This window comes from Zea mays, chromosome 8 (assembly GCF_902167145.1).
Source record: "Zea mays cultivar B73 chromosome 8, Zm-B73-REFERENCE-NAM-5.0, whole genome shotgun sequence".
Classification (NCBI taxonomy): domain Eukaryota; kingdom Viridiplantae; phylum Streptophyta; class Magnoliopsida; order Poales; family Poaceae; genus Zea; species Zea mays.
This window is the reverse complement of record NC_050103.1, coordinates 70,986,274-71,058,362: the sequence shown is the minus strand read 5'-3', so window position 1 is coordinate 71,058,362 and position 72,089 is coordinate 70,986,274. Positions and strand designations below refer to the sequence as shown.

At 46.1% G+C, this 72,089-nt stretch overlaps 1 protein-coding gene and 1 pseudogene across 1 annotated transcript; one reads left to right on the top strand and one right to left on the bottom strand.

Moving 5' to 3' along the window:
* Window positions 1-34,022: 34,022 nt before the first annotated feature.
* LOC103636996 (3-ketoacyl-CoA synthase 3-like) lies at window positions 34,023-35,023 on the top strand (annotated as a pseudogene).
* Window positions 35,024-35,351: 328 nt separating this feature from the next.
* Window positions 35,352-36,187, bottom strand: LOC100281023 (Grx_I1 - glutaredoxin subgroup III). The gene has a single exon (NM_001153942.3). The coding sequence runs from the start codon at window positions 36,086-36,088 to the stop codon at window positions 35,627-35,629; it is 462 nt and encodes a 153-aa protein (NP_001147414.1). The 5' UTR covers window positions 36,089-36,187; the 3' UTR covers window positions 35,352-35,626.
* Window positions 36,188-72,089: the final 35,902 nt, after the last annotated feature.

The window sequence follows — 72,089 nt, the reverse complement described above, 5'->3', positions numbered from 1 at the left end:
TATGGTCTAGTAATTGTTGATGATTTTTCCTGCTTAACTTGGGTGTTCTTTTTGCAGGATAAGTCAGACACCCAAGGGACCCTCAAGCGCTTTCTAAGGCGGGCTCAAAACGAATTTGAGCTCAAGGTGAAAAAGATAAGAAGCGACAATGGGTCCGAGTTCAAGAATATGCAAGTGGAGGAGTACCTTGAGGAAGAAGGCATCAAGCATGAGTTCTCCGCTCCCTACACACCACAGCAAAATGGTGTGGTAGAGAGGAAGAACATGACGTTTATCGACATGGCGAGGACAATGCTTGGAGAGTTCAAGACGCCTGAGCGGTTTTGGTCGGAAGCTGTGAACACAGCTTGCCACGCCATAAATCGGCTCTACCTTCATCGCCTCCTCAAGAAGACCTCGTATGAACTTCTTACCGGTAACAAACCCAATGTCTCATACTTTCGTGTATTTGGGAGCAAATGTTACATTCTAGTGAAGAAAGGTAGAAATTCTAAATTTGCTCCCAAGGCAGTAGAAGGGTTTTTACTAGGATATGACTCAAATACAAAGGCGTATAGAGTCTTCAACAAATCATTGGGTTTGGTTGAAGTCTCTAGCGACGTTGTATTTGATGAGACTAATGGCTCTCCAAGAGAGCAAGTTGATCTTGATGATATTGTTGATGTTCCAACGGCCGCAATACGCACGATGGCGATAGGTGATGTGCGACCACAGGAACAACAAGAGCAAGGTCAGCCTTCTTCCTCAACAATGGTGCACCCCCCAACTCAAGATGATGGACAGGTTCCTCAAGAAGAGGCGTGTGATCAAGGGGGGGCACAAGAAGAACAAGGTATGGAGGAAGAAGCACCATGGGTCCCTCCAACTCAAGTCCGAGCGATGATCCAACGACATCACCCCGTCGATCAGATACTGGGTGACATAAGCAAGGGAGTAACAACTCACTCAAGTTTAGCTAATTTTTGTGAGCATTACTCGTTTGTCTCTTCTATTGAGCCTTTCAGGGTAGAAGAGGCCCTGCAGGATCCGGACTGGGTGTTGGCCATGCAGGAAGAGCTCAACAACTTCAAGAGGAATGAAGTTTGGAGCCTGGTGCATGTCCCAAGCAAAATGTTGTGGGAACCAAGTGGGTGTTCCACAACAAGCAAGACGAGCACAGGGTGGTGACAAGAAACAAGGCTCGACTTGTGGCAAAAGGTTATGCCCAAGTCGCAGGTTTGGATTTCGAGGAGACTTTTGCTCTGTGGATAGGCTAGAGTCTATTCGAATATTATTAGCCTATGATGCTCATCACTCTTTCAGGTTGTTTCAAATGGATGTGAAGAGCGCTTTCCTCAATGGGCAATCAAGGAGGAGGTGTACGTGGAACAACCCCCTGGCTTTGAGGATGATAGGTATCCTGACCACGTTTTTAAGCTCTCTAAGGCGCTTTATGGACTTAAGCAAGCCCCAAGAGCATGGTATGAATGCCTTAGAGATTTCTTAATTGCAAATGCTTTCAAGGTTGGGAAAGCCGATCACACTCTTTTCACTAAGACTTGTGACGGTGACCTTTTTGTGTGCCAAATTTATGTTGATGACATAATATTTGGTTCTACTAATCAAAAGTCTTGTGAGGAGTTTAGCAGGGTGATGACTCAAAAGTTTGAGATGTCTATGATGGGCGAGTTGACCTACTTCCTTGGGTTCCAAGTGAAGCAACTCAAGGCTGGCACTTTCCTCTCCCAAACGAAGTACACTCAAGATCTTCTCAAGAGGTTTGGGATGAAGGACGCCAAGCCCGCGAAGACACCGATGGGAATCGACGGACATGTCGACCTCAACATAGGAAGTAAGTCCATTGATCAAAAGGCATACCGGTCTATGATAGGTTCCTTGCTTTATTTATGTGCTAGTAGACCAGACATTATGCTTAGTGTATGCATGTGTGCTAGATTTCAATCCGACCCCAAGGAATGTCACCTTGTGGCCATTAAGTGAATTCTTAGATATTTAGTTGCTACGCCTTGCTTCGGGACCTGGTATCCAAAGGGGTCTACCTTTGACTTAATTGGATATTCAGACTCCGATTATGCCGGGTGCAAGGTTGATAGGAAGAGCACATCGGGGACGTGCCAATTTCTAGGAAGGTACCTGGTGTCGTGGAGCTCAAAGAAACAAACCTCCTGAGAGCACCTAGAGGGGGGTGAATAGGTGATCCTGTAAAACTTGAAACTTAAGCCACAAAAACTTGGTTAAGTGTTAGCACAATAATCGCCAAGTGGCTAGAGAGGAGTCTCAACACAACACAATAACCACAAAGATATCAATCACAGAGATGGCACAGTGGTTATCCCGTGGTTCGGCCAAGACCAACGCTTGCCTACTCCACGTTGTGTCGTCCCAATGGACAAGGGTTGCAATCAACCCCTCTCAAGCGATCCAAAGACCCACTTGAATACCACGGTGTTTTGCTTTGCTTTTCTTAATCCCGTTCGCGAGGAATCTCCACAACTTGGAGCCTCTCGCCCTTACACTTGAAGTTCACAAAGAAGCACGGAGTAAGGGAGGGATTAGCAACTCACACAAGACACAAAGATCACAGCAAATACGCACACACAAGACCCAGACTTAAGCTCAAAAGACTAGCACACTAGAACGGAGCTCAAATCACTAGAATGTCGAACAAGTGCGCAAGAATGGAGTGTGAGTGATCAAGAGTGCTCAAGGAATGCTTGGTTTGCTCCTCCATGCGCCTAGGGGTCCCTTTTATAGCCCCAAGGCAGCTAGGAGCCGTTGAGAACATTCCTGGAAGGCAGATCTTGCTTTCTGTCGACTGGCGCACCGGACAATCCGGTGCACCACCGGACACTGTCCGGTGCACCACCGGACACTGTCCGGTGCAGATATCCTTCCTTATTTGGCGAAGCCGGCCGTTGGAGTCTGAGAGCCGTTGGCGCACCGGACACTGTCCGGTGCACACCGGACAGTTCGGTGCACCAATGTGACCGTTGGCTCGGCCACGCGTCACGCGCGGAATCCTCGGCCGACCGTTGCCCCGGCTGACTGTTGACTCACCGGACAGTCCGGTACACCACCGGACAGACCGGTGAATTTTAGCCGTACGCCGTTAATCATCTCCCGAGAGCGACAACTTCGCCTGTGAACGGCTCACCGGACAGTCCGGTGCCTCACCGGACAGTCCGGTGAATTATAGCCGTACACCGCCGTCGAACTCCCGAGAGTAGCAAGTTTGCCAGAGTCAGCATGGCGCATCGACACTGTCCGGTGCGCCACCGGACACTGTCCGGTGCACCACCGGACAGTCCGGTGCACCTAGACTGAGCAGACTTTAGCTGAACAAAGCCATCTCATTTCCAATTCAATTTTTCCTGTTTCCAGCACTTAGACACAATACATTAGTCCATAAAACAATGTACTAAGTCTAGAAACATACCTTTTGACATGATTTGTACTTTGTCCACCACTTTACATAGATTAACACAAAAGCACTTGTGTTGGCACTCAATCACCAAAATACTTAGAAATGGCCCAAGGGCACATTTTCCTTTCAATCTCCCCCTTTTTTGGTGATTTATGCCAACACAACATAAAGTGACTAGAACAAGTGCAATATCAATGCAAATGAAAACCAAAAGTTGTTTTGAATTAATTTTGGCATATATGGATCACTCTTTGCCACCACTTGGTTTGTTTTTGCAAATCAAACTCAAATTCCTATCTCTAAGTCAAATTCACTTGTAGAGACATAAAGAGAGGTATTCCAAAGAAAATTGATCAAGGATTTCAAAAACTCCCCCTTTTTCCCATAATCAACACTTCTCCCCACAAGAGGCCAACTTTTGACAAAAGAGACAATAAAAGAGTTTTGACAAACCAAAAGCTCTAATCTACTATTTTCAAAATTTCTCAAGTGGTAGCTGATCCATCTATTGCTTTGGCTTTTATTTTCTCCCCCTTTGGCATCAAGCACCAAAACGGGATCAATCTTGGCCCTTTAACCCCATTGCCTCACCAAAATCTTCAAATAAGAATACAAAGGCAATAAGAGTACATGAGATGAACTTGGAATAAGTTACCCTCTCATCGGAGTGCAGTGGAAGTCTTTTCATGGTCCAAGTCCACCTTTTCCCTTTCAAACCTCCTTTGAGACTAAAACAAGCAAACTCAAGCACACGGTTAGTCTCAAAGGGTCAAGTTGTAACACAGCTCCCCCTAAATATGTGCATCACTTGCAAAGAGGACTTGTGAGGTCCAGGGAGTGTTTGTACAACTTGAGCACCACAAGTAAGCAACAAAATGCAGAAGGAACATGATCAAAGGTATAAATACATGTATGCTATAAATCAATCCAGGTTCCGCGAATCTAGGATATTTAGCTCACTACGCAGCCTGCACAAGGTCTTCTTATCTAGAGGCTTGGTAAAGATATCGACTAGTTGGTTCTCGGTGCTAACATGAAACACTTTGATATCTCCCTTTTGCTGGTGGTCTCTCAAAAAGTGATGCCGGATGTCAATGTGCTTTGTGCGGCTGTGCTCAACAGGATTTTCCGCTATTCGGATAGCACTCTCATTATCACATAGGAGTGGGACTTTGCTCAGATTGTAGCCAAAGTCCCAGAGGGTTTGCCTCATCCAAAGTAGTTGCGCGCAACACTGTCCTGCGGCAACATACTCGGCCTTAGCGGTGGATAGGGCAACGGAAGTTTATTTCTTAGAGTTCCATGACACCAGGGACCTTCCTAAGAATTGGCACGTCCCCAATGTACTCTTCCTATCGACCTTACATCCAGCATAGTCGGAGTCTGAATATCCAATTAAGTCAAAGGTAGACCCCTTTGGATACCAAATCCCGAAACAAGGCGTAGCGACTAAATATCTAAGAATTCGCTTCACAGCCACTAAGTGACACTCCTTAGGATCGGATTGAAATCTAGCACACATGCATACGCTAAGCATAATATCCGGTCTACTAGCACATAAATAAAGCAAAGAACCTATCATAGACCGGTATGCTTTTTGATCAACGGACTTACCACCTTTGTTGAGGTCGGTGTGTCCGTCAGTTCCCATCGGCGTCTTTGCGGGCTTGGCGTCCTTCATCCCAAACCGCTTTAGCAAGTCTTGCGTGTACTTCGTTTGGGAGATGAAGGTGCCGTCCTTGAGTTGCTTCACTTGGAACCCAAGGAAGTAGTTCAACTCGCCCATCATTGACATCTCGAATTTCTGCGTCATCACCCTGCTAAACTCTTCACAGGACTTTTGGTTAGTAGAACCAAATATTATGTCATCGACATAAATTTGGCACACAAAAAGATCACCATCGCAAGTCTTAGTGAAAAGAGTTGGACCGGCTTTCCCAACCTTGAAAGCATTAGCAATTAAAAAGTCTCTAAGGCATTCATATCATGCTCTTGGGGCTTGCTTAAGTCCATAGAGCGCCTTAGAGAGCTTACACACGTGGTCGGGGTAACGTTCATCCTCGAAGCCAGAGGGTTGCTCCACGTACACCTCCTCCTTGATTGGCCCGTTGAGGAAAGCGCTCTTCACATCCATTTGGTACAACCTGAAAGAATGGTGAGTGGCATATGCTAGCAAAATACGAATTGATTCTAGCCTAGCCACAGGAGCAAAAGTCTCCTCAAAGTCCAAACCTGCGACTTGGGCATAACCTTTTGCCACAAGTCGAGCCTTGTTCCTCGTCACCACCCCGTGCTCGTCCTGTTTGTTGTGGAACACCCACTTGGTTCCCACAACGTTTTGCTTGGGACGAGGCACCAGTGTCCAAACTTCATTACGCTTGAAGTTGTTGAGTCCCTCCTGCATGGCCAACACCCAGTCCGGATCTAGCAAGGCCTCTTCTACCCTAAAAGGCTCAATAGAAGAGACAAAGGAGTAATGCTCACAAAAATTAACTAATCTTGAACGAGTAGTTACTCCCTTGCTAATATCACCCAAAATTTGGTCGACGGGATGATTCCTTTGAATCATTGCTCGAACTTGGGTTGGAGGTGCCTGAGGTGCTTCTTCCTCTTCACTTTGAACATCCTGTGCTCCCCCTTGATCATGCGCCTCCACTTGAGGTACCTGTTCGTCATCTTGGGTTGGGGAATGCACCATTGTTGAGGAAGATGGTTGATCTTGCTCCAATTGTTCCTGTGGTCGCACATCGCCAATCGCCATGGTGCGCATTGCGGCCGTTGGAACGTCTTCTTCATCTACATCATCAAGATCAACAACTTGCTCTCTTGGAGAGCCATTAGTCTCATCAAATACAACGTCGCTAGAGACTTCAACCAAACCCGATGATTTGTTGAAGACCCTATACGCCTTTGTATTTGAGTCATAACCTAATAAAAACCCTTCTATAGCTTTGGGAGCAAATTTAGAAGTTCTACCTTTCTTCACAAGAATATAACACTTGCTCCCAAATACACGAAAGTAAGACACATTGGGTTTGTTACCGATTAGCAGCTCATACGAAGTCTTCTTGAGAAGGCGGTGAAGGTAGACCCTGTTGATGGCGTGGCAAGCCGTGTTCACGGCTTCCGACCAAAAGCGCTCAGGGGTCTTGAACTCTCCAAGCATTGTCCTCGCCATATCGATGAGCGTCCTATTCTTCCTCTCTACCACACCATTTTGCTGTGGTGTGTAGGGAGCGGAGAACTCGTGCTTGATCCCCTCCTCCTCAAGAAACTCCTCCACTTGAAGGTTCTTGAACTCGGACCCGTTGTCGCTCCTTATCTTCTTCACTTTGAGCTCAAACTCATTTTGAGCTCTCCTGAGGAAGCGCTTGAGGGTCCCTTGGGTTTTAGATTTATCCTGCAAAAAGAATACCCAAGTGAAGCGGGAAAAATCATCAACTATAACAAGACCATACTTACTTCCTCCTATACTTAGATAGGCGACGGGTCCGAATAGGTCCATATGAAGCATCTCCAAGGGTCTTGATGTGGTCATCACATTTTTGGTGTGATGAGAGCCTCCCACCTGTTTCCCTGCTTAACAAGCTGCACAAGGTCTATCTTTTTCGAAATGCACGTTAGTTAGACCTATCACGTGTTCTCCCTTTAGAAGCTTGTGGAGGTTCTTCATCCCCACATGTGCTAAGCGGCGATGCCACAGCCAGCCCATGCAAGTCTTAGCAATTAAGCATGCATCTAGACCGGCCTCTTCTTTTGCAAAATCAACCAAATAAAGTTTGTCGTCTAGTACACCCTTAAAAGCTAGTGAACCATCACATCTTCTAAAGACAGACACATCTACATTTGTGAATAGACAGTTATATCCCATTTTGCATAATTGACTAACAGACAACAAATTATATCCAAGAGACTCAACTAAAAACACATTAGATATAGAGTGCTCGGATGAAATAGCAATTTTACCTAACCCTTTTACCTTGCCTTGGTTCCCATCACCAAATATTATTGAATCTTGGGAATCCTTATTTTTGACGTAGGAGGTGAACATTTTCTTCTCCCCCGTCATATGGTTTGTGCATCAGCTGTCGATAATCCAGCTTGAACCCCCGGATGCATAAACCTGCAAGGCAAATTTAGGCTTGGGTCTTAGGTACCCAACTCTTGTTGGGTCCTACAAGGTTAGTCACAATTGTCTTAGGGACCCAAATGCAAGTTTTATCTCCCTTGCATCTTGCCCCTAACTTTCTAGCAATTACCTTCTTATCCTTTCTACAAATGGCAAAGGAAGCATTGCAAGCATAATAAATTGTAGAAGGTTCATTCATTAATTTCCTAGGAGCATGAACAATATTCTTTCTAGGCACATGATGAATAACATTTCTCCTAGACATATTTCTATCATGCATATAGGAAGAACTAGAAGCAAACATGGCATGAGAATCAAAGGCATCATAAGCATTACAACTCCTATAAGCATTTCTAGATTGTCTCCTATCATGGTACATAAAAGCATGATTCTTTTGCACACTACTAGCCATAGGGGCCTTCCCTTTCTCCTTGGCGGAGATGGGAGCCTTATGGCTTGTTAAGTTCTTGGCTTCCCTCTTGAAGCCAAGACCATCCTTAATTGAGGGGTGTCTACCAATCGTGTAGGCATCCCTAGCAAATTTTAGTTTGTCAAATTCACTTTTGCTAGTCTTAAGTTGGGCATTAAGACTAGCCAATTCATCATTTAATTTGGAAATTGAAACTAGGTGTTCACTACAAGCATCAATATCAAAATCTTTACACCTAGTGCAAATCATAACATGTTCTACACAAGAGTTAGATTTATTTGCTACTTCTAATTTAGCATTTAAATCATTGTTAATTCTCTTTAAGCTTGAGATAGAGTCATGACATGTAGACAATTCACTAGAATGCATTTCATTTCGTTTAACTTCTAAAGCAAGTGAATTTTGTGCACTAACAAATTTATCATGCTCTTCATATAAGAGGTCCTCTTGTTTCTCTAAGAGTCTATCCTTCTCATTCAAGGCATCAATCAATTCATTAATCTTATCTATTTTAGTTCTATCCAATCCCTTGAATAAACTAGAGTAATATATTTCTTCATCACTAGACTCATCATCACTAGAAGAATCATAAGTAGTACTGTCTCGAGTACATACCTTCTTCTCCTTCGCCATGAGGCATGTGTGACGCTCGTTGGGGAAGAGGGATGACTTGTTGAAGGCAGTGGCGGCGAGTCCTTCATTGTCGGAGTCAGAGGAGGAGCAATTCGAATCCCACTCCTTTCCGAGGTGTGCCTCACCCTTGGCCTTCTTGTAATTCTTCTTCTTCTCCCTTTTGTTCCCTTTTTCCTGGTCACTTTCATTATCGGGACAGTTAGCAATAAAATGACCAATCTTACCACATTTGAAGCATGAGCGCTTCCCCTTTGTCTTGGTCTTGCTTGGCTGTCCCTTGTGACCTTTTAGCGTCGTCTTGAAGCGCTTGATGATGAGAGCCATCTCTTCATCATTGAGCCCGGCCGCCTCAACTTGCGCCACCTTGCTAGGTAGCGCCTCCTTGCTCCTTGTTGCCTTGAGAGCAACAGGTTGAGGCTCATTGATTGGACCATTCAGTGCATCGTCGACGTATCTCGCCTCCTTGATCATCATTCGCCCGCTTACGAATTTCCCAAGGACTTCTTCGGGCGACATCTTGGTGTACCTAGGATTTTCACGAATATTGTTCACCAGATGTGGATCAAGTACAGTAAAGGACCTTAGCATTAGGCGGACGACGTCGTGGTCCATCCATCGCGTGCTTCCGTAGCTCCTTATTTTGTTGATAAGGGTCTTGAGCCGGTTGTATGTTTGGGTTGGCTCCTCGCCCCTTATCATCGCGAATCTTCCAAGCTCTCCTTCTACCAACTCCATCTTGGTGAGAAAGGTGACATCGTTCCCCTCATGAGAGATCTTGAGGGTGTCCCAGATTTGCTTGGAATTGTCCAAGCCGCTCACCTTATGGTACTCGTCCCTGCACAAGGAGGCTAACAACACAGTAGTAGCTTATGCATTTCTATGAATCTGTTCATTAATAAATATAGGACTATCCGAGCTATCAAATTTCATTCCATTCTCAACAATCTCCCATATGCTTGGATGGAGAGAGAACAGGTGACTACGCATTTTGTGGCTCCAAAATCCGTAGTCCTCCCCATCAAAGTGTGGAGGCTTGCCGAGAGGAATGGAGAGCAAATGTGAATTTGAACTCTGAGGAATACGAGAGTAATCGAAAGAAAAATTCGAATTAACCGTCTTTTGTTTCTCGTAGTCGTAGTCATCCTTTTGGGAAGAAGTGGACTCATCGATGTCGTTGTAGTAGACGATCTCCTTGATGTGTCTCGTCTTCTTCTTCTTCCCATCTTTGCGTTTGTGGCCCGAGCCCGAGTCGGTAGGCTTGTCATTCTTCGGCTCATTGACGAAGGACTCCTTCTCTTTATCGTTGATCACGATTCCCTTCCCCTTAGGATCCATCTCTTCGGGCGATTAGTCCCTTTGTGAAGAGAACGGCTCTGATACCAATTGAGAGCACCTAGAGGGGGGTGAATAGGTGATCCTGTAAAACTTGAAACTTAAGCCACAAAAACTTGGTTAAGTGTTAGCACAATAATCGCCAAGTGGCTAGAGAGGAGTCTCAACACAACACAATAACCACAAAGATATCAATCACAGAGATGGCATAGTGGTTATCCCGTGGTTCGGCCAAGACCAACGCTTGCCTACTCCACGTTGTGGCGTCCCAACGGACGAGGGTTGCAATCAACCCCTCTCAAGCGGTCCAAAGACCCACTTGAATACCATGGTGTTTTGCTTTGCTTTTCTTAATCCCGTTCGTGAGGAATCTCCACAACTTGGAGCCTCTCGCCCTTACACTTGAAGTTCACAAAGAAGCACGGAGTAAGGGAGGGATTAGCAACTCACACAAGACACAAAGATCACAGCAAATACGCACACACAAGACCCAGACTTAAGCTCAAAAGACTAGCACACTAGAACGGAGCTCAAATCACTAGAATGTCGAACAAGTGCGCAAGAATGCAGTGTGAGTGATCAATAGTGCTCAAGGAATGCTTGGTTTGCTCCTCCATGCGCCTAGGGGTCCCTTTTATAGCCCCAAGGCAGCTAGGAGCCGTTGAGAACATTCCTGGAAGGCAGATCTTGCCTTTTGTCGACTGGCGCACCGGACAGTCCGGTGCACCACCGGACACTGTCCGGTGCAAATATCCTTCCTTATTTGGCGAAGCCGACAGTTGGAGTCTGAGAGCCGTTGGCGCACCGGACAGTCCGGTGCACCAATGTGACCGTTGGCTCGGCCACACGTCACGCGCGGAATCCTCGGCCGACCGTTGCCCCGTCTGACTGTTGACTCACCGGACAGTCCGGTGCACCACCAGACAGACCGGTGAATTTTAGCCGTACGCCGTTAATCATCTCCCGAGAGCGACGACTTCGCCTGTGAACGGCTCACCGGACAGTCCGGTGCCTCACCAGATAGTCCGGTGAATTATAGCCGTACACTGCCGTCGAACTCCCGAGAGTAGCAAGTTCGCCAGAGTCAGCCTGGCGCACCGGACACTGTCCGGTGCACCACCGGACAGTCCGGTGCACCCAGACTGAGCAGACTTTGGCTGAACAAAGCCATCTCATTTCCAATTCAATTTTTCCTGTTTCCAGCACTTAGACACAATACATTAGTCCATAAAACATTGTACTAAGTCTAGAAACATACCTTTTGACATGATTTGTACTTTGTCCACCACTTTACATAGATTAACACAAAAGCACTAGTGTTGGCACTCAATCACCAAAATACTTACAAATGGCCCAAGGGCACATTTCCCTTTCACCTCTGTTGCCCTATCCACCGCTGAGGCTGAGTATGTTGTCGTAGGACAGTGTTGCGCGCAACTACTTTGGATGAGGCAAACCCTCAGGGACTTTGGCTATAATCTGAGCAAAGTCCCACTCCTATGTGACAATGAGAGTGCAATCTGCATGGCGGTTAATCCTATTGAACACAGCCGCACAAAGCACATAGACATCTGGCATCACTTCCTGAGAGACCACCAGCAAAAGGGAGATATCGAGGTGTTCCATATTATCACCGAGAACCAGCTCGCCGTTATCTTTACCAAGCCATTCGATGAGAAAACCTTTTGTAGGCTGCGTAGTGAGCTAAATGTCTTAGATTCGCGTAACTTGGATTGATCTATAGCATACATGTGTTCTATGCCTTTGATCATGTTACTTCATGCATTTATATGATTCTTTGCTTATTTGTGGTGCTCAAGTTGTACAAGGGATCCCCGGACCTCACAAGTCCATGTGTGAATGATGCACTTATTTAGGGGGAAATGTGCTACAACTTGACCCTTTGAGACTAACCATTGTGTTTGAGTGTTCTTGATGTAGTCTCAAAGGTGCATTGAATGGGAAAGGTGGACTTGGACCATGCAAAGACTTCCACTGCACTCCGGTATTAGTGTACTGAATTCCAAGTTCATTCGTATGCTCTTATTGCCTTTTTGCTCTTAATTGACATTTGTGGTGAGGCAATGGGGTTTAAGGGCCAAGAATAATCCCGTTTTGGTGCTTAATGCCAAAGGGGGAGAAATTAAGGCCAAAGCAAGCAAATGGATCAGCTACCACTTGTGAATTTTGAAAACAATAGAGTTAGAACTTTTGATTTGCCAAAATACTCTACTTGCAAAATTTGGTCTCTTATGGGGGAGAATTTTGATTATGGGAAAAAGGGGGAGTTTTTGGCTCTTGATCATTTTCACTCTTGGCTTATCTCTCTTGATGCCTAAACAAGTGTGTTTGACTTAGAGATAGGAAAATGAATTTGATTTGCAAAAACAAACCAAGTGGTGGCAAAGATTGATCCAAATATGTCAAAACTTGTGGAAAGACAATTTTGCTCTCAATTGCATTGATGTTGCACTTCTTTTGGTTGCTTTTGGATGTGTTGGCATAAATCACCAAAAAGGGGGAGATTGAAAGGGAAATGCGCCCTTGGGCAATTTCTATTATGTTTTGGTGATTAAGTGTCCAACACATATTAAGTGAGTTGATTATGTGCCAAACAAGCAAGAAGTGCAAATCATGTAACAAGGTATGTTTCTAGACTTCGTACATTGTTTTGAGTACTAACGTATATTGTCTAAGTGCTAGAAACAGAGAAAAGAAGAGAAGAAAAGAAATGCAAAAGACTTGGATTGGTACAGCCAAAGTCCAGCTCGGCTTGGCACACCGGACTGTCCGGTGGTTCACCGGACAGTGTCCGGTGCGCCAGGCCAGCCTCCGGTGAACAGGCCACTCTCGGGAAAAATCGGCGGCGTACGACTATAATTCACCGGACTGTCCGGTGAGCCAATGGTCGCCAGAGCAACGGTCGGCCGCGCAATCCGCGGGCGACGCGTGGCCCGCGCCAACGGTCGGCAACTGTCCGGTGCACCAACTGCCACGAATCTGCAATGGTCGTCTGCGCCAGAATAGGAAGGAGATCGGCACCAAACCGTCTACAGTGACTGTCCGGTGGCGCACCAGACTGTCCGGTGCGCCACCCGACAGAAGGCAACTTTGGCCTTCCTTGTTGGTCTCCAACAGCTCCTAGCTGCCATGGGGCTATAAAAGGGACCCCTAGGCACATGGAGGAGTCACCCAAGCTTATAAGAAACATTCTAAGACTCCAAGACACCAACTTGGCGCATTTGATTCTTTGAGATAGTGACTTGAGCTCCATTTGAGTTGAAAACTCCGTGCGTTGTGTTTTGAGCTCGAGTTGTGACTTGTGTACGTGATTGTGCTGTGATTTGAGTCTTATGTGTGTTGCTCTCCCCTCCCTTACTTTTGTGCTTCTTTTGTGATCATCATTGTAAGGGCGAGAGGCTCCAAGTTGTGGAGATTCCTCGCAAACGGGAGAAAAGACTAAGGAAGAAAGCCGTGGTATTCAAGTTGATCATTGGATCACTTGAAAGGGGTTGAGTGCAACCCTCGTCCATTGGGATGCCACAACGTGGAAGTAGGCAAGTTTCACTTGGCCGAACCACAGGATAAAAATCGTGTGTCTCTTGTGATTGCTCTCTCTTTGTTTGTCTGTGTTCGCAAGAGATCGCTTCAAGCCACTTAGCCACACTAACACTTATATGCACGGCGGCGCACGCCGGCGAGGCTGCAATCGGCCGTTCCCGAGCGCCATATACAAATTGAACCGAGCTACACGTAGAGGAGGACAGCGCAGAGAGTAGGGAGGTGAATTTACAGAGGATTGGGCACACAGTCGGGCTGACCACGACACGAGGCGGCTTGACGGCGTTCCGCCCACTCCGGCGAACAACCACGGGGCGCGCGGTCGACGATTCGGCACGCAGGCACCACGTATGTTTACGCGCCCGCTCGGTGAAGACCCCCGACCTCCCTACTACTACCAGCGGTGGCAGATGGACGATCGGGCACGGCGGCGCAATCCTCACTCTGCTCTCTCACGCAACAGCGGTGGCAAATGTAATGGTGCTCGGATATGGCTTGAATCCATTTGCCAAGGACACGGAAGGGGAGATTTATATCCCAAGCCCGCACCGGCGAACCCATCCCAACGGACTCCGGAGCTAGCGCGCGGAGTTCGGCGAGTAGCTCGGCGGCTTCGTTACCGACGCGAGGAAAGCGAAGAATAGATATCTGATGACGCGGGCCCACACCACGGTGAGACAACGCGCGAGCGGAGCGAAGGGATGGAGCGGCTGACAGCGGGTCCCGGTTGTCGGCGCACGCGGGATGGGGTGGGCTGCGCGCGCTGGATTGACCAAGTGGGCCAAAATGGGAGTTTGCGGCCCATGTAAGGTTTTATTCTTTTCTCCTTTTATTTTGTGTTTTCTTCTTTCTCTTTTTTTCTTATTTTTGAATCTAAATTTGAATTTCAAATCTGTGATGAACTTGTACTCAAATTTCTGAGTATATAATTTGGGTAAATCATTGTGGAATAAATTTATCTATTTATAAGTTTTATTTTTGTATTGCATAGTATTTTCTTTCTTTCTTTCCAATTTCTAGAATTTCTATTAGATTTCAAATTCCTCTTTTTGGGCTTTAATATTTTTATTGTCACATTATTATTTTTTTTATGGACACAAAATGCACACAAATAAGATCCAGCATGATGCACAGGTTATTCATGTGTTTCTTTGTTCAAATTATCAAATTTTTAACTAGTGTTGATCACATGTGATGATGCATAAAAGTCAAACTCACATATCGATGAAGTGAAATTGTGTCCCCTTTTTCATTATCTCATAACAATTACAATTTGGGTATTACAAATCTTACCCCCCTTAAAAATAATCTCGTCCTCGAGATTTAAGAAGATCTAGGGAAAAGGTGGGGAAAATCTATGCGAAGCTCTTCTTCTCTTTCCCAAGTTGCTTCATCTTCGCCATGGTGACTCCATTGCACTTTGCACATCTTTATCACCTTATTTCTCATAACTCGAGTCAAAGTATCCAAAATCTTGATCGGGTACTCCGTGTAAGTCAAATCACCTTGAACACTGAGCTCTTCCATGGGTAACTGTTCCTCAGGGACACGGAGACACTTCTTAAGTTGAGATACGTGGAACACATTATGCACATCCGATAGAGTAGCAGGTAACTCGAGTTGGTATGCCATCTCCCCAACTCGCCTAAAGATCAAGAATGGTCCAATATAACGAGGGGACAATTTGCCCTTAACTTTGAATCTCCTCATTCCACGAAGTGGTGACACCTTGAGATACACATAATCTCCTTCTTCAAATTCCAGTGGTCTCCTTCTATTATCAGCATAGCTCTTTTGCCTGGTTTGAGCCACTCTCAAATTTTCTCGAATTATACGGACTTGCTCTTCTGCTTCTTGAATCAGTTCAGGCCCAAAGAACTGTCTTTCTCCAGTTTGATCCCAATACAAAGGAGTCCTACATTTTCTCCCATATAAAGCTTCAAAAGGTGACATCTTCAGACTGGCCTGGTAGCTATTATTATAAGAGAACTCAGCATAAGGTAGACTTTTATCCCAACTCCCTCCATGCTGAAGGGCACAAGCTCTCAACATATCCTCCAAAACTTGATTTGTCCTTTCAGTCTGTCCATCAGTCTGAGGGTGATAAGCTGTACTAAAATTCAACTTTGTACTCATGTTCTCGTGAAAGCTTCTCCAAAATCTTGAGGTAAACTGTGAACCTTGATCAGACACGATCTTCTTTGGTACACCATGTAAACACACAATCCGAGCCATATATAACTCTGCTAGTTGAGAACCTTTATAAGTAGTCTTGACAGGAATAAAGTGAGCCACTTTAGTCAATCTATCCACAATCACCCATATAGCATCATATCCTTTCTGGGTGCGAGGCAATCCAGTAATAAAATCCATACCAATCTCTTCCCATTTCCACTCGGGTATCTTCAGTGGATGCAATAGTCCAGCTGGCCTCTGGTGTTCAGCCTTAACTCTTTGACATACATCGCACATAGCCACATGTGCAGCTACATCTCTCTTCAATCCATACCACCAATATTTCCGCTTCAAATCCTGATACATCTTAGTGCTACCAGGATGAATAGAATAATCCGAGTCGTGGGCCTCTTTCAATATAGTCTCTCGAAGGCTTTCAATATCAGGAACACACATCCTGTCCTTGAACCATACAGTGTCTTGCTCATCTTCCGTAAATTCTAGAACTTGACCTTCAGTAATCAGATCCTTAATCTCTTGTATTTTAGCATCACCAATTTGACCTTTGTGAATTTCTTGCTCCAAAGTAGGTTCCACACCAATAGTAACTCCTTCAGTATGAGCAACTATCCCCAGGTTAAGTCTCCTGAAATCCTCAACAATCGCATCGGGTAGCTGGGCAACAATAGCTGAATGAACATGCTCCTTTCGACTCAAGGCATCTGCAACCAAATTTGCCTTGCCCGGATGATAGTGAATCTCCAAATCATAATCCTTAATAAGCTCCAACCAACGGCGTTGCCTAAGGTTGAGATCCTTCTGAGTGAATATATACTTCAGACTCTTATGATCCGTATATACTTGGCACTTGGTCCCCATGATATAATGTCTCCAAATCTTAAGCGCATGCACAACAGCTGCCAATTCCAAGTCATGTGTGGGGTAGTTCAGTTCATGTTTGCGTAACTGACGAGAAGCGTAGGCGATCACATGTCCCTCTTGCATGAGCACACATCCTAAGCCTTGGCCACATGCATCACAATAAATATCAAATCCTTTCTGTAGGTCTGGCATAACCAATACTGGTGGCGACATCAATCTCTTCTTCAATTGATCAAAGCTATCTTGACACTTCTCATCCCACTTAAATTCTCTTCCTTTCTCCAAAAGCAAAGTCATAGGCTTAGCAATCTTAGAAAATCCTTCAATAAATCTCCGATAATATCCAGCAAGTCCTAAGAAACTCCGAATCTCAGTAACTGTAGTGGGTACTCTCCACTCCATTATCTCCTTAACCTTAGCAGGATCCACTGAAATTCCTCCATTAGAAATAATATGACCAAGAAATGGCACCTCGCCAATCCAAAACTCGCACTTGCTGAATTTGGCATATAGCTGGTTATCTCGTAGCTTCTGTAGCACCAACCTTAGATGTTCCTCATGATCACTATCACTCTTGGAATAGATAAGAATATCGTCGATGAATACCACGACGAATCTGTCCAAATACTCCATAAACACCTTGTTCATCAAATTCATAAAATAAGCTGGTGCATTGGTTAATCCAAACGACATAACAGTGAACTCATATAATCCATATCGAGTCGAGAATGCTGTCTTGGGAATATCCGATGGTCTAATCCTCATCTGATGGTATCCCGATCGGAGATCAATCTTCGAAAATACTCTTGCTCCTCTCATTTGATCAAACAAATCCTCAATACGGGGTAGCGGATACTTGTTCTTCATAGTAACATCATTAAGAGATCTATAATCCACACACATTCTTTGTGATCCATCCTTCTTCTATACAAACAGAACCGACGCTCCCCAAGGTGAGGAACTCGGACGAATGTACCCAGCATCTTGTAACTCAGTTAACTGCTTCTTAAGTTCCTTCAACTCCTCTACGGACATCCTATATGGCCATTTAGAAATAGGGGCGGTTCCAGGTAAGAGATCAATAACAAACTCAACTTCTCTATCAGGTGGCATCCCTGGTAACTCCTCTGGAAAGACATCCGGAAAATCTCTAACCACCCGGATGTTGTCACCAACAAACTCCTCAGGCATAAAGAACATTGCACGCATGGATGAGGAGGTTACCGCAATATTAACTTGAAATCTTTCTCCTTTAGTGGTAGTGAGTTCTACGGTACCTCTACCACATGCTATAACGGCCTTTGCCTTTCTTAGCCATGACATACCAAGGATCAGATCTATACTGCTTGACTCTAATATTATAGCAGTAGCTCCAAATTCTCTACACATAATGGTCAATGTCAATCTATGTGTCATTTGATTCGCCTCAACAGGCCCTTTAGGTGTAATTACTATCATGGGTTTTCTCATATTTAGCAGTGGTATTTCATTTGTGTTGGCATATCTAGCAGACATGAATGAATGTGTAGCACCAGAATCAAATAATATGGTTGCAGGAATTGCATTAACATAAAACATACCAAGTACGATGTCCCCACCATCCGGAGTAGCATCAACGCTGACTTGATTAACCTTGGCAATAGAATATCCCTTGCCAGATCCTGGAGTTTGCTGCCTGTTCTGAACTGGAGTAGTAGCCATCCTCTGTGGGCAGACATTTGCATAATGACCAGTCTTCCCACACTTGAAACAAGTAGTGCCTAGACTCTGTCCTGAAAACTTCGTCGGGGTGCCAGTAGGGGTAGCCTGTCGAGGAGGTGGAGTCCTCAGTGGTGATTGCTGAACTGGGCGCTGGCCTCCGCCAGTGCGAACGGGTGTACCCTGAGGTAAACTGTAGTGAGGACGAACACTGCTGCTTCCTTGTCCTTGAGATATAGCCTTTCTCTTCAAATCTCCCAGCTGAACACGCTTGTGTTCAATAGCCAGGGCCTTATCAAGCAGCCTCTGAAATGATGGAAATGTATGTGCCACTAGAGCATACTGCAGTGGTCCATTAAGTCCTTCAATAAAATGCTCCTGCTTCCTCTCATCCTCAGCAACTTCATCAGGGGCATATCTAGATAACTGGATAAACTTGTTGCGGTACTCGCTGACTGTCATGCTTCCTTGTTTCAGCGATAGAAATTCCTTCTTCTTAATCTTCATCAATCCAGCAGGTATATGATAATTCCGGAACTGTGTACTGAACTCTGCCCAAGTGATAGTATCAGCAGCATCGTGGACAGCAGTATATGAATCCCACCAATCAGCAGCAGGACCTGTCAGACGTCTAGAAGCATATAACACCTTCTCCCGGTCAGTACATTGTGCAATATTCAACATCTTCTCAACGGACTTCAGCCAATCATCCGCGTCCAGTGGATCAGGTGAGCTAGCGAATGTAGGTGGCTTAAGACTCATGAACTCCCTATGCTTATCTCGGGGTGGAACTGGTGGTGGTGGAGGCAGTGGTACTTGTTGCTGCTGTTGCTGCTGTTGTTGTTGTTGCATTTGTTGTTGCAGCTGCTGTTGTTGTGCCCTCCTTTCCTGGCGTATCTCCTCTCGCTCCTGGCGCAACTCCTGTCGTATATCTTCTCTTTCCTGACGCATCTCCTGGCGTTCTTGCTGCATCTGGGCACGCATATCAGCCATAGTGTCCGCCATTTGCTGCATCACCGCCATCTGAGCTGCAATCAGTGGATCAACTCCGCCTGGTGGAGGATTAGGGGGATTCATCTCTGCAGGTTGTGGCTAGGGTTGTCTATATATCCACCGAGTGTGTCGATTAGGAGGCAAATCAATTCCACCACCCCGCCTGGTATTGACCATCTGAGTTAGATACATATGGTAAGAGAATAGTAGACAAGGCAGTTATTTACAAATCATTTTACTTTGGGGGATTTATTAGCTAAGCAGATTAATATTTCACCTACTAAAGCTAATTCAATACCTTATGTTGGTACATGCTAAGATGTCCATCTATAATTCAATCAATCAAAGAAGCAAATCAGACATTAACATCAGAACATTCAAACAACATTTTAAAGAAAATAGTTTTAAATTTTGTCTTGGGTTCCCTATCTCTTAAAAAGATCATAGTGGTAGGATTCCAAGGTGTGAAATCCATCTTGTCTTAGAGTAGAAAAGATAAGATTAATCAGAGTAGAATAGCAAAAGGTGAGACAAGATCAAGATGAGATAAGTATAGAATGAGTCAGAGTAAGGTAAGTAGGTAAGGGTTTTGTCCATTTCTATCTAGGTTTCGTCCTACCGTCAACATTTCCTCTGATACCACTTCTGTCACACCCGGCTTTAAGGAACAAAGCCAGGTGCATCTCATACATGCGCCAATAAGACAACATATATAATAACAGAGTGTAGAGATAAATGTCATAAAACATCAGAGTATTTATTATATAGCGGAAGACTTATTACAAAATAAAGGAATAAACATAAAACGAACTAAGGATCGTCGGCGCCAATGTCAACTGAGAAACGCCACCTAGATCAGATCATACTCCTCGCCTTGTGGCTCCTCCTGAACCACCTGTTCTTCTCCTGTGGGGGGGTGTGAGACAGCAAGGGTGAGCTCACACATGATCATAGCTCAACAAGTTGTGGGGAACCAGTGGACATAAACTCACAAAGGTGTGAGTTCATGTGATGTGTAAGGCTAATCAATGACAGGGGTTAAAGCTGAGCATTGCTTTTAAGTAGTTGGTCTAAATTTTATTAGTAGTTACTAAGTGTAAGTAAATACCAAACCATAAGTAAGTAATAGAACAAAATTAATAACAAACCCATGCATATGCGAATGACAAATTGAATTTAAGTTCCATAATTTAAACATCAGAGAGTCCTGAGCTGCTCATGACCGTGAGCTTGGCTAGTATACCAGTTTTACACTCTGCAGAGGTTGTACCCTTTACCCACAAGTCATGTTACCCATCTGCCAAGGGATCGCGACTTCCCATACACCTCTACCGAGGAGACGAGGCAGGGTAACACTATGAGGCCTTTACAAAGTTCCACCAGCTTTAGAAAACCCGCTACAGTTTATAGGAAGTTCCAATGCAGGGTTCTTGTCTGACCGCCATCGCAGCAAAATCAACCAAGGACCTCCCTACACTGACCACTCCCCTACTGCCCTTGCCCCTTTCGGGTAAGGTAGTCTTCCACTAGCTTTCCTAATTAGTCAGCCAAGGGCGTCCCATTAAACCCTTGTGGTGGCACGTGGTTCTCAAGTTAAGCTCTATGTTCCAATTAACATTAATGAACTTGACATGAACATAAATAGAATAACAAAAAAATTGGAACATAGAGGTAATAAATGATTATCCCAAAACCAGGTAAAGCAATAGCAAACTACCCAAGTGAATCAGGGGTAAACAAGGTAATGAGATAAACAATCTAGGGTGAACTATTGGGTCCCATCAAAATTAGCATGCATGGATAAGTGATATTAAAGAACATTATTAGGTAAAAAGTGGTCAAGGGCACAACTTGCCTTCAATGAGCTCCTACTCAGCTACTTCAACCTGCTGCTCACCAGGATCCTGAGCAACGGGCTCTTCTACTCGCCACAATACAAACAAGCATAGTATGCAGGGAAAATTAACATCACACCAAGCATGTGAACAAAATACACAGATATTATCTACATATTAAAATAAAATTCTAGGAACAGGAGTCATAATTTTCTTGGAGTTATAGAATTTAAGTTATGCCTTTTCAAAGGTTTTATGTGTTTTATTTAAGATTAAGTGTGAGATTAATTTTCTTACTGTGGTCATGATAAAACAGAGGCTCTAAGTGATAGATAATAAAATTACAAAATTTTAGGAACTGGAATGGATTAATTTGGGGTTAGTATGAATTTTCCATGAATTTATAAAGTTCTAGTAATTATTTTCCTATTGAAAATCCATTTATAAATTATTTTCTCTGGTTTTACACTGCTCTGGACTAGGCCTCAATAAATGGAAAACGCAGGGGCTACGGAGTAAAACTCCTAAGACACAGCGCACAGTGATATAGGACGGCGGGTTGATTTCACTAAAGTCTGAGGGCTCTTTAACAAAAGTGACCCGCGAAGGGGTACGGTTTGATCCCGGCCGTTGGATCAGACTTGGGCGCGCCAGATTAGACTGTTGTATACGCGAATCGGTACGCGATCTAAGCCACAGGATCCAACTCCGACGCCTACGATTTAATGAGACCAGGTTTAATCTGAGCCGTAGGATCGCAGATCTACGGTCACAGCGTGCCCGGCCGAAACGGTATGCAACACTTAATCTCAGCCGTTGGCTAGAATCCAAGGGTTCGAAGACCCATTCCCTACCCACCGCCGAGCCATGGCGGCGCGCTCAGAACGCACGGCGGCGCACGCCGGCGAGGCTGCAATCGGTCGTTCCCGAGCGCCATATACAAATTGAACCGAGCTACACGTAGAGGAGGACAGCGCAGAGAGTAGGGAGGTGAATTTACCGAGGATTGGGCACACAGTCGGGCTGACCACGACACGAGGCGGCTTGACGGCGTTCCGCCCACTCCGGCGAACAACCACGGGGCGCGCGGTCGACGATTCGGCACGCAGGCACCACGTATGGTTACGCGCCCGCTCGGTGAAGACCCCCGACCTCCCTACTACTACCAGCGGTGGCAGATGGACGATCGGGCACGGCGGCGCAATCCTCACTCTACTCTCTCACGCAACAGCGGTGGCAAATGTAATGGTGCTCGGATATGGCTTGAATCCAGTTGCCAAGGACACGGAAGGGGAGATTTATATCCCAAGCCCGCACCGGCGAACCCATCCCAACGGACTCTGGAGCTAGCGCGCGGAGTTCGGCGAGTAGCTCGGCGGCTTCGTTACCGACACGAGGAAAGCGGAGAAGAGATATCTGATGACGCGGGCCCACACCACGGTGAGACAACGCGCGAGCGGAGCGAAGGGATGGAGCGGCTGACAGCGGGTCCTGGTTGTCAGCGCACGCAGGATGGGGTGGGCTGCGCGCGCTGGATTGACCAAGTGGGCCGAAATGGGAGTTTGCGGCCCATGTAAGGTTTTATTCTTTTCTCCTTTTATTTTCTGTTTTCTTCTTTCTCTTTTTTTTCTTATTTTTGAATCTAAATTTGAATTTCAAATCTGTGATGAACTTGTACTCAAATTTCTGAGTATATAATTTGGGTAAATCATTGTGGAATAAATTTATCTATTTATAAGTTTTATTTTTGTATTGCATAGTATTTTCTTTCTTTCTTTACAATTTCTAGAATTTCTTTTAGATTTTAAATTCCCCTTTTTGGGCTTTAATATTTTTATTGTCACATTATTATTTTTTTATGGACACAAAATGCACACAAATAAGATCCAGCATGATGCACAGGTTATTCATGTGTTTCTTTGTTCAAATTATCAAATTTTTAACTAGTGTTGATCACATGTGATGATGCATAAAAGTCAAACTCACATATCGATGAAGTGAAATTGTGTCCCCTTTTCATTATCTCATAACAATTACAATTTGGGTATTACACCACCCCTCCAGCAGCGTGCGCCAGTCGAAGACCTATTCGTCCCTCAGCGCGGGCCCTTCATCCCACGCGCTGCAGCTTTCCAAGGCATCAATTACCTTGACGAGCGAAGCCCCCTGGCGCCGCAACTGCTAGTGTCACCATGGCCCGCCAATTTCAGGGCAGGGACTTACCCCAAGTACAATGGCAGCACTGACCCAGCACAGTATATCATGAGCTATCAAGTCGCCGTTGCATCATCCGGAGGGGACGACGCCACGATGGCCAAGTCATTCATCATTGCCCTCGAAGGCCCCGCTCTCACCTGGTACACCAGGTTGCCCCCGTTGTCCATTGACTCCTAGAGAAGTCTCCGGGACAAATTTCTGCTCAACTTCCAAGGGTACCGCCTAGACACCGATGCCTTGGCTGAATTGTCACTTTGCAAGCAGCTAGAGAGGGAAACTCTGCGGGAGTACTACCGCAAGTTTCTGACCCTCAAGTCACAACTGCCTTCGGTTGATGACCAAATCGCCATTCACTACGCCATCAGCGGCCTTCGGGCTGGCGTCCTTTAGAGCCACTTCATCAGGGATCCACCCAAGAACCTCTAGGAGCTGTATCAGCTATTCGAAAAATATGCCAGATCCGAAGAGCTCCACCAGCGCAAGGTCGAGTCCTAGAGGAAACCCAAGGACCCTCCGCAGTCCAGCCGAACATGGACAAGACCTTCGCAGTCAGACTCCGGTCGGGACGGCCGCAGTCAGCAGCAGAACACAACATTGCCAACCAGCACCCCGCTGGTGAGGCCCCTCGCCGCCAAGATTATCCCCCCAAGGTCGCGGCAACGGAACTCGTGGTCGGGGCCGGGGACGAGCGCAACAGCCGTGCCGTTTTTACTGCTTGTTTCACGGCGAAGACTGTGCGCACCCAATAAGGGACTGCCCGGAAACGAAGGCCACCAGGGACAGGATGTCTCGGGCGCAACCAGCTGACAACCTAAGAGTTGTCGCGCACACATATCAGCAACTCCCACAACCATACAACCACGGCCCCGCACAACATCCACCTAATCACGCTTACCAACACCACCAGGAGGTACAAATCATACCACCCCCACTACCACCTCCACCCCCGCAGCAGCCAAACATCCACCACCCAAACCACCCCCAAGCACCAAAGCAAGAAGACTTCGCTGATCAGCCGTATCGCGGAGTCATTCACATGATCACCGGGGGGGTCCAGCGTCGACTTCGACACGAAGCGACAGAAGAGGGACCATTACCGCAGCGTCAACCACGTCGTCGTCACAGGTCTAGTCGTGCAGACAAAGTGGTCCCACGTGCCATTGACTTTCGATGCCAGAGATGTCGACCTCCGCAGCGCACCCCACATCGACGCCAGGGTCATCAACTGCAGCATGGTAGGCTAGGACCTACACAAGGTCTTAGTGGACAACGGCAGCTAGGCGGACATCATTTTCCTCCACGCCTTCGACCGCATGGGCATCAGCCACAGCTTGTTGAAGCCTTCGGACAACCCCTTATATGGCTTCGGCGGCAAGGGCACCTTCCCTGTGGGCAAAATAGAGCTACCCATGTCCTTCGGTGTAGCACCTAATGCACGAAGTGAGCAGGTCACTTTCGACATCGTTGACATGGTGTACCCATACAATGCCATAATGGGTCGGGGCTCCATCAACAAGTTTGAGGCAGCCATCCACGGACTTTACATGTGCATGAAGATCCCGGGCCCGCTAGGCGTGATCACAGTCCATGGCAACCAGCAGGTCGCCCGCAACATAGAAAGAGACTTCGTTCTAGGGCAAAGGAACGTACACTGCCTCACGGCGCAGCGCGAGGTCCCCAAGGCTACCCGCCCAACCGTCAACAGGCATGAAAAGGCACAGCTGCAAAGCAATGATGGGACGAAGACAGTCCCCCTTGACCAGGCAACACCCAAGCAAACGGTCGTCATAAGCGAAGACCTTACTTCGCATGATGAGGAGAGACTCATCTCCTGTCTTTCCAAAAATAAGGACGTCTTCGCCTGGTCTGCCCTCGACCTGGTCGAAGTCAGTCGCTCCATTATTGAGCACAGCTTGGGCATCGACCCTTCGGTGAGGCCGAAGAAGCAGAGGCTGCGCAAAATGTCAGATGAGAAGACAGAAGCCGCCAAGGCCGAGGTACACCGCCTGCTTGAGGCCAACTTCATCGAACCAGTCGCCTACCCTGCGTGGCTCTCCAATGTAGTCATGGTGCAAAAGAAGAGCGGCAAGTGGCGGATGTGCATCGATTTCACCAGCCTCAACAAGGCCTGCCCCAAGGACAACTTGCCCTTGCCTCGGATCGACAAGATCGTCGATAGCGCGGCCGGGTGCGAAGTCATGTCACTCCTTGACTGCTTCTTCGGCTATCACCAGATATATATGAAGGAGGAAGATAAGGCTTGCACCAGTTTCATAACACCCTTCGGCACGTACTGCTTCATCAAAATGCCGGAGGGACTAAAGAACGTCGGGTCCACGTTCTCTCGTCTCACCAAGACGGTGCTCGAGAGCCAAGTCGGCAGAAACATATTTACGTATGTAGACGACATCGTCGTCACCAGCACAAGCAAAGAGGACCACCTGGCTGACCTTGCAGAAACATTCACGAACATGCGAGACGCACGACTTTGCCTAAACCCCAAAAAGTGTGTCTTCGGCGTTCGCTAGGGGAAAATACTGGGCTACCTGGTGTCGCACCGCGGGATCGAAGCCAACCCAAGCAAGATCCAGGCCATCATCAACATGACGCCCCCGTAGTCAGCCAGAGACGTCCAACGACTGATAGGCAGATTGGTCGCCCTCAACAGATTCATTTCTAAATCCGCAGAGCGAAGCCTACCTTTCCTCAAAATGCTACGCGGCGCAAAGGACTTCGCATGGGGACCAGAGCAAGCGGCGACCTTCGCATCACTAAAGCAGCACCTGTCAGAGCTGGCAATCCTTACAAGCCCCAACCCCTCGCTACCCCTGTTGCTCAATGTCGCCGCCTCGCCACACGCGGTCAGCGCAGCGCTGGTTCAAGAGCAGAACAGAGAGGGCACGACCAGGCAGTGTCTAGTTTATTACGTCTCCGAAGTACTCACAACATCAAAATGCAACATGACGGAACTGGAAAAAATCGCCTACGCAATCGTTATAGCTTCGCGCAAGCTGCGCCACTATTTTGAAGCGTTCAAGGTGCGAGTCACCTCGGACAGAGGACTCGGCGAATTATTCAGAAATCCGGAAGGCATCTGTCCGGATCGCCAAGTGGGCGGCCGAGCTCTCCGGCTACCATATCACCTTCGAGCCCAGGACAGCCATCAAGTCACAAGTCCTGGCAGACTTCATCGTCGACTGGACCGAGCCAATAACGCAGCCAGACACGTCTGCAGCGAAGGTGTGGACCATCCACTGCGACGACACATGGTGCCATGCGGGGGCAGGCGCAGCGGCAGTCATCACTTCGCCCATAGGGGTCAAGCACAGATATGCAGCACGTCTCAGCTTTGCTTTGGAGTTCGACAGATGCAACAACAACGTAGCAGAATATGAAGCGGTCATCCTCGGCCTTCGCAAGCTACGGGCACTTGGCGTCACCACCTGCATAATAAGAACAGACTCCAAAGTAGTTGTCGGCCAAGTCGAGAAGGATTACACAGCGAAGGACCCCGCACTTGCGTAGTACCTCGCGGCTATCCGCAGTCTCGAGAGACAGTTCAAAGGCTTCACCTTGTAGCACGTGAACCGAGCCAAGAACGAGGAGGCCGACGCATTGGCCAAGGCAGCCGCCAGAGGTGAGGCCCTGCCCTCCGACGTGTTCTACCACGTCATCGGCACGCTAGCCGTTCGCAGTCCAGAGGGCCTCCAAATAACCAACGACACCGAGGGCCACCACATAGTCAACCTCATCATGACTGAAGACTGGCGGGCACCGATAACCATGTTCCTGCAGAGATACTACCACCCAAGCGATATCAGCGAGGCCAAGCTCCTCAAACACCGAAGCCAGGACTTCGCTCTCATCGAGGGATAGCTTTACAAGAAGGGGGTCAGTCAACCCATGCTTAAATGCGTCACCGAGACTGAAGGCGTCCAGATCCTGCGCGAAGTCCACAGCGGGACTTGCGGCTCTCACGTGGGGCCTAGGGCCCTAGCTGCCAAGGTGATCCGTCAAGGCTTCTACTGGCCTGCTATGATCTGCACCGCGAATCGGGTCACAAGGTCATGCGAAGCCTGCCAAAAGTTTTCTCCACGCTTGGGAAGCCCTTCGCAGTTCACAAAGCTAATCGCCCACACGTGGCCCCTTCAGCGCTGGGGCCTGGACATCGTCGGGCCGCTACCCACGGCCCAAGGGAACCTCAAGTTCACCTTCGTCGCCGTCGAGTATTTCACCAAGTGGATCGAGGCAAGAGCAGTATCAACGATAACATCGAAGACCGCCCAGAAATTCTTCTGGCAAAACATTGTTTGCTGATTCGGAGTCCCGTCTGAGCTCACAGTTGATAATGGCAAGCAATTTGACAGCCAAGACTTCAGGGACTTCTGCTTCTCCATTGGCACCAGACTTGCCTTCGCCTCAGTATATCACCCACAATCCAACGGCGTTGTGGAGCGTGCCAACGGCAAGATTTTCACGGCGATCAAGAAAATGCTCCTCGACGACAAGAAGGGTAAATGGGTCGACCTGCTACCTGAAGCAGTCTGGGCGCTGAACACGACCGAGTGTCGGGCGACCGGGTTTACTCCCTTTCGCCTGCTATACGGTTCGGAGGCCATGACCACGCTAGAAATCAAGCATGGGTCCCCAAGAACAAGCGCTTCGGCTTCACCCGATGTAGACGAGCTAACCTCCAAAGATCTCATGGATGCAGACTGCGTCTTCGCCCTGCAGGCCCTCAATAAATATCAAGCCCAAACGAAGGCCTGGCGCGACCACGCAGTTCTCCCGAGGGAATTCAACGAAGGAGACCTCGTACTCGTCCGAACAAACCGGACCGAGTCACGAAGTAAGCTGGAGCCGAAGTGGGAAGGACCATTCATCGTCAAGATGAAGTCATCCCCCAGCACATACCAGCTAACAACGCAATTTGGCGAAGACCTGGAGCATTCCTGCAACATAGATAATCTCCGCAAATTTTTTGTTTGATTCCTCAGGGCCATCACGCCCTTGTAATTAACCAAACATTATCATTCTGGCCCGTACTCTTTTCGTCCCGGGGGGTGAGGTTTTTAATGAGGCGGAGCCATACAATATACCCACAAAAATCCCCTGCAAAAATTAAGACACGTCGAAAAAGACCGCATCGACGGTCTTCGGCATTCGACCACACCAAAGTCACCGCGAGGGGCAGCGCTTACTACCCTCGCGTGCGACACTCCATGCAAAAGTCGCCTACGAGTGCAGCCGAAATAGCACAATAAGTGCGAAAGATCGAAGTCTTTTCCAAAAGACTATCTGCGCAAAAGTCGCCTACGGGTGCAGCCGGAGTAGCACAATAAGTGCGAAAAATCGAAGTCTTTTCCAAAAAGACTATCCGGCAAAAGTCGCCTACGGGTGCAGCCGGAATAGCACAATAAGTGCGAAAGATCGAAGTCTTCTCCAAAAGACTATCCGCGCAAAAGTCGCCTACGGGTGCAGCCGGAGTAGCACAATAAGTGCGAAAGATTGAAGTCTTTTCCAAAAGACTCCGCGCAAAAGTCGCCTACGGGTGCAGCCGGAATAGCACAATAAGTGCGAAAAATCAAAGTCTTTTCCAAAAGACTCTGCGCAAAAGTAGCCTACGGGTGCAGCCGGAATAGCACAATAAGTGCGCGCAAAACACGCCTACGGGCGCGACCGGATCAACGAAGGCAAGCAACCTCATCATACAAATCATAGTTACACACAGCGAGGGCATCACACATTACAACGGCTCAACCTTCGGGATGATACCCATCTCCCTATAGTTGAACAACATTATCTTCAATTCCTCACCCTCAAAAAGATTTCGCAGCTCACCCTCACCTACACTCGCCCCAGCCGGTGAAGACAACAATTCCTGTTTCGCAGTCCCGTCCACTCGAAGACAACCACCCTCCACCTCACCATGACGCCTATCACTTCGTGACAACTTGCTCACCCTCCGCTTCGCCACCGCCCTTCGACGCCTACATCCAGCATTCGCACAAGGAATATCCTCACCCGTCACACGCAGAGAAGTCTCCGCTGCAGCCACATCCAATGCCGCAAAATAGTCTAAGTCCTCATCCGAAGACCCCTCTGTCCACACAATCAAACTCCCAGAATCATCAGATCCAAAAAACTTTGACACAGAATCATCAGAATTGTCTCCAGCAACCCCGGTCGAAGCCACAAAATTAGTATTGTCAGTAGCGGTTGCGTGCGCAGGCCCAAAACCCTGAACCTGCGCAGCAACCGAAGTTCAGTAACACTCAGACAAGATTTACAAACCCCCCACCTATTTAGCCACCTGCGAAGACGCGGTCGCGGTCGTGGGGTCTTCGACTGCCGGCTTAGCCACCATCTCCAAGGCACCTTCCATCGACGGCGCAGGGGCCGACGCAGGGTCCTCCTCAACCACAGTAGGCACCGGCACTGCCGAGGGGCCTTCACCTGCATCCGAGGGCAGCACCGGCTTGACCTCCGCAGCCTCGGGCGGCACGCCGGCCAGAGCTCCGAAGTCCTCCACGTCCTCAGCACGCTCCATTTGCAGCAACACCAGTCACTCAGCAAAAACCAAGCATACCCACACACACTACCATACAAAAAATGACCCTCACCTGCTCTCTCGCTCGGTCGGATCGCTCCCTGACCGCCTCCCGACCATGCGGACCCCACATCCTATCGAAAAGCGCCCCCCTGACTGCTTCACCACAGGGTCGTCGACCTTGAAAATCTCGCGTTCAAAGTTCTCGTCCGATTGGTCGAAGACCTCGTAGTGCCTGCAGCCCTCACAGGACAACGCATTCATGGCCCCCTCGCAGGTGACAAGGGAGGCGAAGGACATGAAACCCTCCACAATGGTCGGGAGCACCAACAGCTCCTCCTGCATCCATTCGAGGAAACGAAGGCCCGCTTCCCGGTCGGGCACTTCGAAGTCAGCGGTCCGCGCACCCAGCTCGCGGTACGCTCCCACGAACTATGCGTGCGTTCGCTCAACTTTTGAGCGCGTAGAGGCCTCGGCCTTGTCTACGCGGCCGCGCAAGGCGTTGAACCTCGCCTCCAGCTCTTCGGCGCGCTGACTGGTGAGACTGCTCTCCGCCCACGCCACTTTGGCCTCCGCTTGCGCAGCCTGCGCCTCGGCGATCGCCTGGTTCGCCTCCCTCCTCTCCTCCACCAGCTGGCGCCGGAGGTCCGTCTTCTCGTCCTCCAAGGCGGCCACTTTCTCCGCCAGCCTGCGGTTCTTGCTCTCTGCCGCTGACTTCTCCCGAACGGCATCCACGTGCTGCGCCCGAAGTCTCTCGACATCGGTGGCCACGTCCGCAGTCAGGACAACCGATGCCACGCGGTCGGCGAAGTCGGCCGCCTAACAAAAGCACATGAGCCCCAAAACGCCATGCAAACAACAAACTTCGGAGTCCAGCACAACTTACCTGCTTCAGCTCCTCCGACGCCTCCCTCAGCCGCCGGGACATGGAGCCCGCCACGTCCTTGGCGGCAGCGGCTGACGGAATCTCGCCGCTCGCGCAGAAAGCGGCCCACCGGTCTTGCGCGGCACCCTTCCCCCCAGCCACCAACGCTGGCAGCGCGGTTGCCGCCGAAGGCGGGACAACAACCAAATGCTCTTCACCTGACCCTACGACAAATCACCGGTCAAGTCAAAAAAAAACTTACCAACAAAATAATCCTCGACACTGATGTCCGTGCGGAAGTCGCCAACACGCCTCCCCGGCGATGGCAGCTCCCGTCCCTTCGCGGATCCGCCCGGGGGAGGCTTGGTTCCGCCAGAGGCGACAGTCTTCGCACTCGCTAACACCTTGCTGGATCCGGGCGCGGCCGGCTTAGCAGCCGGCATCGGCTGGCTACTGCTGGGGGCAACAGCCTTCGTGCTCCCCCGCGCCCTCTTTGAATCACGCATAGGATCTGTGATCCTGACGACCGCCCGGCGCTTCTGCGCAGCGTCTTGACGGTCCTTGTTCATCACTGCCGACACAACAGCAGCAATATTCCGCCCGTAAGGAAAAAATCCTCAAGCCACGAGCTATACGAGACGTAGACATGTCTTCGCCCTCCGCCCAGGGGATCGGAACATTCTTTGGCCATCGACCCCCGGTCACCTCCAGCATTCGTGCCGAAGACTCCCAGAGCTCGGGCGAAGACATCCTTCCCCCGGGGGCCGCACATGTCTCCATCAACTCCACAGCAAAACCATCAGACACCCCCACTTCCCCCACTACAGTACCTAACTTTCTCTTCTTAGTGGCCGAGGCAGCCTCCTGCGAAGGCCCTTCCTCGGTCACGCCCATCGGTTTTTTCCCACGGCGGTCGGCGGCATCTTCCCCGGGATAAACACCGTATGGCAAGCGGTTCAGTTCGAAGACCCGATTCAATCTGTCGTTGGACCCTCGGATATCCTAGCTCCGCAGACCCTCCGTCTTCGACACATAGCGCCCCACTATTCTCGCCGCACCGTCTTTCGCCTCGCGCACGAATGCGGCAGGATCCCGGCCACGCAGATCCAACGCGAAGGCAGGACTTCGCACCCGCTGCCCGCCCCGAGAGGGCATCTCGCGAGGGCACACCTTGCCCAGCGCCCAACCATGCGCCAAGGGCCATACCTCGTAACCGATAAATTCCTCAACTAAATCGCGCCCGCTACTCATGCGGGTAGCGCACCGAAGGGCCCCTTCGTCTTCATCATCCTCCGCCACTTCAAACTGCGGATACGCTATGTAATAGTGGGAGCACATGACGGCCACAGGGAGTCCTGGATGGTCTTCGACTGCGCCCTCGGAAACGTAAAACCAGAAATCCAACCAGTTGCCCCACTATTGCGGGCACAAGGAACCAATTCCACCACTTCCATCGAAACCTTGCCGGTCTTCGGCGTGAATGTGCACGATCCAAATTGTGCAATCTCATCTCCAATTTTCCTCTTTTGCCAGTGCAGACAGTAATGTTTCGCGAATACCTCCACAGAGGGCCAACCGCCATACGAAGTCGTCGCCCAAACATACTTCGCTAGGGCCACCACGGCATTCGGCGTCAGCTGGTGGACCTGGACCTCGAATCTTCACAGGACCTCCAACACGAATCGATGTGCAGGCAGACGAAGACCAGCGGTGAAAAAAGCCTCAAAAATGACCAACTCGCTTTCTGGCTCGGGGACCTCCTCCGCCCCCGGGACACGCCCCACTCCGCTGCCAAAATATCCAAGCTGCTGCATATCCTGAACGTGGACCGAGGAAATCCGCGACACGCCAAACTCCACGGTATCCCTAGGATGTAACTCCTCTGCCGCCACATTGCTCAAAGTGTCCTCGGATGACGCGCCAGATGAGGAAGAGGACGGCATGGCTACGTACCGTCGGCGGATGCGGGCGGTTTGCTTGACGCGGGCTAGATCTCCGATGAGCAGAAGCAGGGAGGGCAGACGAGCAGATGAACGATTTCAAAAGGAGGCTAGGGTTTGGCGGCGTGCAAAAAGAGTACTTGACCCGCGCTGACCCCCCTTTTTATACACAGGACGCGGTGCTTCGGGAAACCCGCAGTCCAACAGTACGGCGTCCATCAACGGTCACATCAAAAACCCCCGCAGAACCACTTCGAGCGAGGGCAGCATCTCCACCATCTGGCGAAGTCTTCGGCACCAGATGACTTAGTCAAACTGGTCCCTCAGAGGACAAATGTTGGGGCGAAGACGAAGACGCTACCCTCCGCTCCAGCCTTCGTCTAATCGCTGCGCCGACAGGAAGCAGAAAGACCGGCGAGGTCCACCCTACGCCTACCCCGCTGCGCCGACAGGAAGCAGAAAGACCAGCGAGGTCCACTCTTCGTCTTCTAAGATATAGGACGAAGGCCCACAGCGATATCGCCCCGTCCCACGTCCTCACTCCGCCTGGAGGCCCGCGTAGGATTCGGCCCATTGTAACGGGCCCCGCTCGAATAAATGTGTTACGGGCCCAATTTGTAACAGCTTTTCTGTAATGACAATCTGTAACCCTCCTTTATAGGAATATTCCGGGGATAGACCGGGTGCCTGAGAGCACATGCGTCCTTACATTGAGACGCTGGGCACCCAGGCACCTATAAATACCCCCCTACAGTGCCCTTGAGGGGGCTGGATTAACAGAGCAATTGCTGCCTCAAGTTAAACCGTGTTCACATCTCTCTCACTCCCCCGTTGGAATCGACCTGCCCGGGAACGCAAGTTCCAACAGTAATAAAGTATTATTGACTAAACATGTGTGATGATGTCCAACTACGTAATCGCTGTGTATGTGAATTTCTGATCCTGGCACATACATGGTTCGCATTCGGTTTACCTTCCAAAACCGGATGTGACGGTTTTCCAGCTCCTACCTATGCTTTTTTTGGTAGGGCTCCTCTAGCATCTTTTTAAAAAAATTGCCAAAGGGAAGACTCTTTGATGGGTTCTGTCTAGAAAACGAGTAGGGGCTACTCCAAAAAAAAACAGAAGCCAGAAAAATGAGCTTCTACCAGCTCCTCTCCTATGTTTTCCTCTTTGTGGGGTCCACATCGCACGAGAAGCTAGAGGAGTTGTATTCTTGACTAAACATGACGCTCTTTCTAAAAATAAGGAGAGAGTTGTTTTACAGATAAGTCAGAGCCAAAGCTGGTAGAGAAAGAGCCCTATATAGTGTCATGCTTGTTTTGCGTTACATGTTTTTATTCATGAGCAAACTGCATATGGGTTTACAACAAACAACGAACACACTGGTCTTTAGAACAGTGTATGGTCTCAGGCGCTGTGGAGAATTTTGCAACCATGGCACTCCCTTCGGCGGGCTTCAGATTATTGGCACCGTGATCGTCGCAATTGAATCTGTGGCATTATAATCTCGCCCGTTTTAAAAAATGGCATCGCGCTGCATTGATGGTTATTAGCATTTTTCGTGTGCCCGTCGTACCCTCGCTCCGTTACTTCCCTGGCCGCCGCCGTCGTGCACCGCGAGGACGCTGATGGTCGCCTCGGCGTCAGCCTCAGCAAGGCGCTGCCCAAGGCCGCCGTGCGCGCCTTCACCGAGAACCTGTAGCGCCTGGCGTCGCGGATCCTGCTCGCCCGCAAGCTCGCGCTCTTCGCGTCCCGCCTCCTTCTCCGCAAGCTCCTGCCAGGCCCCCCGCGCAACAAGCACGCCGGCTGCCCCAAGATCGACTTCAAGGCCGGCGTGGACCACTTCTGCCTCCACCCTGGCGGGACGGTGGTGATCGAGGCGATGAGGAAGAGCCTGGGGCTCACCGCCCACGACGTGGAGCCATCCGGGATGACGCTTCACCGGTGGGGGAACACGTCCGCGAGCAGCCTCTGGTACATGCTCTCCTACATGGAGGCGAAGTGGAGGCTCAAGCGCGGGGACAGGATGCTCATGGTCACCTTCGGCTCCAGCTTCAAGTGCAACAGCTGCTACTGGGAGGTGACCAGGGACCTCGCCGACGCCGGCGCGTGGGAGGACTGCATCGACCAGTACCCGCCGGAGACGCTCGTCAACCCCTACATGGATAAGAGAGACGAGGAAGACGACGGCCAGGGAAGGGAGAATGGAAGACGCTCGAAGACGGCGGCCAGAGAAGTAACAGAGCGAACGGAGCGAGGGCACGACGGGCACACGAAAAATGCTAATGACCATCAATGCAGCGCGATGCCATTTTTTAAAACGGTCGAGATTATAATGCCACGGATTCAATTATGACGATCGCGGTGCCAATAATCTGAAGCCCGCCGAAGGAAGTGCCATGGTTGCAAAATTCTCGGCGCTGTGTCGGTAAATCATTTCTAGATTAGGAAACTTAAACGGAATTTAATATGTGATCATGTCGAGCTGACGCGCGTACATCACGGGAGTGATGATCACACGACATATCCGCACGTCCTTGTCGAACACCTGTGCTATTTTTTTCTGTGCAAAAAGAAAAGGTTTGTGTGGAGGAAAATCCCAATCCAGTCGGCAGCCGATGACCTGTACCGTTCATGAGTTGTACTGACTGCTGTGCAATTATGACACGTCCAGGACTCAAAGCTCAGGTAATTTCAGCACTCTTTCATATTCACATGACGGGAAACCAAGATAAATATATACTGTAAATCGCTTAACACACGTACTCCATTGTTCTAACTACCTAATATTCTGTTTCTACCGAAAGAGTTAAAAGTCCTATATGCATGCCTATCTGGTCTATTTAATAGAGTAAAAATAACAAGTTAAAAATAACATGGACAAGGGGAGCTGACGACGATGGAGAGGCCAAGGAAGGATGGACGGGGGAGCGAGACTACGAACGCCTTGGTCCTCTCATCAGAGCCACAGCGCGCCGGCGTCCTTGAGTATGGGCACGAGGTCGCCGGAGATGTGCACGGCCATGAGCCGGTCGAGGCCGCCGAGGAGCCTGCCCCCGACGAACACGGCCGGGAGGGCAACGTCGCCGCCGCCGTCGACGACCCCGGCAATAAGCTTCGCCTCGGCGCCGTCGGCGACCTCGTGCACGGCGGGGTTGACCCCGAGACCCTGCAGCAGCCGCTTCACCACGTGGCTGAGGCAGCACCCGCGCTTCCCCACCACGAGCACGGGGCACTCCGCCACCGCCCGTCGCACCTCCTCCCCCCTCGCCGCCGCCTCCGCCCCCGCCGACGGCTGCTGCTGCTGTGCAGCCGCGAGCAGCCTCTCCTCCTCCGCCACCGCCGCCGCGGCCTCGACGCCCATCGCCGGCGCGGGCCGCGGCCACGGCCGGCCGGCGCTGTACGGGATGGCCTGGTACATTACTCCCTCTTCCTCTCCTTCCTGGGGCGCGCGCGAGTTTTTACACGGCGTCCTTGTTCTCGTTTCGGTTGGGAGTTGCGATTTGTGGCGTCGTGTGATGGGCAGCAGGAGGAGTAGCAGCCTGATATATAAAGGGCGGTGAGGTCAGCGACGGACGGGGATGCCGTCATAGTGTGTGTGAGATAGGCCGAGAGGACGACGGCGACCGCAGGGTTCGCGCCAACCGCGCCGCGGTGGCGTGGCGTGGCGTCAGCCGCGGTTGAGGTGGTTCGGTGGGCCCGACACGCCCCCGGGCCTCTGGTCGGGACGGCCGGTCCGTGACGGCAGCACGTGGAGAGTCTGATGACTAGGCCAGGCGCGGCCAACGCGCAGCGCGTGGGAGGTGGTGACGTGGTTGGTGACGAAGCTGCGCCCACGCCGTGGGGTCCCGTGACGGCGGCCGCCGGCAACGGCGGAGTCGTGGAAGCTTTGGAGTGGTAGCTTTGGAGTTGTATCAGCAGTGCTGTGACTCGTAAGGATAAGGACAAGTATATAAATAGTGCTATGAACCGCCGTATGACTTTTAAAAGTTGATATTCGGCATTTGAAAATCTCGAACTTCGAAATTGTAATCTAAGGAAAAAAGATGAAATTTAGAGACATATGGATAATTGATTTTGTTCAATTCTTTCTAAAATATTTTGTCTAACCCTTTTTACTATAATATAAATTATAGATGACCAATTAAGTCGTGCTAAATGAGCTGACACTAAGCACGACACGACTCGTGATACTTCAGTACGGCACAGACACGATTCATATATCGTGTGTTTGGTTACGCGCATATGCGGCATGCGTTGACCAGGTTGTTGCGCGTGTTTGTTTGCCCGTATGCAGGTGGCCAGACCTGCATGTACAGGTGCAGTCACGTCTTCGCGGGAAGCTTTTGTCCTGCATCCGCCGATACACGTGAAACCTCTGTATCTGCGGGAGCAGGCTCGCGTGAGGCCGGTTGCACACACGCAGGTATCAATCAGGTAGATAGTGTCAATGTCGATACGACACTTGTCTAATGTCGTGCTTAGGCCACCACCCAGCACAATTAAGTGGCCCGCTCAATTAGGCACAACATAAAAACTCGACTTACGAGGGGTAAGACAGTTATTAAGAAGAAGACCTTTTCATACAGGTCGAGAAAAACCCCCGAACCCATACCCACACATACATATCGACACCGAAGTCCATGTGAGAACGACCGCGACTGGGACCGGGCCTTAGACCTGTGTTTTAACGTAGGATAGACAAGTGGATTTTTTAACCACAACTTGAAATTCGCTCCTACGGAAAGTCGAACCCGAACCTAAGGAGTTCTACTCTAATCACCTAATCTACTCAACTAGAGGTCCTTTCGCATTAGGCACGACTTAAAACCAACCGGTGATATACAGATGTGATTGTGATGTGCACATGTGATTTGTAAATTGTAATTTATTATGTTTTTAAACATAATAAATTCACTTTATAATAGTATAAATATTCAAGTTTTAAAATTATATATATATAGTCTTAAAGATCTTCTATATTTTTTGAGCTCTTAAAGTGGAATAGACATGGATATTGTTAAGTATTAGTGTCGTATAGTGCCGAAATGACACGATTAGACATCAAGTGTAGTACCTGGGTCGCTGATTAGCCACGCCACAGCACGACACGATGCATTAAGCTTCTCGAAGAAAGGACGAATCATCTGCAAACTAATGCTCAAATGACGCATGCATACGAAAATTTGGACTTACGTAAAACTAATGCTCAAATGATGACCTGGGCTGGTGGCGAGATTGAGATCAGCGCCTGGGCCACCAGGCAGACTTTTTCCCTCGCAAAATGATGGCGTAAATATTCCTGCGTTTTTTTTCTAAACAAAAGAGACAGTTATTTTAGGATAGCAAATGGACTTACGTAAAACATCATCGGTATTTGCTCTAGATAAATAAGGTTATTATAAGAACAGGATGTGCTTATCATTACTACAAACATTCGGTATTATGTTAAAATTTAATTAATTGGTGTATTTCTTCAAAAAAAAAGAGAGATTTGTATGTGCATGTTTCTGACGTCAGATTGTTTAGGTAGGTGTGGACGACACTCCATGCATCTCGTCGTCTGGAACAATACGGATTTGAAGGAAATGGACAAGATCAAATAATATAATGCACTACCCGCCGGCCGGCCGCTGACGACGCTGCGTGTGTGTGCATGGGCATGGCATCGTATCGTGCATACGTGCGGCGATCCCGCGTGACGTCGTCGGCGCGCTTCATGCGTTGGGTTCTGCTGGCCTTTTTCTTCTTCTCTCGCTCGTCCGGAACTCCGGATAAGATGACCGGCGCGGCGAGCTACTAGCTAGTAGGTCTCGATTGACCACTGATAGACGGACGGCAATAAAATACGGTTCCGAAGTCGAACATGGTCTAGTCATACTGCATACGTGGTTCGCGCGGAAACTGATGCGTGTCCTCTGTCCTGTGCAGAATTTCTTAGCTAGCTTGTTGGGAATTGTACTAGCGGCTTGTTGTATTGCATATATCATATATGCATGCGTGGCTTGTTTATGTAGCTTCTTAGGCTAGCCGCACTCGCTACTGGACACGCGAACGCTAAAGCATAGCGTAGAAATTTTTGCTGCAGCGAGCGACCGAATGAGATACTCTATGCACTGTAGCGTACGAGTGAAAGCTACTTCGAGCGTGCGTACGGCGGAACGCTAAACCGATAGAATATGCATGCATGCACGAGCGTGCGTACTGGGTGAATGGTCTATCCACTGTGCGCGACAGCGACCCGCCGACGATGGATTTTTTTGGATAAAAAAGTGTGGGAAAAATGATAGAATATGTGGTAGTTGGTATAGGGTAGATATTTAGGGTGAATATGAACGCGGAGTATTATAGGATAGAGTAGAGAATCTCGCTGACCAGAATGAAATATTTCTTTTAGAGTAGAAATTTAGGGTTCCATGAGTGCGGATAGTCTTAGTTTTGCTTGCTGACCTCATCGATCGATCGGTTGATCCATTTCGTGCCGGCAGAGCAGTAGGTGCAGCAGTGCGGTACGCACGTACGTAGCTAGCTTCTAGAGACAAGGGGGGGGCTGCTTCACGTTAGCACAGCTCCTATAGCTTTCATTTTCTTTTCCCCATTTCCATTCCAACAGAGAGACTATTCGCCTCTGCGACTCAGCTCTGCTGGGTTTTCTAGAGAATCGCTGAACCGACCAACCATGACAAGTAGGTAGTACTGTACAAGAAATCGTCCATGCGTATTTTTTACCGCCTCATGTACGTACGTCACCGAAGCGCGTGCGTGCGTGCACGACGACGCAGCGCAACCACGACGTCACGATCCGGCAAACTGATGGAGCGTCTCAACTCTCAACCGCCTGCATCAGATGGACGTGAGTGAAACAACGTGGCTAGGATGCCGGCCGTCGGCGGAGCTGCCAACGACCAGGGGCCGCAGGAGTCTCAAGTCACGTCCTTCCGATGGTGTGTTGTGTTGGGGGTGCGGTGTCGTCTGGGTCTGGCTGGCGGCTGAAAAAAATATCTGATCCGCTGCGGGCGCGAGGCGGCAGGTCGGCACGGCATGGCGCCAGCACGCTGGCGCAGCGCAGCGACGACGCGACGTCGGCTTGCGCTCGGCAGGCGGCAGCCACACGCGCGCGGCGGCGAGACCGAGGCACCGGCCGTACCGTACGCGTGCCGGAGCCGGCGCGCGTCTGCCAAACCTGTCATGTCAGGTCCGCGTCGGCCGCGGCGCCGGCACGATTTTTTCTGGTCCGGTGCACCGGTTACCGGTAGATGGGGTGAGTGGGGTGGTCACGCCGCGCACGTCTAGCACGTCTTGTGTTAGGTACCTGTGCTGCTGTGCATCTCATTTAAAAATATATATATGCTCCCTCCTTCCGAGTTGCAGCCTTGCAGGCTTCCTAATCTGCAAGCAGGCCTCGGTATGGTCACGGCCCATGGCCCTCTATCAGCAGCCTTGATCGGAATAGCAGAGGCCCACCCTCTTCTTCGGCCCCACCTAAGACTGTCTCCAGCAACGTCCTTTATATATATCCTATATTTCTGTCCTTTACAGTCTACTCTAAAAGATTACATCCTCTATATATCCTTTCTCTCCAACAATGTCATCTAAATCACGTCCTCTATACGCAAATACATATATTAGAGACATTTTTTAATTTTTAATTTTTGTACATACATATTTGTCATACTCTTAAATGTGTTGTACATATTTTAGTTTTAATAAATCGGTTGTTTAAAGTATTCAAATGAATAGAGTAACGTTTAGAGAAACTCTATATATAGAGGATTCAACGGCGTTCTCTAAATTTAGAGGATTGTTTAGAGGACGTTGCTGGAGTGAGTAGAGGACGTTCTGATCCTCTAAATTTAGGGTACAGAACCCTTTAGAGTTCCTTGTTGGAGCTAGTCTAAGCCGCTAGTATAGTAGCCGACAACAGGCTCATGGAAGTCTTTAAAGAGGTCGTTTGGTCGTTTGTGTTAAGTAACGCTAGTTAGGTTTATGTGGGCAAATACCGACTTTGCCCCTAAGGGGTCTCACATCTCTATATAATGAACATGTACACTCCTTCATAATAAAGAGAAGAGAAAGATGCCAGATGCCCAACTCTATATCCTGTATCTCGTGTGTTCCTCTGTCGTGCTTCTGGGAAGGGAGACGAGTCCTCTACAGTTTCTCGTGTCTCTACTACTGACGGGAGGAAAGTGAGCGGATCTGGTGATCCATGGTAACGTAGTTTTCAACACGTTATCAGCACGCTCTACCTCAACGTTGTTGCGAGATCGGATCTGCATCAACTCTTTATCAAGCTGGTAGGTCCTCCGGTCTAGCCGAACTGTCCTACGCGACAGCCTTCGATTCCTCCACGTAATCGAGCGGTATGTCTTCTAAGTAGAATAGATCCGCTGTTCTTGATCTGTTCATCGAAAAATAGCTGCGCATGTCGCCGTCATCGAGGGCCTGTTGCCATAGTCGCGAATGCTCGCGTCGGTCATGCCTCAGCCCGTGCTCGCCTCGGCACGAAGGAAGGCATGTCCGCGCCATGTGCGCGGTGCAGCACATCGTCGGCGGCTCTACTGGCCACGTCGCGCGTAGCGTCCCGATGACGGGTCCGGCGCGTTTGCTGCGCGCCACCTAGGCACCGAGCCACCAGTGGTCTTGTCGTTGCAATAGATGGATTTCAGGCAGGCGGACAGGGCCGACCCCTCCTCTCGCTCGCTGCCAGTGTGCGTTGCGCATATGGCGTTACCTCATGTCGTCCTCTCGTGTGGCCGAGGGACGCGATGAGTACATCTATGGAGCCCCACCCATGGACAAAACAAGGGGCAGTATTACCTGCATAGGGCATGTGTGGCCATACCACCTGCCTTCCACGCGTTGGCGGCGTGAAAATGGGATTGGAAGTTTCGTATGGCGACTTGACCAGTCAGCGTCACCTAAAAAATAAAAAGAAAGAAAAAACTTACATGCGCTCGCCCTCGCGTGGTCTTCCCATGCATGGCGCCATGGACCCCTTCATGGCATGGTCCCATACACGCACGGCCGTTTCGGCTATTAGATGGGACTATAGGAGATTGAGTGGAGATTATCAAGCTCATTCTTGCTGAGGAAACAAACCTCCACGCATGGCGGACCTCCGCGCATCATGGCCTGCAGTCACGCTTTGCCAGCCCACCGTGTTCTATTGGCCTATCTTTTTCTCTATTTTGGCCACGTTCTCAGCCTTTTATAATTAGTTTTCCCTACAATTTATGCTAGAATTATAAGATAAATAAATTCCTGTTGAATTTATATAAATTTGTATGCATGCTCCCTTCTTACTAATTCTGGTGTTTATTTTTCTTCTTATATTCAAGTAGTATATATTTTGCATAAATTATTAAAATACATGTAAAGTCTATATTGTGCATACTTAAATCGCTCTAAATATTTATATTATGCTGAGATTTCAGACTCACGTCGAGCGATTAAATTGTATAGTGGGTACTTGGACACGCCGATCAGGCTGCGTTATTTATCGGCTGAGTTATGACATTGGCTAAGCATTGGTTGCGCCCTGGCAACACGACGTAGTATTTATGTCGTTTGAACTTGGCTGTGTCATGTGATTGCTATGTCGCGCTCTCGCTTAGTCGGATCGCTCTAGTTGAGTTGGACCGCTATCGCCGAGTCACACATTTTTCGCAGGCCCTATAGGCACTACCCATGTGTCGCAATCATTGAGCCACAATTACGCATGTTACGCATGTTGTGTGGACTTATCGTGTATGTCGACTACCGAGACATAATTGCATCTATCACGCTTGTTACGAAGGCTTGTTGTGCTGTTGTGGCCCTGATGGCCGCACACGCATTAACACCAGATACGCTAGAGATTGTACTCGCGTGGATTGTGGTGGGTTGTTCAAGCCCCCTAAAGTCACATTATGTGCAACCTTCATAAACAATTTTGTTTGGCTCTATATTTTATTTGATTGTGTTGTGTGGCATCATATATTTATATGTATCGCCAAGTGGCCTTAACAAATATATCAATCTCTATAGTGCTTAGAAATCTAGAAAATTAAATTGAAATACAATGAAACATAGATAAGTTAATTCTCTGCTCTCACCTCATGCATAAAGTTTTACCTGAAGTAACATGGAGATATATAATATAATACATGAAAGCCTTTTTGGCATATAAGACATCACAAATTGGGATTCTATTAGTAAGCAAAAAGACCTTACCAAATAATTTAAGACCAGAAATCGCAATCATACATTGCTCAACCAGATGTTAGCACATTGCTCTCTTTGTCGCTGAATGACATGAAGCAAACTATGAGATAAAAGGACATGTAATCGCTAGCAACACGAAGTTGCGAGTATACCGAGAGGTTATTCTGAGATTTTTTTTCACAATGTTGGTGTGAAAAACCATTGTGTGTTCCTATCGAACCACTTTACTCGTTCTATCTAGGACCTCTATGCTTGTGTTGCATACATCTCTCGGAATTACAAATACTTATAGTCGTTGCATTGACTCGGGATAGTCCTTTGACAAGTTTAGTATACACTGTAAGCTAAATTGTAAAGGTCGGTCCTAAATGGACAACTACCTTGGGTTTATGTAGCCGAACTGCACTGAATTCCACCCTTTGGCATGCTTACCATTATCTACCTCCGATCTACCAAAAGTGAGAAGAGTAGACAAATAACTATGAAATCCCACATCACCACAGAGCTTGAAGCTAAATTAGACATTAATATGTCCTTGGTCCTTGGAGCCAGAAGAGCCATATGTCTTGACCACTAGACTACTAGTGATGATAATTTGTGATAGAAATATGAAGATCTTATGGAGACCTGTTGTATCCTCTCTACTCCTGATGATTTCTTCTTATGAGAACACTATTATCTGTTGTTGAAGCCTGGTCCCATGCGGATAGCGGTCTTGTTTCACTCTTGCCAAGCAGTTACCACCATTTGCTTAATCGAAAGCTTAGCAATCAGGTGGGTTTTCCTAGATAAAACAAATTCTTGGCCTTGTATGTTCTATTCCAAAGCTTCTCTTTTTTGCTGAACAATGAAGAGATCGACATAATGCTATATAGACAATTTGGTATATAATATGAGGAGAAATGTTTGCCCTGCTGGCAACACCACAAATTATTATTTATTGTTATAAGTTTCTCTCAAAATTATAATACCTAAAAATGTTGCATAAATCAATACCCAATTTCAGAACGGTATCAGTAATTGGGTAAACCATGGGCAATAATAAAACGAGCTGGACTATACATCTCAGCATATAAAAGTCTCTGCTTGGCAGCATTGGCCTGATGTCGTGCACTTTACCACCATTATCTATGCACATATTCTCCTATGTGCTTAAAAGAAAAATGCAATCAATGAATGTCCTTGTGAGCGCTAGACCCTGATGGTCATTTTACTTGTTGATTGGAAGTCAACTACAGGCTCCAAATGATGAATGGTATGCATGAGCCCCTGAAGGACCCTTATGGATAACATAGTGTTGTGCATATTAGTCAAAATCTTAATGATTGATTATGTGTTTGATAATAATAACAAGAAGTTTACAGAATTGTAACCATGAAGCAACTTGTTGTTGCGTGTCTCACTCGATATTGAGACTAACCCTTCAAGTTGAAGGACAAATATTTAGTATTCACGCCACTACATTAATCTAAGTCCACAGCTCACTGCATAAAACCCCTATCTGTAATGTGCGTAAGATTTCCCAAATTAATCACCACAATAGCATACATCGACCACAACTGGATAATTGTGGTTGGGGATTTTATCTGTATGCTTTTAAAACATCTCGGTATTAGGGGGAGGAATGTCCATATAGTGTAATGCCTCAATATTCTATTAAACGCACAAAAGCCAAACTGAACCTATCGTTCTGTGTGTACTCCCGTGTATATGGAGTTTGCCAGAAATCGTTGAGGAGTAACTATATTGGTTTGAATGCTTCTACCTGATGTAGATGTGGATATACCCGGGATTAATATCATATCCATATTTAACATATTGGCATTTGATCTATTCTCGGGGACGCCTGCGATTCTGCCGAGCTTCTGCTTCGGCAATTTCTTTTTGTTTTAGAATAGTGATCTGGCAAGTTCTTGTAGTATGGCCTTTGTCCTCACCACAGAATAAGCAATAAATTTTTCTGGGCTGATCCCCATATCTTCCTCCAAAGCCCTTGCCGCCTCTGCCCCTTGGAGCTGGTGGCCTGAAGGAGCTTTGCTGCTGTCCTGAAGACTGTGAAGTGTGCTATGGCCTCTAAAGCTGGCTTCCTTTGTCGTCATTCTGACTGGAGCTGTGGATTGATCTGACATGCCTAGGGTGGATTCTCCCTCCGAAGCCCCTAGTCATCTCAGAAAATCTATAAGCTTCCTCCCTTCTTTGTTGGAAGTCATTGTCAGCCTGGATGTACTCATCCATTTTCTGAAGTAGCTTCTCCAGAGTTTGGGGAGGTTTCCTGGCGAAGTATTGAGCCGCAGGTCCCGGCCGAAGACCCTTGATCATGGCCTCAATGACAATTTCATTGGGCACTGTGGGCGCTTGTGCTCTCAGTCGCAAGAACCTTCGGACATACGCCTAAAGGTATTCCTCATGGTCTTGTGTGCCCTAGAACAAGACCTAAGCTATGACTGGCTTCATCTAAAAGCCTTGAAAACTGGTAACCAGCATGTCCTTGAGCTTCTGCCATGACGTGATTGTCCCTGGCCGAAGAGAAGAATACCATGTCTGGGCCACATTTCGGACTGCCATGATGAAGGACTTTGCCATGATAGCTGTGTTTCCTCCGTATGAGGATATTTTTGCCTCATAGCTCATCAAGAATTGCTTTGGGTCCGAGTGCCCATCGTACATGGGTAGCTGGGGTGGCTTGTAAGATTGTGGCCATGGGATAACCTGCAATTCTGCTGCCAGGGGAGAAGCATCATCAAAAGTAAAGGTACCATGATTAAAATCATCGTACCATTCATCTTTGTTGAATGAGCCCTCTTGACGAAGCTCCCTGTGTTGGGGCCTTCGGTCATGATCATCTTGAGTAAGATGACGCACTTCCTTAGTAGCTTCATCGATCTTCCTTTGAAGATCAGCCAGCCGAGCCATCTTCTCATTTTTCCTTTGCACCTGCTGGTGGATGATTTCCATGTCCCTGATCTCCTGGTCCAACTCCACCTCCTCAAGTGTTGTACTGGTGGCCTTCCTCTTTTGGCTTCTGGCCTCTCGGAGGGAGAGAGTCTCCTGGTTTGTGTCCAGTGGCTGCAGTGCAGCCCCTGGCGCTGTTATCTTCTTCGGTGGCATGCCCAAGGTTGATGCTTTGCCGAAGATTGTGGAAGTGAGTACACCGGAGGTGGGCACCAATGTTGGGGACTTGTTCTCAAATGCTATGAATTAAGAACAAGGCAACACAAAAAGAGGTTAATGATTAATGCCCTTTGTCCTTCGAAGCATTATTTCCCTTAGGATATAACAATCTTCGGACGAAGGTCATGAAGGACATACCTTCATAATCACAGTATATGTTAATGAAAGAAGAAACATATGAAACATGAGAAATAACATGGATAATCATATGACATCATTAATATATCTTTATTATATCATCATGAATGCATAAGAACAAAATTGGATTACATTTGTACCTTTGGCTTGACAGAAGGTAAAAAGTCCAAGCATGACGCACGAGCGAGTACAAGCCAGCGTGAATAGTACGGGTGTACTGTTCATCTATTTATAGGCACACGACAGCCTGTGTAAAATTACATTTATGCCCTTTATGTTTACTATTGACTTAATGACAATCCAGCGAGGACTAGATAGCCTTTTCCCCTTTAAGTCAGTTCCTTTTTTCGCCGCTGAGCCGAAGCTCCCTTGCGCGTAGCTTCAGAGCTGCATCAACCTTTGTCTCGACCATGCTTTCCATATCGTGTACAGTTTTAACCCGAGTCCGAAGGTACCTGTACATATATTACACTTGGGAAACATTGTTAAATCATGTTTTTGAGGACCTTCAGAAGACGAAGGCCCCCAACAGTCCCATACCACCCTTGTGGTGGCACTATTTTCCCGGGTGGTTCTCCATGTTCCCATTAAAGATAATGATCTTATCATGAACATAAATAACATAACAGAATAATAGGAACATGGATGTAATGAAATATTAACCCTAAACCATATAAAGCAATAGCAAAACTACCCAAGTGATTCAGGGGTAAACAAGGTAAAAAGGATAAACAGACTAGGGTGACCTATTGGGTCCCATCAAAATTAAACCTATGCATTGAATAATGATAATAAAGAATATTATAGGGTAATAAAAGTGGATCAAGGCACAAATTGCCTGGCACTTGAGATTCCAGGTACCAAGATGATCTTCATATCCTCGTGACCTCACTGCTAGTCGTAGCAATACAAACAAACATGGTATAGACAAAATTAACATCACACCAAACATAAGTACAAACTGAATAATAATGATCTACACGAAGCTACTAGATCGCGAGAACGAGAACCACTAAAATCGGAGTTACGGTTAAGGAGTTATGATTTTATGGATGATTTATGTGACTAAAATATTAAACTATATTATAAATTGGTTATCATAAATCATATGAGAGGTTATTCTATAAATAATTATCTCAACTTTAATCTAAATTATAAATTGACCATAAATTATCTTTTGGTAGATTATAATGATAAGCAGATTAACAAGACTAACCCACATAAGTTGAATAAAGATCTAATTATAAAAGAATGAGACATGGTATAATAAATGTTGTTATTGCATAGTAATTAGTTGTACGAGACTAACACAACTTGAATGGATCAAATCAGAATTATAGATTTTAAGTTATGAATTTCTAGAGATTCTATATGTTTTGTACAAGATTAAAAAGGATATAAATTTTAATGTGACTTTCATGTCCAAACAGTGGTACTAATAGATAAACAATAATATTATAAAATTATAGAAATGGGAATGGATCAATTTGGACTTAATATGACTTTTCTATGAATTACACAAGTTCTAGAAATTGTTTTCACATTAAAAATTCCTTTTCTAAATTATTTTATAGGTTTTTCTCACTGTCTGGACTGGGCACCAAATTAGCAGAAACGCAGGGGCAATGGCGCAAGTATTCCTTAGACACAGAGTGCCCCTGGCGTGGACGATGGGTTTAAATGTTAAAAGCTCAGGGTTTCATTAGTAAATCACACTCGCGAAGGGGTATCACGGCATGGGAGCCGTCCGATCAACACCAGACGCGCCAGATTAAATCGCCAGGGGTTTTAATCGGTACGCACCGTTGGCCTTCGGATCCAAGATCCACGGCCCGCATTTGATCAACCTTGTTCTAACACAGACCGTTCGATTAGATCGGACGGACCCGACGTTCCCACCAATTAGTACGACTGGTGCGACTGGCCAAGCAACAAGGTTTGTCAGCGACGACGCGCGACGCAGTGGAACGACCTGGCAGTTGGGTCCGTGACGTCAGAGGGTGCGGTATCAAGTGACCGACTGACCTAGTGTCCCCATGTGTCAGCGCGTGAATCCTAAGGTTGGGCTGCGCGGGGAGAAAAGGCTAGATGGGCCGGCACCCAGAATTCGGCCCACACGGTTGAATATGGTTTTTCCTTTATTCTTTTCCTTTTTTATTTTTCCTATTTCTTTCCTTTCCATTTCAAATCCAAAATTTGAATTCAAATTTCATAGAAGAATTTATACTCATTTTAAGTATTCAGTTTGAACAAATCAGTGGGGTGAATTTATATAATCATAAATTCTATCTTGTCTTTTATAGTATTTCTCTCTTGAATTCCAATTCCAACTTTAGGTTTTAATCCAAATGTTCATCTCTTTATTGTATTCCCCTATTATTCCTTTTTGACATTACAAGATTTCAATTTCAATTTAAGATATAGTTTAATAATTCATATTTAATACCCACTAAAATTCAATCATGATGTAGTAGATATCTATTTATTCTAATTAATTTATTTGTTTGATGAATGTTTGAAATATGAGACACACTCATGTTGTTTTCTTTCTTTTTAGAAAAATAGTATTTTGAAGGTGGGATAAGAAGTAAAAGTTACTTCAACATTAAATATTCATGTAAATAAATGCTTATGGTGCACCTTTTAATGTTATGCATCATCATTTATTTGAATGGAAAACTTTTCTATTACTTTTTTTTCTAAGATAATTCTTGGTTTTCAGAATTGAGTCTCAATTTTCAACTCTCAAGTATAATTTGAGATATCTGAATTTACCAATTCATTTCTTCATATATTTATTTTATTATTTTTTTTTCTTATACACATTTTGGGCCTTACAAATCCTACCCCTTAACGAAAATCTCGTCCTCGAGATTTGTAAGGAAAGGGTGTATACTCATATTGTCTCAACACATATGCACAAACAAAAATCTCAGCATGATGCATAAGTTATTAGCAACACATGGGATCAATTAGACCTTATTATTCCTCTTAGAATAGTATCATACCATCTACTAACTAAAGTAACACTTAGGTCTTACAAATAGTAATATGTAGCTTGGTGGAGCTGGTGGTGGTGGTGGAGGTAGTGGGCGTTGTTGTTGTTGTCTTTCCAACTGTGCTTGCCACTCCAGCGAGTCCTGACGTATTTCCTCGCGTTCTTGTCTTATCTGATTTTGCAATTCGGTAACCATGTTTGCCATTTGTTGTATTACCATCATTTGGGCGGCAACCACTTGGTCGATTCCAACCGGTGGAGGATCTGAAGGATTCATTTCTGTTTGCTATTGCCTGATAATCTTTCCTTCCTGGTATTGACCATCAAAGTTAGAGACATATGGTAAAAAATAGTTTTGCAAGGCAGAACGAATAGGCTAGTAGCTGGTTATGAACTAAAGATTCTTTGACATGGCTTAATCTGTTGTTTTATGTCCAGATTGGCGTAACTAGTCGTATAAGGTGAATATCCAAAGGTAAAATAGTATCCATTAAGATGAGATAGATATGAGTGAGATAGACTTACATGGTGTAGGTCAAAATCTTGTTTGATGTTAAGTGGGGATAGATAGATTATACCATTCATCATGACTCTATGGGTTGGGTTAGCTCATGGTTGAGTTGGTCTAATGTGCTAAGTTAAGTTAACACCTGGCTAGAAGGGTCCAAGTACCACTAATATTTTAAGCAGGCCACATTGGATTAGATCACACCAGATTCCATAATCCTATTTAAGACTACCATTTAGTTGAGCATATCCAGCTGAATTTATCTTTATGAATTTCTAGTATAGATTTTTTATCTCAGTGGAACTTCCAATTAGTATATATTTTTATACACCTAAAATTTTCATGTTGTTAACAAGTGTGGTATAGAAACCAGGGTACATCATGTTTTAACTATTAGGTGAGTGTTGACATAGAATGAGTGTACTATGGCATAATCGAGCTTCCTTTGGGGTTCTGAATTAGGGACCATCGGTCGTGGTGTTAGATGCCATTATCCGAGTTGGGATAATACTTGCGGGTACATGGGGTAGGTAGGTTAATCAAAGTTTTACTTTTCTTTTGGGATAAATGGGTTGGGCAACCTATAACATAGGCTTGGTCGTGGCTCACAAATGAGTTGGTTTAAAGCACCAATTTAGTTTTAAAACCCATTTATCGGAATATGGTCTAATCTATGTCACTAGTATTGGATAAGTTGTTTAAGTCACTTCCTTTAGATCATATCAGATTAGGTAGGGTCTAGGTTAGATTGGATATAACTACATTAGACTAGTTTAAGTCAGATAGATCTACCAGGGTAGAATATATACTATTAATATCTGTTTAGAATCTTTTGAGATAGGATGGATTATATAGTGTAGGTAAGTCAGAATCTCTGTCGTTTAAAATAGAGGGGTTATGCAACTATCGGGTGGTTAAGGTAGTTGCATATGGCCAGGTTGGACTAAGACTCCAATTTAGATTGAAACATATTTATAGGAGTAGGATCCAATCTTATTTTACCAGCATTGTCTAACATGTTTGTCCATTAGATTAGATCTGATCAGATTAGATGGGATCAAAATTAAATTGGTGTAATCAGATTAGACTTGATAAGATCTACTTAATTTATTTTGGAATAGATCATGTTTGTTACACTGTTATGAGATAAGCAAAGTGGTGGGGATATGTATGCTTATTAGGACAAGATGAGTCTCTAAGAATAAGATATAATCTTTTGAGATTAGTTAGATCTATTAGGATAGGATAGAATCTTTTCCAGATAAGATGGATCTATTAAGATAAGAAAGAATCTTTTAAGATAAGATGGATCTATTGAGATAAGGGAGAACCTTCCAAGATAAGATGGATCTATTTGATATATTCTAGTGGGGGTACTTTTAGTTGGTCTAGTTTATCTTATAAACAATTTAAGAGGATGAGATAATTTTTTTGTTAACATAAGATGGACCTATTAGGATAAGCTGGAATCCTTTAAGTTAAGAGGGGTACATTAAGGTGTATCTATTTTAAATAGATCCCTCTTTAATGGAGGATAATCTAAGTTGTTTAGTTATCTCATGAATTTTATTTATTTATATTTATGCCTACATGTATATGTAGATGTAGTTGTGGACGTTACTCCACGACTCATCACACTCAATCAAAGATCCAAATCAGACAAATATCATAAGAACAAACACTCAAGCGTATAGATACCTATAAAAATAGTTTTGTTTTTGTTCCTAAGAGTAGGTCTCCTATTCCTAAAGGTCACTTTAGGCACAGGATTTCAAAGTGTGAAATCCACATTTGTCTTTAGATGGCAAAGGTAAGAGTAATAAGAGCAAGTAGAAAGAGATGAGAAAAGATTAAGGGACAAAGCCGGGTGCATCTCATACATGCGTCAAAAAAGACAACATATATAATAACAGAGTGTATAGAGATAAATGTCACAATAACATCAGATTATTTATTACATAGCGGAAGTCTTACACAATAAAAGATAAATATAGATCAAACTAAAGTCCATCCTTGGCGCCAAAAGTCAACTGGGAGACGCCACCTAGATCAAATCGAACTCCTCGTTGTGTGGCTCCTCTTGAACCACCTGTACTTCTCCTATGGGGGGTGTGAGACATCAAGGGTGAGCTCACACATGTTCATCGCTCAACAAGTTGTGGGGAATAATGTGCATGAACTTACCAAAGGTGGGAGTTCATGTGATGTGTAAGGCTGATCAACAAAAGGTTGAAGCTGAGCATTGCTTTTATAAGTTGGTCAAAATTTTATTAGCAATTACTAGGTGTAAGTAAATACCAAACCATAATAAATAATCGAACAAAATTAATAAATAATCCCATGCAATGCAAATAACAAATTGAATTTAAGTTACATAAATTAATCATGTGAGTGTCCGAGTCACTCATGACCGTGAGCACGGCTAGTATACCAGTTTTACACTCTGTAGAGGTTGTACCCTATACCCACAAGTCGTGTATCCCATGTCACCAGGGTTTGCAAGGCCCTTAGACACTACCAAGGTGAATGGCTAGGAATCAACTACGAGGCCTTTACAAAGTTCCACTAGCTTCCGAAATCCCGCTACAGTTTATAGGAAGAGCACTTGCAAGAATCCCTCGTCTGACCGCCATCGCAGCAAAATCAACCCGAGAACCTCCTTGAATGCAATCCCCTACCGCCCTTGCCCCTTTCGGGTAAGGTAGCCTTCCACTAGCTTTCCTAATTAGTCAGCCAAGGGCGTCCCATACCACCCTTGTGGTGGCACTGTTTTCCTGGGTGGTTCTCCATGTTCCCATTAAAGATAATGATCTTATTGTGACGGAACCTCCCAAGTAATTAGGCCCACCTACAGTTGTCCTTGTCCAACGGACCTCAGACAACCCTGTAGATGTTCCTAAGTCACTTGACAAGCTCGGTATCTTTCCTTACCTTACCAGGAACGTCTCACCCGTCTTGCAGACATTACAGAACATCGGAGATAAAGAAATGCGGAAGCAAATTACATAAACTTACATTTATTTCAAAAGCAAGCTTGAGTTGTTTTATTATAGACCAGACTAAAAGTGAGTGCAGAGTAGTAATATTATACAAACCAAGGGAGGCACAAACTCCTCCCGATAAGTTTAATAAACAAAAGATCCTAAGTGGAGGACCGAGTCCTCCCGCACTTCAATCTTGTTTTTCCTCGTTTGGTACCACCTTGGAGCAAAAGCAACAAAAGTTTGTCGCTTCCTCACCTAAAAACAACAAAGGGATAAACCCTGAGTATGGAATACTCAGCAAGTCTTACCCGACTAAGGAAAAGACTCTCAAGGGTATGCTGGATAAATAGGAGTCAAGGAGAGGCTTTAGCAAAAATCAACTTATACTTTTGCAGAAGTAGCTTACTAAAGTGAGTCCTTACTTTCAATCTTTTAACGCCATATTAAGTATTAATAGACTCTATTTGCATCTAGTCTAATTTCAACATCTCATCAATACAACATCATTTTTATCCATAGTGTTCACATCCTGACTTTAGGTTGCAGGGAAGTGACCAAGTCTTCATAACCGCGAAGGTATGGCGATCCGAATCGATTATACTCAGCTGAGGATCTCCAATCACACGACATATGTAGCACTTAACCCTTGCATATGTCAACCCGCCACCGGGGTTCTTAAGACCGGATCAGGTTCACGCAAACCGAGAGCACAGATACACCACCGTCCAGCCTCTTGCCACGGAGGGTACACGCTACTCTCGCCACCGCTCCACGCCCATTTCGTGTTATCTTATTCCGGCCTTAGTCTGCCCGAGGCAAGGCTTACCCATGACGAGGCATGTGACCAGTTAAAGGGTCCTCGGTCAGCACGCCTACATACGCGTTAATCCTTAACCAACCTGGGTAGAACATCACCTGTTCCCAACCCAAGTTCCAATTTAAGTATTTCCATCCTTAGGAATGTGTCTGTTCCTTAGGATGAAAGAGCATCACAGGGAACTTTGCAGTAAGATCCCACCATTGCTCCAAATGAAAATATTCTTGCAGGTAGAAGCCATCCTTTCTCGAGTTAAATTAAGGACAACCTCTATCCACAAGATCTAAGCAAGGCTAAGCATTTTTGTAAATCATATTTTGATACTTCACAGAAGTATCTATAAAGGTATGGATATCAAGGAAAGCAATGCATCAAAGGGTTTCATGTAACTCCTATGAACCTAATGCACATTTCACTAGACTTAAGTGTGCGAAAAGTATTTAAAAACACAAGGAAAGGGGTTGCATGCACCGGGGCTTGCCTTCGTTCACAGGTGAATCAGGCTCAAATCCACAGATATCAAAGTAGAAATGATTCCCAGCCTGAGACTCCGAAGGTGGTGGTGGTGTCTCCTCTTCAGTTACTTCGATTTCTTCTTCACGTTCTAACCATAACCATACATAGGTATAAGAATGGATGCCATGGGATGCTCATGAGGATGCAAAGATAATATAAACTTATTATCTATATCTTGAATACAACTTTCCTTCACGGAGTTCCGGGAACTTAGGGTTTCCGGAGTCGGTAAAGGAGTTCACAGGGCAGGGGGGTGGTTTTTGGGTTTGGTGATCAAACAAAGTCCAAAACAATTCAAACTCTACCCAAGGCTTCTAAATAATGTTTTAAGTTCCCATAAAAAGTTTAGGCATTTTTGGACTTACCAATTATTTTCTAAAAATCCATAACTAATACTTTTAACCACTTTAAATACCCTAAAATTTCTTATTTCCACTAAAAATCACAAAACTATTTTTATTAAATTCTAGGGAAAATAACAAGTCTAGGAAAATTAGTTTCACAATTTTAGCATTTTTCTACAAATTTCTAAAGCTTTGTTGTAAAAGAAAAAGGAAAAGGTTTCAACAGTGATGGGCCGGATTCATCCCAAGCGGCCCAGATTCACCCAGAAACGCGCGCGCCCGAGCCCGCGGGGCAGGTTTGCGCAGAGGCCCCCACAGTTTTGAATAACCCGAGAAAGCCCGAACACTATTCAAAACAGTCACTGACACTTTACACAGGGGTCCCCCGACTTCTATTTCTTCACTGAATAAACCCCCGGCGTCGAACAGCGTTGCGCAGAGCTCCGGCGAGCTAGCAGATCGGCCGATTGGGGCGATGACCGGCGCTCCCGAGCGACGGACATCACATCGGACTTACCCCGAGTGTTTCCCCTAACTTAATTGCACAGATAGTGAGCTATCAAGCTCTGTCCGCGTGAACCGAATGGGTGGCGGACAGTTGATCGTGTTCCCGGTGATTGGTGAGCTCGCAGTTCAAATTGGTGGTTCAGCAAGCATCGTAGGCATGTGAGAAAGCTTAAACGAGGAAGCAGGGGACGGGGACTGACCGGGAAAGGGCTGGCGACGGTGAAGCTCGTTTCACGGTGGCGGAAGCTTGAATTGGGGGAAATTGGAAATTGGGACTCACTGGGGGATGATAGCTAACGATTCTTCGTGTCTGGGTTCACGATAATCTAACGCAGCTAGGGGAGGGCTCAATTTATAGGCGTCGCAAGCGGTGGCCGGGAATTTTACGATGGACGCGCGGCGACCGGAGGTGGAGAAGATACTGGTGCACGTGAATTCGTGGCATCTACCATGGCAGTTACTCCGACGAGCCACGAAGAGGCACAAGGGTTCACGGCCATGCAGTGGAGGGGCTGAGCCACGCGGCGCAAGGCCGGGAGGCGGCTGTCGCCGGCGAGCATATCCACACCCGCCGTGGTGAGTGCGGTACGGCGACCGGAATTGTTTACTGCCCGGAGTTATCCACGGCGACGATATTTTCACAACCCCGCAGCGCTATCCAACACCCAGGCACTAATCTCGACGCCGACGACATGAATTACGGCGGAGAGAGCCGTCGGCGGTGAGAGACTGCCGCGCTGGCGTTCTGACCTTCTTCAGTACTGTACAATGGCAAACCCCATTCAGACAGCCTGTCCGCCAAACTTGGAGCATCATTTTCTCTTAATTTCTAATGTCAACACATGTCAAGCTCTGCAGCAAAAGTGTAGAGCAATATACCCTCTACAACTTTGTAATATGATGATGCCACAAAAACCCATTGGATCATGCTTGAATTTAAGCTTGAAGTTGATGGCATCAATCTGTCAGTCTGATTTTCAGACTTATTCAGCCTGACATCCAGACTTTAGGCATGATTATCTCTAAATTTCTCATAGGATCATGGCTTGAATCCTAAAACAAAGTTGTTCTCCTATAGTTGGGCTACAAACTTGTTGTGGTCACTTTGGCCAAAAACCCTATGTTTCAAAAGATACAGGGCTCCAAAGTTGAAGCAATCACACTGAAATTCAGACTTCATCTTATGAGTCAAGTGTGGCTGTTTTGCACTTAAGTCCAAATCTCAGGGTTTGGCTTGTAAATCTTCCCAAATGTGAACCAATTGACTTAAAATACTTATTTGGCTTGGTTTTTGCACTTTAACCCAAAAGTGGGCTAATTTTGCACATAAGCCCCTAGGGTTTGGTTTCAGGGTTTTCCAGGGTTCCAATTAGGGTTTCTGGTATCCCAGGGGTATAAAAGTGATTCAAGTTTATTCTTGGGGTCATTTTATGACTTTTACCCTAAAGTCTTTAGGTTTTCTTAACTTGGGTTAAGTTTTACCCCTTTAACCACCATTTAGGGTTAAGTCCTTTAACCAGGGTTTCATTTGCAAAAACATTAAAACAATACAACTTGTTTGAAATTTTTACCTAGTGAATGCACTCTAGGTGTGTCAAACATATGCAATGTCAATGCTTATGATGTCATGCTCAAGTTTTAATTACAGTAACACCAGAGGTGTTACATCCTTCCCCCCATAAAAGAATCTCGTCCCGAGATTAAGATCCTAGGGTAGGTAATGGTAAAGGAAACACATCACATTTTTATTTCCTAAATTTTGGTACAAAACAGGGGTGGTGTGGGGGTCACTTCTTAATTACACAGCTATACAGACTTTACAATTTACATGAGGCTAGAAAGCCTGGGAAATTCTTTTCTAGAAAATCTTGGGTTTCCCATGTAGCCTCATCTTCAGAATGCTGGTTCCACTGTATCTTGTAGAACTTGAGAATCTTTCTTCGGGTGATCATGTCCTTTTGATCCAGAACTCGAATAGGATGTTCCGAGTATGTTAAATCTGGTTCCAGGACAACATCAGTCACTTCAACGGTTCGATCCGGAACCCGAAGACACTTTTTCAATTGTGAGACGTGGAACACATAATGTACAGCAGACAATGTTTCGGGGAGCTGCAGTCGATAGGCCACTGGTCCACATTGCTCAAGCACCAGGAATGGGCCAATGTACCTGGGTGCAAGTTTCCCTTTAACCCCGAAACGCGATACACCCTTCACTGGTGAAACTTTTAAGTAGACATAGTCGTCTACCAGAAAGCAAAAGGGTTGTCGTCGTCGATCTGCATAACTCTTTTGTCGAGTCTGAGCTTTCTTCATATTATGGATAATTCTCTGAACCTTTTCTTCAACCTCTTTCACCATATCAGGTCTAAAGAAGTATCTTTCTCCAGGTTCAGACCAATTTAGCGGAGTTCGACACCGTCGTCCATATAAAGCTTCGAAGGGTGCCATCTTGATACTTTCTTGATAACTGTTATTGTATGAAAACTCCGCTAAGGGTAAACATTCATCCCATTTTTGCGAGAAATCCAGAACACATGCCCGTAGCATATCCTCGAGTATCTGGTTCACTCTCTCAGTCTGTCCACTGGTTTGAGGATGATAAGCCGAACTGTGGAGCAATTTGGTACCCAAGGATGTATGAAGCTCTTCCCAAAACTTGGATACGAACTGAGGTCCACGATCCGACACTATGGTTTTTGGAATACCATGCAAACTGAGAATACGGCTGATATATAATGCTGCATAAGTGGCTACTGTATATTTGGCCCTGACGGGTAAGAAGTGGGCAATCTTTGTGAGTCGATCAACGATAACCCAAATAGAATCATACCCTTTGGCCGTCCTGGGCAGTCCCACAATAAAGTCCATACTGATATCTTCCCATTTCCATGTTGGGATTGGCAAAGATTGTAATGGACCAGCAGTTTTCATGTGTATGGCCTTGACACGTCTGCAAGTGTCACATCTAGCCACATAGCGTGCAATTTCAATCTTCATTTTGGTCCACCAGTAATGTTGCTTTAAGTCTTGATACATCTTAGTGCTTCCGGGATGAATAGAATAACGACTAAGATGTGCTTCATCAAGAATTTGCTGGCGGAGCTCTTCGTTCTTTGGCACTACTATGCGGTTTTTAAACCATATCACACCTTGATCATCTTCCTTGAAACACTTGGCTACTCCAGCCCTTATCTTCTCTCGTATGTGCTTCATACCCAGATTATCTTTTTGAGCATCAATTATCCTTTGCAAAATGATTGACTCAAGCTTTAGCTGATTCAGAGTCCCTTGTTGGATGATCCCCAGGTTTAGCTTTTCCATTTCCTGACACAAAGTGTTTTCGGAGGTCTTCGCCATAAGACAGTGGCAGGAAGTCTTACGACTCAATGCATCTGCCACCACATTGGCTTTGCCTGGGTGATAATGGATCTCCAGTTCATAATCTTTAATGAGCTCAAGCCATCGTCTTTGCCTCATATTTAACTCTGACTGGGTGAAGATGTACTTCAAACTTTTATGATCTGTATATATGTGACAGATATTTCCCAGTAGGTAGTGACGCCAAATCTTTAGGGCATGAACCACAGCAGCTAGCTCCAGATCATGAGTTGGATAATGCTCCTCATGTCGGCGCAACTGCCTTGAAGCATACGCAATTACTCGGCCCTCTTGCATCAGTACACAGCCGAGCCCACTGCCAGATGCATCACAATATACATCAAAGGGCTTAGTGATGTCCGGTTGAGCCAATACCGGAGCAGTGGTCAATAGTGTCTTCAATTGCTCAAAGGCTTCATTACACTTAGAAGACCAATTGAATTTAATGTCATTCTTCAATAAACTTGTGATTGGCTTCACAAGCTTAGAAAAATCTGGTATGAATCTGCGATAATACCCAGCTAGTCCAAGAAAACTCCGGACTTGGTGAACAGTTGTTGGGGGTTTCCATTCCAGAATATCTTTGACCTTGCTAGGATCTACCGCAATTCCTTTAGCCGATAACACGTGCCCCAAAAATTGAATTTCTTCCAGCCAGAACGCGCACTTGCTAAACTTGGCATATAGCTGGTGTTCCCTCAGGCGCGTCAATACAATCCGTAGATGCTGAGCATGGTCTTCTTCATTCTTGGAATATATCAAGATATCATCAATGAAGACTACCACGAACTTGTCCAACTCGGGCATGAACACCGAGTTCATCAAATAAGTGAAATGGGCAGGAGCATTTGTGAGCCCGAAAGACATTACCAGGTATTCAAACAATCCATATCGCGTAGTAAATGCGGTCTTCGGTATATCCTCGGGCCGAATACGGATTTGATGATAGCCCGACCTGAGATCAATTTTGGAAAATACCCTCGCCCCAGTTAGTTGATCAAATAAGATGTCGATCCTTGGAAGAGGGTACTTATTCTTGATAGTGACCTCATTTAGGGGTCAATAATCCACGCACATTCTCAAGGTTTGATCCTTCTTCTTAACAAAAATGGCGGGACAACCCCAAGGGGACGAGCTTGGCCGGATGAATCCCTTATTTAGTAGATTTTGTAATTGAATCTTCAGTTCCGCCAACTCATTCGGGGGCATTCGGTACGATCTTCGGGAGATGGGAGCCGTACCGGGCTTTAGCTCAATTACGAATTCTACATCTCTTTCAGGGGGCAGTCCAGGCAAATCTTCCGGAAATACATCTGGAAACTCACATACTACCGGAATGTTCTTGATCTCCGGTACAATGGCTTCATAGACTCTACCAGAAGCTTTGGCTGGATTGGTTGCGGGGAGAGTCAAAAGAATCTCTTCTTGGTTATAGCTCAACCTGACGGTTCTGAGTTCAGTGTTGAGGATTGCCTTGTGTTGGGTTAACCAATTCATACCCAAAATTACATCTATGTCCTGGCCTTTCAGAACAATCATGTTAGCAGGAAAGTTCCGTCCGGCCATTGTTACTGGCACTCCATAGGCCACTTCCCTAGTATAAATGTGTCCCCCAGGTGAATGAATTTTAAATCCCTCTTTCGATTCATGGTATGCAATATGATGTTGCTCCACAAATGTCTTGCTAATGAATGTATGTGAAGCACCAGAATCAAAAAGAATAATTGCTGGGTGATTGGCTACGGGAAACGTACCCATCATCACCGGCTCTCCTTCCGGTGTAGTAGCCACTTGAGTGTAATATACACGCCCCGTCTTCTTCGTATTTTTCCCCACAGCATTTCCTTTAGGTTGAGCTAATTTCCCAGATCCTTGCGAAGCATTAGATTGATTTTGCCTAGGATATGGGCAGTCTTTGATAAAATGTCCCGACTTGCCGCAATTAAAACACCCAGTTGAAGAACTAGGCAAGGCAGGGAATCGAGTGCCTGGGGCACCCGGCTGTTTTGGGGTAGTGGGGGTATTGTTGGGGCGGATAATGATAGGCTGTTTGAAGGGAAATGAAGGTGGACGAGAAAAAGTGCGATTTTGGTTTGAAGGTCGGATCACAAACCGTTGCTTCTTCGCCTGGCCCTGATTTGGCCTCTCACCACCGAATCCCTTATTCTTCCCAGAATTTGTGTATTTTGCTTCAACAGATAAGGCTGTGCTGACAGCCTTTCCATATGTGAGGTCTATGCATGTGGCCATTTTCCTTTGTAGCCGATCATTTAGACCCCGCATAAAACAGTTCTTCTTCTTTAAATCCGTATTCACCTGGTCGATGGCATACTGCGACAGGTGATTGAACTTGTTGAGATATTGAGTGACGGTATCTCCACCTTGTTGTAACTTCATAAATTCCTCTTGTTTCATATGCAGCACTCCTTCGGGGATGTAGTGTTCACGGAAGGCTGCTTTAAACTCATCCTAGGTGACTTGATGGTTGACAGGTTGAATAGCCACAAAATTTCCCCACCAGGTACTGGCAGGACCACGGAGTTGTTGTGCGGCGAACAACGGCTTCTGCGTCTCTGAGCAACGAAGAAGACCAAACTTTTGTTCAATAACCCGAATCCACTCATCAGCTTCTAGGGGATCTTCAGCTTTGACGAATAGGGGTGGACGGGTTTCCGAGAAATTCAAATAAGTAGTTTCACGGGGGCCATGCAGATAACCCCTTCCTGCTTGTTGCTGGAATTGCTGCTGACCCGCCATTTCCCTAAGGAAGCGGGTATTGTCTGCGGTGGCATTCACCAAGGCGGCAATCGCCTCGGCTAACGTGGGAGGAACTGGAGGTGGGTTTGGGGTAACATCCCGACCCCCAGAAGTTCCTGCTGCGTCCTGTCCTCGAGTCCTGGTCGGCATCTGTGGCAAAAACATTTGAAGTAAACATAATGTGCCAGAGAAAACCTTCCATTTTATATTACTATAAAAAGTAATGATACAGACTCGATATTACATAACAGGACACAATACCCATTATACAAAAGGTCAACCTATTATACAACAGTACACCCTACAATACACTACTCTACTTTTATTACACTATTACTCCTGCTTTCCATTAGTCTTGGCGGCCTCATCGTCAGGTGTGGGAGTCCAGACATCAACCAACCTCAAAGAAGGAGGGGGCTCAAAAAGGTCTAACTCCCCACCCAGCGCACGTCCCGCGACGTGAGATGGTCCAGCTTCCGCCTCAGGTTGTGCAGGCTCACTTGGGTGTAATTGTGAGTATAATATATGGACTTCCTCATGCAACGTATTGCAGTAAACCTGCAGGTCATCGACAGTCGAGCTAAGTTCTTTAATTCGGGCCTGAGCCCTTGCTTCCTTAGCATACATTAGCAAACGAGACTGTACGACCCAATCAAGTGCTAAGTCTCGATCAGCGAGTTGATCCTGCAGATGTCGGATGTCCCTTCTCAGTTCATTGATTCTATCTCCGTCGGCGACCCAAGCATCAGTCCTATGTTGCAGCGTTGCTTGAAGTCGACTCACACGGGCTTCAAGGTCTCCGATGGGGTCGTTACTTCCACTGCTGCTGCTTTCATGTCGGGGAGCCAATTGATGCCGAGGCACCCCAATTGGTCCCGTAGACTTGCGTGCCGTTAGCCTGGTGCGTGGCGGCATCTTTTCTAAGGGGGAAAATGTTATTAGTATAGTGCTTAGCATGATGCATGTATAATTACAGAATCAACCTTAGTCGATTCAACCTTCTATACGTTGCACTCTTCCTATCTGGTCTTTAAGATAGACTCTTCAGAATACTTAGGTAAGAAGAGAAAAGAATTTTAGGTAAGACTTTTGAAAATCCTTTTGAAGATGCCTCATAATATCTGCAAAGAAGGGCTACGCTCCGATACCAGCTGTGACGGAACCTCCCAAGTAATTAGGCCCACCTACAGTTGTCCTTGTCCAACGGACCTCAGACAACCCTGTAGATGTTCCTAAGTCACTTGACAAGCTCGGTATCTTTCCTTACCTTACCAGGAACGTCTCACCCGTCTTGCAGACATTACAGAACATCGGAGATAAAGAAATGCGGAAGCAAATTACATAAACTTACATTTATTTCAAAAGCAAGCTTGAGTTGTTTTATTACAGACCAGACTAAAAGTGAGTGCAGAGTAGTAATATTATACAAACCAAGGGAGGCACAAACTCCTCTCGATAAGTTTAATAAACAAAAGATCCTAAGTGGAGGACCGAGTCCTCCCGCACTTCAATCTTGTTTTTCCTCGTTTGGTACCACCTTGGAGCAAAAGCAACAAAAGTTTGTCGCTTCCTCACCTAAAAACAACAAAGGGATAAACCCTGAGTATGGAATACTCAGCAAGTCTTACCCGACTAAGGAAAAGACTCTCAAGGGTATGCTGGATAAATAGGAGTCAAGGAGAGGCTTTAGCAAAAATCAACTTATACTTTTGCAGAAGTAGCTTACTAAAGTGAGTCCTTACTTTCAATCTTTTAACGCCATATTAAGTATTAATAGACTCTATTTGCATCTAGTCTAATTTCAACATCTCATCAATACAACATCATTTTTATCCATAGTGTTCACATCCTGACTTTAGGTTGCAGGGAAGTGACCAAGTCTTCATAACCGCGAAGGTACGGCGATCCGAATCGATTATACTTAGCTGAGGATCTCCAATCACACGACATATGTAGCACTTAACCCTTGCATATGTCAACCCGCCACCGGGGTTCTTAAGACCGGATCAGGTTCACGCAAACCGAGAGCACAGATACACCACCGTCCAGCCTCTTGCCACGGAGGGTACACGCTACTCTCGCCACCGCTCCACGCCCATTTCGTGTTATTTTATTCCGGCCTTAGTCTGCCTGAGGCAAGGCTTACCCATGACGAGGCATGTGACCAGTTAAAGGGTCCTCGGTCAGCACGCCTACATACGCGTTAATCCTTAACCAACCTGGGTAGAACATCACCTGTTCCCAACCCAAGTTTCAATTTAAGTATTTCCATCCTTAGGAATGTGTATGTTCCTTAGGATGAAAGAGCATCACAGGGAACTTTGCAGTAAGATCCCACCATTGCTCCAAATGAAAATATTCTTGCAGGTAGAAGCCATCCTTTCTCGAGTTAAATTAAGGACAACCTCTATCCACAAGATCTAAGCAAGGCTAAGCATTTTTGTAAATCAAATTTTGATACTTCACAGAAGTATCTATAAAGGTATGGATATCAAGGAAAGCAATGCATCAAAGGGTTTCATGTAACTCCTATGAACCTAATGCACATTTCACTAGACTTAAGTGTGCGAAAAGTATTTAAAAACACAAGGAAAGGGGTTGCATGCACCGGGGCTTGCCTTCGTTCACAGGTGAATCAGGCTCAGATCCACAGATATCAAAGTAGAAATGATTCCCAGCCTGAGACTCCGAAGGTGGTGGTGGTGTCTCCTCTTCAGTTACTTCGATTTCTTCTTCACGTTCTAACCATAACCATACATAGGTATAAGAATGGATGCCATGGGATGCTCATGAGGATGCAAAGATAATATAAACTTATTATCTATATCTTGAATACAACTTTCCTTCACGGAGTTCCGGGAACTTAGGGTTTCCGGAGTCGGTAAAGGAGTTCACAGGGCAGGGGGGGTGGTTTTTGGGTTTGGTGATCAAACAAAGTCCAAAACAATTCAAACTCTACCCAAGGCTTCTAAATAATGTTTTAAGTTCCCATAAAAAGTTTAGGCATTTTTGGACTTACCAATTATTTTCTAAAAATCCATAACTAATACTTTTAACCACTTTAAATACCCTAAAATTTCTTATTTCCACTAAAAATCACAAAACTATTTTTATTAAATTCTAGGGAAAATAACAAGTCTAGGAAAATTAGTTTCACAATTTTAGCATTTTTCTACATTTTTCTACATATTTCTAAAGCTCTGTTGTAAAAGAAAAAGGAAAAGGTTTCAACAGTGATGGGCCGGATTCATCCCAAGCGGCCCAGATTCACCCAGAAACGCGCGCGCCCGAGCCCGCGGGGCAGGTTTGCGCAGAGGCCCCCACAGTTTTGAATAACCCGAGAAAGCGCGAACACTATTCAAAACAGTCGCTGACACTTTACACAGGGGTCCCCCGACTTCTATTTCTTCACTGAATAAACCCCCGGCGTCGAACAGCGTTGCGCAGAGCTCCGGCGAGCTAGCAGATCGGCCGATTGCGGCGATGACCGGCGCTCTCGAGCGGCGGACATCACATCGGACTTACCCCGAGTGTTTCCCCTAACTTAATTGCACAGATAGTGAGCTATCAAGCTCTGTCCGCGTGAACCGAATGGGTGGCGGACAGTTGATCATGTTCCCGGTGATTGGTGAGCTCGCAGTTCAAATTGGTGGTTCAGCAAGCATCGTAGGCATGTGAGAAAGCTTAAACGAGGAAGCAGGGGACGGGGACTGACTGGGAAAGGGCTGGCGACGGTGAAGCTCGTTTCACGGTGGCGGAAGCTTGAATTGGGGGAAATTGGAAATTGGGACTCACTGGGGGATGATAGCTAACGATTCTTCGTGTCTGGGTTCGCGATAATCTAACGCAGCTAGGGGAGGGCTCAATTTATAGGCGTCGCAAGCGGTGGCCGGGAATTTTACGATGGACGCGCGGCGGCCGGAGGTGGAGAAGATACTGGTGCACGTGAATTCGTGGCATCTACCGTGGCAGTTACTCCGACGAGCCACGAAGAGGCACAAGGGTTCACGGCCATGCAGTGGAGGGGCTGAGCCACGCGGCGCAAGGCCGGGAGGCGGCTGTCGCCGGCGAGCATATCCACACCCGCCGTGGTGAGTGCGGTACGGCGACCGGAATTGTTTACTGCCCGGAGTTATCCACTGCGACGATATTTTCACAACCCCGCAGCGCTATCCAACACCCAGGCACTAATCTCGACGCCGACGACATGAATTACGGCGGAGAGAGCCGTCGGCGGTGAGAGACTGCCGCGCTGGCGTTCTGACCTTCTTCAGTACTGTACAATGGCAAACCCCATTCAGACAGCCTGTCCGCCAAACTTGGAGCATCATTTTCTCTTAATTTCTAATGTCAACACATGTCAAGCTCTGCAGCAAAAGTGTAGAGCAATATACCCTCTACAACTTTGTAATATGATGATGCCACAAAAACCCATTGGATCATGCTTGAATTTAAGCTTGAAGTTGATGGCATCAATCTGTCAGTCTGATTTTCAGACTTATTCAGCCTGACATCCAGACTTTAGGCATGATTATCTCTAAATTTCTCATAGGATCATGGCTTGAATCCTAAAACAAAGTTGTTCTCCTATAGTTGGGCTACAAACTTGTTGTGGTCACTTTGGCCAAAAACCCTATATTTCAAAAGATACAGGGCTCCAAAGTTGAAGCAATCACACTAAAATTCAGACTTCATCTTATGAGTCAAGTGTGGCTCTTTTGCACTTAAGTCCAAATCTCAGGGTTTGGCTTGTAAATCTTCCCAAATGTGAACCAATTGACTTAAAATACTTATTTGGCTTGGTTTTTGCACTTTAACCCAAAAGTGGGCTAATTTTGCACATAAGCCCCTAGGGTTTGGTTTCAGGGTTTTCCAGGGTTCCAATTAGGGTTTCTGGTATCCCAGGGGTATAAAAGTGATTCAAGTTTATTGTTGGGGTCATTTTATGACTTTTACCCTAAAGTCTTTAGGTTTTCTTAACTTGGGTTAAGTTTTACCCCTTTAACCACCATTTAGGGTTAAGTCCTTTAACTAGGGTTTCATTTGCAAAAACATTAAAACAATACAACTTGTTTGAAATTTTTACCTAGTGAATGCACTCTAGGTGTGTCAAACATATGCAATGTCAATGCTTATGATGTCATGCTCAAGTTTTAATTACAGTAACACCAGAGGTGTTACACTTATCATGAACATAAATAACATAATAGAATAATAGGAACATGGATGTAATGAAATATTAACCCAAAACCATATAAAGCAATAGCAAAACTACCCAAGTGATTCAGGGGTAAACAAGGTAAAAAGGATAAACAGACTGGGGTGACCAGTTGGGTACCATCAAAATTAAACCTATGCATTGAATAATGATAATAAAGAATATTATTGGGTAATAAAAGTGGATCAAAGGGCACAACTTGCCTGGCACTTGAGATTCCAGGTACCAGGATGATCTTCAGATCCTCGTGACCTCACTGCTAGTCGTAGCAATACAAACAAACATGGTATAGACAAAATTAACATCACACCAAACATAAGTACAAACTGAATAATAATGATCTACGCGAAGCTACAAGATCGCGGGAATGAGAACCACTAAAATCGGAGTTACGGTTAAGGAGTTATGATTTTATAGATGATTTATGTGACTGAAATATTAAACTATATTATAAATTGGTTAGTATAAATCATATGAGAGGTTATTCTATAAATAATTATCTCAACTTTAATCTAAGTTATACATTGACCATAAATTATCTTTTGGTAGATTATAATGATAAGCAGATTAACAAGACTAACCCACATAAGTTGAATAAAGATATAATTATAAAAGAATGAGATATGGTATATGAAATGTTGTTATTGCAACAAAAGATGCCGAAGCTTGGACGATATTCTATGATGGCTCTTGGGGAACCTTCGGTGCAGGAGCAGCTGCTGGTTTAGTAGCACCCTCTAAAGTTAGAACATGTTATGCCGTAAAGTTAGACTTTAGCTGCACAAATAACATTGCCGAGTACAAAGCTCTTCTTTTAGGGCTTCGGAAACTAAAGGCAATGGGAATAAGAAGGGCAATCCTCAAAACCGATTCACAAGTTATTTCTGGCCACGTGGACAAAAGTAGCAAGGCAAGGGATCCGAAGCTTGAAAAATATTTGGATGCAGTCCGAAGATTGGAAGCTTTGTTTGAGGGATTTTCTGTAAAAAAATATCCCAAGGGGGGAGAATGAGCATGCAGATTTGCTAGCTAAGTCAGCGGCACAGGGGCTCCCTTTGCCTTCGGAAGTATTCTTTGAAACAATAAAAGCACCTTCAGTCGAACTCATGGAGAGAGTAGTGCTCACAATATCACCTGCACATAGTGAAGATTGGAGGACTGAGATTATATCTTTCCTCCAAGGCAACTGTCTTTCGAATGACGAAGTTTACAATAAAAGAATGGAAGCAAGAACAAGACCATATGTAGTCATAGAAGGGTAGTTATATAAATATGGAGTTTGCTCTCCATTACTCAAGTGCTTGTCCAGAGCCGAAGGTCAAGAATTTATGAAGGAAATACATGCAGGATTATGTGGGTCTCATATTGGGTCTAGGACTTTGCTGGGAAAGGTTTTTAGATAATGATTTTACTGGCCAAAAGCAGCTTCGGATGCAGCAGACTTGGTTCAAAAATGTGAAAATTGCCAAAGATGCGCCAGAGACCAGAAACAACCTTCGTCTTTAACCCAGCTAATACAGCCAACTTGGCCACTGCAAAGATGGGGTCTCGATTTGTTAGGACCACTTCCACCAGCACAAGGAAATTTGAAATATGTTGTCGTAGCAGTGGAATATTTCTCTAAGTGGATCGAAGCAAAGCCCTTAGCCACAATAACTTCGGCCACAATACAAAAATTCTTTTGGCAAAATATTGTTTGTCGCTTCGGCGTGCCAAAGGCAATACCCGTTGACAATGGAACTCAATTCAATGCTGAAACGTTCATAGATTTTTGTAACCAAATTGGAACAAAAATACATTTTGCATTAGTAAGGCATCCAAAATCAAATGGGTTAGTAGAGAGAGCAAATGGAATTATAATGACATGAATAATCTTCAATCAGCCTAGAGGAAAGTGGCCAGATGAGTTGATCAAAGTGGTGTGGAGACATAACACAACTGTTTCAAGGTCAACAGGTTTTGCACCTTTCAAGCTCCTATTCGGTGACGAAGCAATAACACCAGAAGAAGCAAGAACAAGATCAATAAGAACCACAACTTCAGCGGAGGACGAAGTTGATTCTCAAATAACAAAAGACACTATAGAAGGGACCAGACTTCAGGCCATAGAGCACATCAATAAGTATCAGGCCGAAATAATAAAATGGCGTGATAGGAAAGTTCGATTGAAAAATATCAAGCCAGGCCATTTGGTGCTTCGGAGGGTAGCCAACCCAGATACGGTGGGCAAACTATAGCTGAAATGGGCAGGTCCTTTTTTGGTAGTGTCTTCGTCAAGACCCGGTTCTTACAGATTGAAGGATATGGACGGCAACGACATACCCAGATCTTGGAATGCGGATGAGCTTCAGCGGTATTATGTGTAATTTATGTAATCTTTTTTTATTTTTTTCCTATGGCACCCTTTTCCTTTCAGGAGGGGAGAAAGGTTTTTAACAGGGCCATAGTTTGTAATTTTCATTCTTATTTAGCCCTATGCAATACAAGGGCCAAAATCACCCAAAAATGTAACATGTAAATATCAGAACCTGCACCATCGAGTGCAAAAGAGAACAGGGAAAAGCTCAAAAGACGTCCCTAAGGGAATGCAGAGCTGTAATCACCCCAAGGATGACGAAGCTGCAAAAGTCGTTCCTAAGGGAGCGCAGAGTAAGTTCCGTAGCTGCAAAAGTCCTTCCTAAGGGAGCACAGAGTAAGTTCCGAAGCTCAAAAGTCGTTCCTAAGGGAATGCAGAGCCAAATACCACCGAAATAGAAGGTGAAGAAGCTCCAAAGTCGTTCCTAAGGGGATGCAGAGCTTAAATGCCATCGAAATATAAGGTGAAGAAGCTCAAAAGTCGTTCCTAAGGGGATGCAGAGCTTAAATGCCACCGAAATAGAAGGTGAAGAAGCTCCAAAGTCGTTCCTAAGGGAATGCAGAGCTTAAAGACTTCAAAGTCGTTCCTAAGGGGATGCAGAGTCTGGGTGTGGCTTCGTGTGCGTTTGGGTCATAAATTTGCATATTACATTACATCATTCATTGCATTCATACAGACATTCATTAGACATTCGTAGTGTTGGGGACTTGTTCTCAAATGCTATGAGTTAAGAACAAGACAACACAAAAAATGTTAAACGTTAAAGTCCTTCGTCCTTCGAAGCATTATTTCCCTTGGTGTATAATGATTTTCGAACGAAGGTTATGAAGGACATACCTTCATCAGCGCAACATATAATAATGAAGAGAGAATCATATGAAATATAAAAGATAACATGAACAATTATGTATTATTATCAACTCATTTCTATTTTATTATTATGGAAAAATAGGAACGATATCAAGTTACAAATGTACCTTCAGCTCGAAAAAAGGTAAGGGTACAAGCGTGACGCAAAAGCAAATGCCAAGTCCGCGTGAACAGTACGGGATCACTGTTCATCTATTTATAGGCACGGGACGCAGCCCATGTAAAATTACACTCATGCCATTTACATTTGCTAATGACTCTATAGTAATCCAACGAGGTCTAAATAGCCTTTTCCCTTTTAAGTCGGTTCCCCTTTCTGCTATCATGCCGAAGGTCCCCTGTGCATAGCTTCGGCTCTGTGCCAACCCTTGCATTCTTTGTACTTCTTCATATTGTGGTTCTGATCCGAGTCCGAAGGTACCTGTTCATGTATTATACTCCAGAAACATTGTTAAATCATGTTTTTGAGGACCTTCGGAAGACGAAGGCCCCCGACAGTAGCCCCTTGGAAGGTTAATTTGTTAGAATAACGAATTCGGATTGCGATATGGACAAAGGCCCTAAGACGAAGGTCCGAAAAAACACCTTCCCTTTGCTAGAATAGCAACAGTCAATGACAGACGGGGCCCTCTTTGCTTTGCTTGATTTCTTAGCTCTTGCTTTCCAACAGTTGCTTAGTTTCTTAAATTTTCTAAGCTTCGGATTTAAGGACATATTTTTGTCAGTTCCGAAGATAAGATGTCTCAAGATAAGAAGACAGTTGCTAAAGCGAAGCTAACCGAAGAGGAGAAGCTTCTTGAGGAAAAAACTGCTGGATTCATCGAGTCAATTGCAAAGACCAATACAGAAAAGATTACAAAAGAAATTCTAGAAGGTTTATCTGAAGATACCGATGACAACGATAGTTATGATGCGGAAAGCGGGGGCGAAGACTCCAAAGATCGGCCCTAGCGGCCAAGTCACGCAGTCTTCGGAAAATCGACTATCAGACAGAGTCATCTTGATAACATGAGAGGAAGGTATTTCGAGACATATCTATTGTGAGGGCTGACAATGGAGACAGAATTGTTCCTGTTCCTGAAGAGAATGAAGTCGTAATCTACCGAAGCTTCTTCAAAGCTGGGCTTTAGTTCCCCTTAAGCAGATTTGTAGTTGAAGTTCTAAAGATATATGAGATTTTTCTTCACCAGATTACCCCCGAAGCAATTATCAGAATGGGGATCTTCGTCTGGGCCGTGAGGAGTCAAGGTTTAGAGCCAAGTGCAAAATGCTTCTGCAGCATGCACGAACTTTTATATGAGACGAAGCCCTGGGGTAAGGAACAGTATCATAACAATTTTGGTTGCTACAGCTTCGTTGCTCGCTCAGGCTCAAGCTGCCCAGTGCCAACCTTTTGGAAGAGATGGCCTAGAGACTGGATAAAAGAATGGTTCTATGTGAAAAATGATTTAAAGGCGAGGGAAGACATTACATAGATCATCACGCGCCCCATTTGGTCCCGCTTTGGCCTTCGGAAACCGAAGGTAGAAATTGATGAAGCTGCCGAAGGATGCCGAAGGGCCTTCGGCATAGTTTGCTCTTTCATCGGGACAAGGGATTTAGTCCAAGAACATGTGGACTACAGGATATGGCCATTGGTAGACAACTGGGAGATGCCAAAAGAGACCATCAGCAACCCTAACAAAGGTGGTTTGGTTCGTTTGAAATATACCTTCAGATTTAGAGACCAATTTATCGAACCAGACGATGACTGGTTGAAATGTGTTCAAAATACCAGCGATGAGCTACTTGGGGCCTACTCCAAGTCTGAAGATGACGCACTATCTGCGGCCTTCGGGAGCCGAAAAAAGAAGAGGCTAAATAGAGTTTTTGATGCTATTGGATTTATGTACCCTGACTATCGCTACCCGCCACGGGGGCAGAATAGAAAGAGTGGAACTTCTGGGAAGGATATTGCTTCAGCCGCCTCGAGCGAGCCCGCGCCGAAGAAGAAAAATGTGAAGGTTCTTACTCACCGACCGCGCTACATTGAACCAGCCACAGTGCCTGACTTTAGCGGTGAGACCTCTTCGGCTACTGAAGCCAAAAGACCTACCCTTGCGCTGAGAATTGAAGAGCCGGCTGCATTGCCGAAGGCTGACAAAATTGAAGAACCAAGACCCGAAGAGACAAAAACATAAGAAATTCTAAGCCCTTCGGTAGGAGTGGAGGCGCCGAAGATACAAAAAGATCTAGCAGCAACCCTAAAGAGAAAAAGGATGGCCAGTGTGTTAGATGTGCTGGAGACGATAAAAACTTCAAGCTCTACTCCAGGAAAAATTGCCAAGGCTTCGAAAGCCCAAGTTGAAATCGAGACAAAGCTAACCGAGGTCGAAGCTACAGTAAGCCGGGCCGATGCTGAAACTGGGCCTTCAGAGCCCATCAAAGAGAAATCCTCGGAAATTGAAGAAAAGGCAGCGGAGGAAGAAGCTATAGAACAAATTTTGCCTGAAAAGTCTGCTGCTCCTACTCCCAAAGCTTTGAAAGAGAATACTGAATATATTGTCCATCACGCTTCGGGAAAAAATCTCTCTACAGAAGAAAAGCGAGAAGCTCAATACTATGCCCAGAAACTGAAATATCCAAAGGGGGCATTGGTATTCAACGGTAGCG

What these genes read in the sequence shown, in the direction of transcription:
- LOC100281023 (NM_001153942.3), bottom strand. Translation starts at nt 36,088, where the DNA reads ATGTACCAGGCCATCCCGTACAGCGCCGGCCGGCCGTGGCCGCGGCCC.